This window comes from Tasmannia lanceolata, unplaced genomic scaffold, assembly GCF_043159265.1.
Source record: "Tasmannia lanceolata isolate RefF3 unplaced genomic scaffold, GAP_Taslan_0.1 ptg000012l, whole genome shotgun sequence".
Taxonomy (NCBI): Eukaryota; Viridiplantae; Streptophyta; class Magnoliopsida; order Canellales; family Winteraceae; genus Tasmannia; species Tasmannia lanceolata.
In genome coordinates this window covers 17,215,037-17,284,978 of record NW_027518689.1, presented here as the reverse complement: position 1 = coordinate 17,284,978, position 69,942 = coordinate 17,215,037, and the positions used below count along the sequence as shown (strand labels likewise).

General features: G+C 42.3%; 3 protein-coding genes and 1 long non-coding RNA gene across 5 annotated transcripts; 2 read left to right on the top strand and 2 right to left on the bottom strand.

Moving 5' to 3' along the window:
- Positions 1-10,347: 10,347 nt before the first annotated feature.
- On the bottom strand, positions 10,348-23,904 carry LOC143887662 (homocysteine S-methyltransferase 2-like). The gene is made up of 7 exons (XM_077391778.1): positions 23,345-23,904; positions 18,076-18,132; positions 17,771-18,000; positions 17,542-17,671; positions 14,692-14,895; positions 11,530-11,601; positions 10,348-10,699 (listed from the first exon to the last, which is right to left on the bottom strand). Exons 1-7 carry the CDS (start codon positions 23,519-23,521, stop codon positions 10,538-10,540), a joined length of 1,032 nt encoding a protein of 343 aa, XP_077247893.1. The 5' UTR covers positions 23,522-23,904; the 3' UTR covers positions 10,348-10,537.
- A 6,230-nt stretch (positions 23,905-30,134) lies between these two features.
- LOC143888583 (ubiquitin-like-specific protease 1) lies at positions 30,135-32,523 on the top strand. Its single transcript, XM_077393028.1, has 6 exons — positions 30,135-30,265; positions 31,591-31,678; positions 31,760-31,855; positions 31,939-32,157; positions 32,252-32,346; positions 32,418-32,523. Exons 1-6 carry the CDS (start codon positions 30,135-30,137, stop codon positions 32,521-32,523), a joined length of 735 nt encoding a protein of 244 aa, XP_077249143.1.
- Positions 32,524-34,494: 1,971 nt separating this feature from the next.
- Positions 34,495-35,874, bottom strand: LOC143887094 (uncharacterized). 2 transcript variants are annotated; one of them, XR_013254027.1, is made up of 3 exons: positions 35,657-35,874; positions 35,309-35,377; positions 34,495-35,086 (listed from the first exon to the last, which is right to left on the bottom strand). It is a non-coding gene; the product is annotated as an uncharacterized LOC143887094 (long non-coding RNA). The 2 variants fall into 2 exon arrangements; XR_013254026.1 differs by having other exon boundaries at positions 35,724-35,872.
- A 31,782-nt stretch (positions 35,875-67,656) lies between these two features.
- On the top strand, positions 67,657-68,403 carry LOC143888582 (uncharacterized). The gene has a single exon (XM_077393027.1). It carries the CDS (start codon positions 67,657-67,659, stop codon positions 68,401-68,403), a length of 747 nt encoding a protein of 248 aa, XP_077249142.1.
- Positions 68,404-69,942: the final 1,539 nt, after the last annotated feature.

Here is a 69,942-nt window from a genome sequence, read left to right as displayed (position 1 = left end):
CTTCTCCTTCTTCTCCTTCTTCTCCTCCACCTTCTCATCATCTTCCACCTCAAAACCCACCACCTTCTTCCATCGCCAACCTTATCTCCGGCCAATACTCCATCTCCGATCACCACCACCAAGATCCAACATCCCAGCCGCCTCTCATCTCCACCCTTTAAAACCCATTTTCTTCTTCTCCCTCACCCCAAACCCCTCTCTTCCATCATTCTAGCCTCTTAAACCCATTTCCATTATCACCTCCACCTTCTCAGCGACCAACCCTACCATAAGCCACCAGCATCGTCTCCCTTTACCCTAATCCGAACCCTTCTCAGCCACCAAGAGAAAGACAGAGCAAGAGCTAGGGGGGAGAGAGAGAGAGCCACCGATTCCATCCTCTCCGATTCCATTTCCGCCGGAGCTCCGGCCGAATCCCACCACCATCTCTCTAAAACCATTTTCTCCAACCAATACCCTTACCACCACCATTTTTTTAACCCTCTGTTTCGACCCCACCCTCAAACCCATTCCGACCCAACACCATCTTCTCCGGTGGGTTTGTCGGAATCCGGCAAAACCATCGCAGCCGCCATCATCCCTATCCCTTGAATCCATTTCATTTTTTCACAACCCCTAATCCTCTAAAACCCACCTCTTTTTCCACCTCCCTTTTGTCACTACCATAAACCATTAAACCCATCTCATTTTCTTCCCTTCAAACCCACCGGATTCCGACCAGCCACCATTACTCCGGCGGATCCATTCAACCTCCTCCACCATTTTCCCTACCTCCATTTCTCTTCACAATAGCCATAAAGAACCCACATATACTATATCCATTTCCTCCAACTCCATCACCATCAACCATCCTCATCTCTATTTACTCCGGCCGGCCACAAACTCCATCTTCTTCGTTGGGAAATCCCCAAATCCAGCCAATAACCCATTTTCCCTCACCATTGCAGCCACCTCTACCCTCTTGTTCCTAAATATGGCTGACCTCCATTGAACCCAAATCAGCCACCATCACTACCCTTGTCCTTTTCATCATCATCTCCAATAATCGTTGTCATCTTCTCCGAGGATCTGCAATAATTCCGGCCAAGCTCCAACCGAATCTCCGATCAAGCTTTGATTCAATAAAAAATCACAATAAGCTGCTCTACAAATAGTTTAGAGTCTTAGGATTTGTTATGTGTGTGTTTTGTTATGTTTTCTTACTTTCTTGTACCGATCCTATACCTTTAGCTGTAGCTTGCATGTGTATGTCCACCAGAACTTAGACACCAGTTAGGTATGTCACTCATAACCTAGCAATGTTTAGGTGACACATCTTCATGCATGATTAGGTAGACGTTCACTCGAGGATATTTGTTCCCATTTCACATGATTTTTACCTAAACTTCTTTGGAGTTAATGAAAATGGCATAAGAGACCAAGTGCTTGCACTCGGACGAATTGGGAGTGCTCTTCAGACTTTCTCCATTCGTAATCAGGCACGGACCCATATATATTTCTGGTTATCCATTGTACAGAGAAATTGATTTTGGGGTTCCATGGCTTATGCATGGATGACGACTCTGAGTTTATTTTAGGTATGTCTTAGTTTCGAGCCTTGGCTCCTGATCAAGACATATCTCTTTCTTTTTATATCGCCACTCGTGCTATGCTATGAGTGTGGCATCCGTTTCGAGAGTTCCTTGGCAGAGCTCTCTTTCATGTGGAGATCTAGAGGATGTGGGGCTCGTTTCCCATCTCTCTCTCAGGATCGGGGTCCACACTGCATTAGTCTAGGGAACGTCGTGCACTTAGCTAGGACCATATAGCATCTTAGATGAAGTCATAGGATAATAAAATCTTCAACTTGAACTAAATAATTTCTCTTAAAACTGTTGAAACAGTCAATCCAGTCTAGATCGGTGTCGTAGATGAGTTAGGCATAAGTAGCTTAGTTCAGGTGCACCGAACTACTATCGACTCTGATTTCAGTGAGGTTGGGATACGTAGGCAACTTGGATACTTGAATGGCATACCAAGCCCGAGTCGGCTCTACACATAAGTGGTGGGGTTTTGTATATTAATCCTTAAATTAAAAGTAATCAAATCACTTAGGACTTTCCATGAAATTAGAATTTTAGGAGAACTTTCACTTAGATTGAATTCAAACAAATTAAGAAAATCAAGATACACATTTAGGATTTACACTGAAATTAGATCTTAGGATGCATGTCATGTAGTTCGCACATTAATATAGAGTTAAATGAGCCATTTAAAAGGAATTCAAAAGAGTTAACTTTTGGAATTGAAGACCAATTATCGGGCTGGAATGGTGCATGTGGTGGTAACTCCCCATACCTTCCATTCTCGTAACCAGGTAACGAGTTTAGATTTCTGGTCAATTATGGGTCCTAGATCCCTCATCTAGGTGGCGACTCTGTCACTCTCTTTTGCGTGGAATTCAGATTGCCTTAGGGATCCCAAGTTCACAGAAAAGATGAATTAAATCACACCTTGCTAGGCTTGGCAGCTTACCCCTGCCCTTATGGGTACTGGGTTGCACGTTTGTTTGCACCGTATGGCTTGGTTGCTGCTTGCTTGGTTGGGTAATTAAAATCAATAATAAAAAGCACACGCCATTCGCGTGGGTACGAGAGACCAAGAGAGAGGGAGGCGGCTCGCGCCCCGCCCCTCTCGCGGGATCGGGTCCCACAAGTTCGGGAACAGTTGGGAAGGTGCCACACCATAGAATTCTAGTAGCAAGGGGAGAAAACCTATCATTGGGAATTGCAACCCACCCCTAAGGGCTTCAACATAAAAGGCGGTCTCACCCTCTTGTGAACTCACACAGGCTCGTTCTTCGGGACTCGGTAGGCGGACAATGTAATCACTTGGGATATGGTATTCCCTCCTAAGGTCAAAAAGGTCCTGAGCAACAAGGGTACAAACTTGTGATGTCACTACCTCCGGCCTAATCGGTTCTCCTACTTCACTCATGGCTGCAGAAAAGTTAGTCGACTCTTGTGTAAGGGCCGCTACCTGCTCATCTAAAGTCTCCCTCATCATTAGATTAGGCGGGATGTTGTTAGGACGAGTGGTACTAAAGGTGGCTTCTGAGTCCACCTTAGCCTTCTTGGACTTTCTAGGTGGTTTCTCCTTCTTGTTCGGACGTTTCTTCTTAGAAATGCTAGCAACCGGGAGAGATTCATAGGCACTAGCCTCATCTCTAACCTCCTATGTGGAATGGGCCCTAGAAGGAGATTCTGAGTTCTCCATATGGGCCACACTCCCAGAAGGGTTTTGCGAATCGGTGGCATCAGACATATTTAAGAGCAGAAGCACAAGAGTAAAAAGAAAGAAGAACTCATCGATTCTTGTGAAGGCATGAATACTGAAATACAAGTGTGACAATCCAAGAGGGGGGTGAATTGGTCAATTAGAAATTTTAGGCTTAATTAAAGGAGATTAAAAATTAATCCATTTAATTAAGCACTAATTAGTTTAACCCTTTGTCAAATAGGTATATCAATAAACTCTAGGGATTAAACTTTCTAAGCATGCACATTTAGCTAACCCTTATTCAAATAAATATTATAATGCAATTTAGGGTTTAGACATTTATCTTAAGTGCATTCACTAACCCTTGTTCAATTAAAGCATAAACATAAGTAAGGTTAGAGATTACAAATCACCACACGTGCGAGAGAGAGAGAGAGAGAGAGAGAGAGAGAGAGAGAGAGAGAGAGAGAAGAACAAGCATCCACAAGGTACAAGATTTATAGTGGTTCGGTCACAACTTGACCTACTTCACTCTTCCAAGTTTACCTCATTGGGATCTCCACTAAAATGATGAGGCCGTACACCTGACTCCTTCATCTCCAAAGGGAACAAACCCTTTCTTTTCCATTCTCAAGGGCCAAAGTGAAGCCCCTCGCACGAAGCCTTGACAAGGGAGTCAAACCCTTGCACATGATTCACCTTTCTTTACGGGCCGAAGAGGAGACCCTCTCATGAAGAACAAATAAAAATAAAAACTCTCTTGCCACTTAATAGGCGGATTACAACATTGATAGCTCACATTCACTCTAAGAATATACAAATGTAAAGCCCTATAGAGTGCCTCTTGATACATGTAGAAATGGAAGATCAAAGAGGTTTTTAGCTTTTGAAATAAAAAGTTGAAGCTCAAAAGGAAATGGAATTTGATCTTTCTCTAATGTTCAAAAGCTTGTAGAGATAGGTTTTAATGATGTATATATAGTGTATTTGAAATATGATAGTTTGGGGTAAATTTGTAAATAAACGGCTTGAAAAATTCAAGCAGAAAACGCCCCAACGGCTAGTTTGCTCGACCGGGCTACAGTGGTCACCGGCCCCTATCGGGCGCCCTATTCTATTTATCTTACTGTCGCGGTCGACCGGCCATATGGCGGTCACCCGGCGAGAGCTTACTGTTTGCTCAAAAAATTTGACTCAAAAACCTATCCTGGTCGACCGACCCACGGCGGTCGCCCGCCCTAGACCAAATTGGATTGTTCTGCCTGAAACAGAAGCGCATCTGCGGTCTCCCGGCTTAACCCGGTCGACCGGCCCAATAAAATTCGAGATGGCCTGGATTTCCAGGTTCCATCCCGCGGTCGCCCGGCATAGCCCGGTCGACCGATCTTGGTAAAAATTCCATTTTAACTTTAAAGATCATGGGCTTTTGGGCTATGGTCTTTGGGCTTAAGTCCAAGGTTTTCAAACACATTTTTTGGTGTGTTGATGGTTTTCTAAGATGTAAAATTATAAGTATAAAAACCATTTGAAAACCTTTTGAAAGTGTATTTAAACATAAAATCAAGAGGACTCCAAAGACATTCTAAAAATAAGAACCTTGAGTCTTCTCTGAATATCTTGGCTCCTTTGCACTTTCTTGGACTTCTTCAGCTTGTGAGTGAACTGCTTGACCTTGTTTGGCTCTTGTGACTTATCCTCCAATCTTCAATGTATGTTGAGGGACATAAGGTGTCACCATGGCATGTTCAACTCCAAGCTCCTTTTTGACACTTGCTTAGGAACTTGTGGGATCTTCATGTTGAACTTCTTTACTTGAGCATCTTCAAATGAGGATGACTCCAATGTAGGTGCAAGCTCTTGGTTCCTTTGATCCTTGATCCACAAGTCATGTATTGTGAAGAGTTGTGTAATGGCGATTATGACATGAAAATCCTGCATTCAACACAACACCTCAAAGCAACACATCAGTCCATAAATGCTAATCAATTTGGTTTGCTAGCATCAAAACAAGAAGGTAAGATGAATGATTAACCCATGGGAACCCTTGGGCTTACAAATACCCTACAACCTCCTTTCCAAAGCGAGAAAAAGTTTGCTATCCTTTGGCCCCACCCCTGAAGCGAAATCGATAGATAAAAATGGCTTTCAGTAAAAAGTGAAACGGGAAAATGCCTTATGAAGAGGCTAAACCCGCTGGGCGGGAAAAACCGTGTCTACCATTTAAAAGAGGACACATGTCACGCGCCCATATGGAGACGCTTCACACGTATCATTGGGCCGAAAAAAAGGCGGTTGCCATTGTGAGCAAAAGTGCCATTTCCCAACACAATAACTGTCAAAGCCTAAAAAGAGTGGTTCGGTCATTCGGCACCGATTCAACACTTTTGTGGAAAAGTTCTTGTTCAGGAAGTTGAGATAAAAACAGCTATCTACAAATATGTTATGCATCAATAACGAACGACTCTCGGATGAGTACCGGTCCACGTGCTTACCTATATCCCCACCAGTCAACTAGCGTATAAGTGAAGCATAACCCTCCAAATGAGATGCTATCCGACCAACGGGCAGGCGGTTAAGTAATTGGGAACCTAAGATTTCTAAGGAAACGCAAGTCCTAGTAAAGGCCCATTCTAAAAGGCAAACATCGACTAATTTGTACACATATATTCCCACTGGTACCAACAAGTTGTAGAATAAAAAGACAAGTCGATCAGAAACTTCATAAGCAGATACAAGTAAAATAAGGATTCTATTGATCGGCTAATATGCTTACATGTGGAGGGCTTCGAGGCCAAAAAGGAAAAAGTAAACAAAACAAAGTAGAAAACGACTACGAATAGCAAAGCGCTGATAAAGATCGCCCGAACTCCTACGCCACCGTCCAAAAAGAAGCTTCCCCCGGATCCTCAGAGAAGTGCAAAGAACAATATTCCGCCTCCTCAATAACGAGATCAGAACCCCGGGGTACCAAGAAAAGTCACTCGGTAGGGTGCACCTTGGAAGGAACTCCCGAGGGACCGGCATTCACCGACAGATCCACGAGGCAGGCGTGCAGTGCCACGTTCTCCTCTTCCAGGAGAGCCGCCTTCATCTCCAGGTTGCACAGCTCCTCTGTCAGTTTGACAAACTGGGTGGCAAACTCCAGGCCTTGGCACGTCTCGCCGAGGGCCGATAGTTGCGAGCAAACAGTCGGAGCCCCTTCAAGTTGTACATCCTACACTCGTTGTCCGATGGAGCGGGGGAGGGGGGAGCAGCTTTCTCTGGCCTTCTTCTGGGTGTTGGTGGGAGAGCCGGGGGCACAACAACCTCCTCCTTTACTTCTTCTCCTTTCACCACTTCCTTCCCCAAGGAGGCTCGCTTGGTTCTTTTCACCCCCGGTTCTACTGGCGGCTCCGGTGGAGGCGTAAGGACAACCTCCGCCTCTAGCAGGATATCAACGTCAACAATTTGGGCCTCGAATAGCCCAGGGGTGGAGAGATTTAAATCTTGGGCCATGACGATTGGAGGGAATAGATAAGGGAAGAAAGTAGAAAGAAAAGATAGAAAGAGAAACAAGTCATTGTCAAAGGGATTTTTGTGAATAAAATCCAAAGGAATAACCCCTAAAAATCGAGTTTCAAAGGAGGCGAAAAGGCAATTAAGTGCCCCTTTGGGTTTCTTCCGCCTCCTTGCCACGTGGCAAAATTCCATTTGCCCCAAAAGTGGTGTCCATTATGAGGGAGTCCCTTCCCATCGCGTCATTATGATTAGAGGCCGTCGTTTCGACTATCGAAGATGATTTGATAGCTCCCCATAATGTGTAGCGAGGAATGAGGAAATTAAATGGGCCCACATTCGGGAAACTCGACCTCATTTTATGAGACCGACTGAGTATTACGAAGGTCGGAATGTTCACCACGGAAAATAGCCCATAGAATCATTGGCACCGGATAAATCCCAGACGGAATCGGAAACACCTCTAAACTACTTCCTCGATCCAAAGATGGTTTGAAGAAGTGGGGGGCAATATGTTAGGGAAAAATCGGTGCTAACCACTGATGGGTCACACGTGTCACTTCCAAATCATTAGAAACTGACCTAGGGGTTTTAGAAGGAAAGATAACAAAATATTATCCTCTCCTTGAGAATAGTAACGTCCCTAGTTGGGAAACTGTCCCTCAAAGAGGCAATGTTCATGAGGCAGTGACTTCCCCTCTAAGGAATTCTATTAACAATAACTTACTGGTTTATGGAATTAGGATATCTATCAAAAATAGATATAATCCTATCTCCCCGGGAAATCGACCAATAAGGCAAGACTCCTAGAACGGTAGGTTTCTTATCATTGTGGACTCTATTCTCTATAAAAGGAGACCTTCACACTCAAAAGGGAACTACGTCTGACTTGATCCTCAATAAAGTGGTACGTAGGCAACTTGGGAAGACCAAGTTCAGTCACATCCTCTCCCCTTCACCCTCGTTGGTAACACTTCTGAACTTTATCTCTTTCATTTCAAATTACCTGTGATACTGATTTCTAACTTGAGTAGTGAAGTAACATCCGAAATTATAATTCTGTGCCAATTAACATATATCTTGTGAGTGCAAGTTGCTTACATGATCAACTCTATCACTGCTAGATCAAATCAAGCAGATTTCGGCATCAGGGTCCATCGCAAAAGGCATTTCACGGCTGGTCTGTCGCATATCAGACCAGCCACCTCATGAATGGAGACAAAAGCTATTGTCTCCATTCACGAGGGGGCTGGTCTGACATGCGACAAACCAGCTGCGAAATGCCTTATGTGATGGCAGGCGTGGAGGGATTTTATCCTTCACAGCCTCAAGTGTGGACGAACCCGAAGCCACCAAAGGGAGGTTAGGGGGAAAATATCATTTCCCAAAAAGAGCCCTGTTTGGAGTGCATGAACTATTTCTGATGGAAACTATTTTTCATGGGAAATTTTTGTTTCCATGATTTAGAGGAAAATGATATGATTATGGTTAATTTAGAGGGATATCATCATAAATTGAAGGTCCCTCTAAGTTAAAAATTGAATATGTATCTTTTTTGGTGTGTAAAAAAATTAGGAAATTTTAGAAATATTTTTCCTGTCCATACTTTTTCCGGAAATTCCTTCAATCCAAACAGGGTTAGAATAGATATTTATCTTTCCCTATTTTCAGACCCTTCGTATGCTCTGCCCACTCATTACCACCCTTAAATCTCACAGACCACCCTCTCAAATCTTTATCCCACCCTCGATGCCCCTCTCTCTTAAGGCCATGTCTGGCAAAAATGGCCAGACATGAAGTCGATTGAGTAGAGGGTATTGGTTGCCAAACATGCCCAAAGTGTTCCTAGTTAAAAACTCTAAACTCTCTCTCTCACGCGCCCAAGAGAAAAGATTCCAAGATTCGTGAGGACAGCAAGATCTTGCCAATGGCATTGAAAATTCCGAATTAGAACGTATTTCGTAATATATTTGCATGCATACAACAAGGGAAATGATATCAGCGCAACCACGTTTTACTATTTGCGGGCTTGATTCTAGCTTGTCTTTTCTTTTTGAACCAATTACCAATGAGGGACAAACATTAGGCAAAATTATCAACAGGACCCATGCTTTTCAAAAATTATCACGGGGGACAAAAGAGGTCTTGTCAGTAAAAGCTGGACGAAAATACTCTTTGGCCTATACAACACGTTTTGACTTTGGAAGGGGGTTTTCAAGTCTCTACGATTGGGGTTATCAGGTATCAAAATGGGGTTACCAATTTCAGAATGGGCTTATCAAGTCCCTGAAAATTGGCCGAGGGTACTAGAGTTTTGGAATGGGGTTTTCAAGTATTTGGGATTGGGGTTATCTAGTATCAAATGGGCTTATCAAGTGCTTGAAAATTGGCCGAGAGTTCTGGAGTTTTGCAAGAGGGTTTTTAAGTCTCTAGGAATGGGGTTATCTAGTATAAAAAATGGGGTTACTAATTTCCGAATGGGGTGATCAAGTCCTTGAAAATTGGCCAAGGATACTAGAGTTTGGAAGGGGGTTTTCAAGTCTCTGGGATTGAGGTTATCTAGTATAAAAAATGGGGTTACCAATTTCTGAATGGGCTTATCAAGTCCTTGAAAATTGGCCGAGGATACTGGAGTTTTGGAATGGGGTTTTCAAATATCTAGGATTGTGGTTATCAAGTATGTGGGGTTACCAATTTCCGAATGGGCATATCAAGTCCCTAAAAATTGGCCGAGGGCACTAGAGTTTTGGAAAAGGGTTTTCAAGTATTTGGGATTGGGGTTATCTAGTATCAAAATGGGGTTACCAATTTACGAATGGGCTTATCAAGTCCCTTAAAATTGCCCAAGGGTACTGGAGTTTTGGAAGGGGGTTTTCACATCTCTGGAGTTGGGGTTATCCAGTATCAAAATGGGGTTACCAAATTCCGAATGGGCTTATCAAGTGCCTTATGAACACTTTTTTACTTCCTGTTTTTTTTCACTCGTTCATTTTCACGTTTTTTTCTTTCTACCGTACGATTCATCTTCCTCATCCTCCATTGAAAGGGAGAAGGAGAAATACAAAACCCTAAAACAAATGAAAAACAAAACCTAGATATAGAGAGAGATGGGAATGAACTCACGTTTCAAGTTTTCGAGCTTTCCCTCCTCAAATGGTGGCTAAAATGATGAAGAAGATGACTGGTAGGGCAAAAAAAACAAGTTGAAAATGGAAAAGTGAAAAAAAAGAGGGAAAGAAGAGAGAAGAGGGAAAAGTGGAAAAGCAAAACGTGTTGCTTAAGAAAAGGCATTTTCGTCCAGCTTTTAATGACAAGACAGATTTTGTCCCCCATTGGTAATTTCTGAAAAGCCTGGGTCCAGTTGATAATTCTGCCTAATTTTTTGTCCCCCTTTGGTAATTGATCCTTTCTTTTTTAATAGGCTTGTGGGAGCTTTTTGAGAACTGTAATAACCTTTTGACATCCCTTTAAATACTAAAAGACAAGTTATATTCACGCAAATATCAAAAAATGGCTGTGCTGATATCATTTCCCGAAAGCAATTTTCATGAAATAAAATATGAAATCCTCCAATGGGTGCAGACTTCTTAGAGATGTGGGCATGGGTTTTTTTGTATATGAATTTCTCTAAAATGCTATTCTGTGATTTGTAATTTGGTCCTCTAAATAAAATTAATCAGCTACATACATAATCATAGAAACAAAATTTAATTTCCAGTCATTTTCTGTTTCTGGATTGATATTTACAGCTTTGCAACTAGACTCTTGATTCACTGTTCAGACACTATGGAGATGTTGGAACAACAGATTCCTTGCATAGAGCCCTAGCTATGGCTCTAATGGTATTCGGAGTAGTCCGGCAACATCCTCCTATAAGGCAAGCTCCAGCTTCACGCCATTTGTTAACATACGAAACAAAATCTTCGTCTGAAACGCCAGTAGATGGCTGCAAGAATAGAAACGGAAGAAAAGAATGTGAGCCGAAGGGTTTCATCAACTAATCTTCATTTGATTGTTACAAGGACACAACATGGATGTCAATAGGAGGAAGAAATCCAGGTCTGACTTAAAGTTTGATTATTAGATTTGTATTGGCAAAATTATCTACTAGTATATTAATAGGTAACTTATCTGCTCATATCATACAAAGATGACGAGAAATTATATGATGAAGGGCCGTATGAACACGTACTCAACATCCCATCCTTCGTATTTGATCCAACAGCAGCTCACTTTTTGAGGAGCTGCTGTTGGATCAAATATCAAGGGTGGTACTTCTATCGTACTACCTTTACGTGTTCATACGGCCCTTCATCATATAATTTCTCGTGTTCTTTGTATGATATGAGCAGATAAGATACATATTAAATATAATTTCTCCAAAGAACATTGGCTAGTTTAGAAAACCGAACAATCAAATGGGAAAACCTCGAACTTTTTATTTAACTACGAGGCAGGCAAATTGGTCACAGAGACATGAGCTCATTAGCTGATTCATTTGTGAACAAAGAAAAATATTATCTATATTGTAATTGAAAACATCTATAAAGAGGACCAAGGTTGGAGGGTTCTTCTAAGATCAGGCAAATATAGAGCCAACCAGAGGTGGAGGTTTATGCTTGGTCCTACTAATTCATAAAAGTGGGAATAGAAGACATGGTTTGTGCTGATAAATAAGAAACTAAGATCAATTCTCGAGAACCGAGCTTCATATAATACAAAATGAACAATAGATTTGAACATCTACAACAGCTTTTGAATGTATTCCAAACTCACCACCCACTGCTTTATATTGGCATCATATGTTTCCCCACTGTTTGGATATATAACTATTGGTTTGGATGTCACCTGTGGCAATAAAAAAACCAGAAACTTTTCAGACTCTGAGTCAGAGCAGGATAGCAATAAGCATATCAAAAACCACATAAACATTAAGTGATTCAAGGAAAACCATATAAGGCCCTGTTCGTGTGAGATTGTGAAAACTGATTGTAGTCCCCAAACCTATTATTGGACCCAATTTTAAACTTAAATTTGGGTCATAGGTTTGGGGACCACAATCGATTCTCACAATCTGAAACGAACAGGGCCTAAGTGATTCAAGGACCATGGCAACAGCTAATGAAACATATAATCTTGTGCACTCTCTTCTATTCTAGAGTCTAGGACACTAAGACGGTAGTGCACAGAGGCACCCGCATAATCCTAGGATGATGACAATTTTATCAAGAGAATAGTTTATTGGTGACTGGCAAGATTCTGCCATGTACAAAAAAATGTGCAGCTCTATATAGCTCCTTATAGTAGGCCTCAACAAGAAAATTTTCTTGATCAAACAAATATGCTGAGATGTAATAGCCACAATATTTTTCATGAGCATAACATAAATCAAAATGGAAAAGGATAATAGTTTTGTAATTTCATCGGCATTGTCTATTCATTTGCTTCGAGAGTCAAATAACTTTTTTTTTTTTTTTTTTTATCATTTTTCATGTTTAACGAGCTTTGGGTTTCAGTAACAAAATAAAATGTAACAGTGGACTTGTCAACCACGATTTATTAGCCTAAAAGTCAAAATTTGAATTGAAAATGTGCAACATACCATTACTTCATGCTCATTGGAGCAATTGATTGTTCAAACTTCAAAGCCATATACCATCAAAGTTGCTTCTATGGTTTCTTGAAATTGTTCATCATCTGATAAAATTTTGTGTGACCTCTGCAGCGTTGTTCCGACTTCGGTACAACTAATAGAAATGATAAGCTAAAACTAGTCACCATATGACGTTAGTTTAGTCTTAAATAATTGCTTTTGAGACATCAAATCATCTCATGCAAATTTCTTTCTTTTCTTTCTTATTTTTGAACATTTTTTTTTATTAAAAGGGAGTTCTCATATGGTGCCTGACCGTCAAGTCCCGTGAAGGTGTGAAGGTGGTACGTCAAACGTACCGCCCTTGATATTTGATCTAACAGCAGCTCTTAAAAAGTGCGCTGCTGTTGGATTAAATATCAATGAGAGGCTTGTAGGCACACAAAGGACATCATTTATTGGTGTCTCGGATCGAGGAAAACTTTCCAATCCAAGGTGGGTCTTTCTTGATATTTTTGCATACTACATGTTTCAGTTTTTTCTTACCCATCCTCGTAAGACAAGACAACTCAATAACGTGTTGATTTTTATTTATTTATTTATTTTGAATGGAATGCAGATTTTTATTCAAACTAAGAGAAATAGAATGACCGAAGAGCAAGGTGGTCAAGGACTCAAGGTACAAGAAAAACAAACAAATAAACTACTAAAACAATGCACAAAAGGAAAGAGGTATAAAAAATTATAGAGGGAGTTCTAGAGAGGAAGATAATCGAAAAGCTCCATGTGCGGCCTATCAACTCCTAATCAGGCTAGCCAGTCAGTGTCACTATTGCCTGACCTCCACACATGTTAGAAGCGCACCCTATGGCCCTCGATACATTCCAAAATTTCTTCTATTGCATCAGCAAATCTCCAAGGACAAGGAGTTTTGTTGTTCATCCATTTGATTACATTGAGTGAATTCCCTTCAACAATGATATCGTTGAATACTCTGAGGTCAACCTGACGAATCCCGTGCAGGATTGCCTACACCTCAATAAATTGTTGAATTGATTGGACAATTTTAGCAAACATAGTCAAGAGAGGATGCATCCAAAACAAATGCTACTGGATGATTCGACTAAAACTGGCAAGCCTTGCAAAATTATCAGACCTCGTTACCAGTTTTTGGATGTTGAAGCTCAACAAGCCAATATAACAAGTTTCCAGCAAAACTACTGGTTTACTCAGTTTATGCTGACCAGATCAATTCAATGCAAGAACCTATTCTGTTTTTCCTTCAACCAAAAAGAGACACAACATGACAGTTTCCATCCCATTTCTTATATTTTTTTACTTGGAAACAACCCAACTTTGTCCCACCTAATTCCCCTTTGGGAGGATTCCGACTAGTCAACAATTAAAAATACAACATAAATAGCCCTAATCTATCTAAGTTTGAAGATCACCCACCGTCAGTTCTGAATTTTTAAGCTTCCAAATTTTCTATTTCTTTTATTTCAAAGGTAATTTTTTCCTTTAGTTTGAAAGATAAAAATGTTATATAACACCTTAACCTAGTTGCTAAGAAAAAACATAGCCCTCTATAGACCATGTCTAAAAGATAAAAACCCCCTTTCTTGATTGGTTACAGACCCTCACCTTTTTTTTTCCTTTGGCAGATTTTAATTGATTTCGCCATAAGAAGGTACATAAAGAATTTTCTGAGGCAACAAAAAAAACAGAATTTTCAAAGGCTACTCTTCAAAATTTTGCTAAGAATTAAGGGAACTTTATCTTAAAACATTAACTCTGTTCACAATGCTTCTTAATTTTTAGTAAATAATTTCATTAAGAAATCGTGGAATAATCTGGTTTCTCCATCGAGTATTGTTCCTTTTATAATTTTACTGTTTCTTATACTTTTTAACTAATAAGTCCAACTTCCCTGGAAACAAATACAGTATATTGGTCCAGTTTTTAGAACAATGTTTAAAACATTTCTAAAAAAAAGTGCTTGATATTATCTTTTTAGAACAATATTGAATACATTTCTAACTTCACTATGTTTTCTATCATATTCTGCTCCATGTAAAATTATAAAGAACTGAAAAAATGATCAAAAGCACAATAATTTGATACTATGATAATAGCATTAATTAGTAATTAGCACACCCATATGCAGATGCAATACAAGCCTAGAAATTGATAAACCTCATGTAAATAGTTTCTTGTTATTCAGGCTTTTTCCCCAATTGTGTTTCTCATTGCTATATCAAAGAAAAATGGTCAGAAACAATAATTGGCAAGAGGTTTATAAGTATTTAATTTTGCTAAAATGACAACAGTGGAAAAGATCATACCTTCTTTATAGAGAAAATCAGTCCATGAATAAATCTAGGAGGGGTGCAATTAATTCCAACTGCAACAACCTTCTTACATGAGTCAGCAACTGAGGCACACTCGAGAAATGAATCTCCACTAACCACATTAGTGCCATCCTTTGAATTGAAAGAAAACCAAGCTGGAATATTCATGTCATTTTCTTCAAGAAGCTCGACATATGCCTACATGAACACCAACCAAATGAACTATAATAAGGGCCATTTCATTGACTTCTCAGTTTACAAATGCAAACCCATAGGCTTCTATTATTTCTCAGGTGAAAAATGCAACAACCACAGGCTTCTGAAGTATTCAATGAAAGTAAACAGGCAATCTCTGCAACAGTAACACATTATAGTTCTTTGGAAGAGCAGAATGCAAAGCACACCCTAGGAAAAGCAAACATAATTTCCAAAGATAATATAATTAGATAATAAATAGATATGGAAAGATGAAGATTTAACACCCGCCTATGGACAGAGATGTTTGTAACAGCCTACAATCTCAAAAGAGATAAAAGAAAACTGGAAAAAAATTGTAGAAGAAAACTCAAAATTCAGCCGTTAATGGCTCCCAAACTGAATTGAAGTCTTCAAATAGCACAAAGAAGAAGAAGAAGAAAACAGGTCTCTCTAAAAAAACTGAATGCATAGCATTACATAGCCCGACAATCTCCCTTTATTTCTATGATTTAGCCGACACTTTGAATTTATTGCTGACACCCGTGTCGTGTCCGACATGACACCCGTGTCGTGTCCGACATGACACCCGTGTCCACACACGTGTCGACACTCTTTTCGACACTTTTAAATGTAGTGTTGGAAGTTTTAGACTTAATTAAGCGTGTCAACACGTTTTTGTACCGTTTCTGTTTTATTATTGAATATTGTGTTTACCTCTTTTATTATTAACTCTTCTTTGATTATATATCCTTCTTTTAGCTCTTCTTTAATTAATATTTGCTGTTTTATCCCCTCCCCTAAACCTAAAACCCTAAAAAAAATCTTATTTCAATATTATATTCATTGTATCCTAATGGTCTCCCCTTTTCACTAGGGGTGCCACTTGGGTCGGGTTCATACCCGATTTTGGCTCGGGTTGGGTTGGGGCAACTAAAAATTCGGGTTGGGTTGGGCTGGGCTAGAAAAAGATAACCCGAATTAAAATCGGGTTGGGTTCGGGTTGAGCCATAGATAACCCGACCCGACCAGACCCGAAACCCTAAGCACCCATATAAAACATGCTAGAAATTTGAGATTTGGAAGTAAAGGAATGGCGCCATCTATTCTCAAAAGTTACTTTTTTCATGATGACAATGAAAACTGTCCACTTTAAAGTTACTTTTTAAAAGATAACATTTACAGCAATCACGCCTCTCATTTTTTCCAAATTTTTAATTATTTTTCCTTTTATCTTTTACGATGACAACCATCACTCAAAGCCGACAATGGTAAGTTTTTACTATTTTTTATTCACTTTTTTATAACAAGCCTTTATTGCATCTGACGAGAGTGCAAAAGCTAAAAAAAGTAAAATCCTACCTTCAAATGCATCTGAGGAGTGTAAAAGCTAATAAAACCTAAAATCCCATCTTCAAACCTAAAATACAGAACCTCGGCCATGTCTCCGGCGGTGCCTCCAGCCGTGCCTCCCATGCTCTGTAAATAAAGGCAGTCCATTCCCCTCCTTCAAATTTCATTTGAGAAACCAAAAACTCATAATTCCATTTATCCAGCTTTTCAGATTTTTGAAATCCTCGTTCATTTTGCAATGGAAGTCTCTTGGTTGCATCTAGAAGAAGAGGACTTGCCTCCGATGAAAAGGGTCAGTTTTTTTTTTCTTCATCTCCTTTTTTGGATTTTGGGATTTTCATCTCCTGCTGTTGTTTTTTTAATCTACAAATCGGGTCGGGTTCGGGTTGGCATAAAATCCATTCGGGTTGGGTCGGGTTGACCATTTCGGGTTGAGAGTCGGGTCGGGCTCAGGTTAAGCAAATGATGTCTTGGGTTGGGTCGGGTTGGCCTCAACCCGACCCAACCCGACCCAAGTTGCATCCCTACTCTTCACTGTATATTGGAGACAGAAGAGAACTAGATTAAATTGGTGTATGCATTGTTATTTGATGATTATCTCATGTTTGTTTAAGATTATAGTTGATTAATCGTAAGATTTATTAGTTTGTTAAATGAATACCATATTTATATTGTTGCAAATATGATGGTAATTAATAATGTTATATGTATGTACGTGTATGCGTGTGCCACAATTTCTAGATTTTTTTGAGTTGCCATGTCAGAGACCTCGTATACTTTCTTTTTTACCCGTGTCCCCATTTTTAATGTTGGGTGCTTGCTGTGTCCGACACCCCGTGTTCGAGTCAACACACGACACATGTGTCTGTGTCTACAAATCATAGCTTTATTTGCCTTATATACCAAACCCTAAGAAAAGGCTATTAACACATGAATAGAAAAAAAAATTCTCTCTTGGTCGACGACTTTGTAGATAAATAGTTCCTGAATGAGCCCCAATAAGTGGGTGGTCACAAAAAAAGTAAAATGCCCACTAATTTAATTGAAAAAGTACAAACACTGGAAAAACCCCCTAAATAACCAAACTAAATGATACGTCTAAAAAGTAAACAATTGTGCGTAAAAACTAAAAACGCTTCTTAAAATGTTTGTAGTGATTGACAATCGGATGCATTGATTTATGGATGGAGAGGCTAATATATGAAATCAGTCAAAGACTTGGTCCAGCTATATAGATAAGAAAAAAGTGAAACTGCACAAAAGAAATTACAAGACAGCATGCCAACTAGCAAATACCTGTGATTCTAGCTTATTTGGAATTGTCTCGAAAGCAATTAGATCAGGACCTGACTCTGCCAGAACCTGAACTCTTCTCCTATGAAAATCTTTCAAAGTTTCCAGTGTAACTGCGTCTCCATAGTCACCACTGCGAAAATTAAATGGGTCATGAAATCAAATAAAGCGAGTGAAAAAGGAACACATTTTGTGCCAAAATGGTGGAAAAAATCTAGCCAAGTAAATTTACCTGTACTCAGAACCATCAGCTAAATAAGCTCCATAGCTTCCTATCGAGGCTGCAACTAATATTGGGCGTCGTTTGGAAACATCTCCATTTCCAATGCCATCACCTGAACCCTCTGTACATCTCTCCCAAAAAATATCACGAGCCTCTGTTGCAATTTCAACACTTCGCTTCAGTAAAGATTCACTTTCTTCCCTGGACAAGCCTTTAGATTCAAAACCCTGAATAGTAGCCTGCTTCCCACACCAGACAGGTCAGAATTATCGTGTGAGAAGTGAAAACACGGGAAAAGAATTTGTGACATGTACCTGATAGGATGACGTGATTATGATATCTGCACCAGCTTCAAGGTAATCCAGGTGAACCTATTTCATTAGCATATATGCGTAAAATATAGAATGGGGATCCAGTTCATTAATTATTCAAAAACAAAAACGAAAATGACAAGAAAAATAGAAAGGAGATAATTCGGTAGAAGACAACATTTTTCATTCAGAGAACAAAAAGGGCACTCAAATGGATCTTGAAAACTAAATGTGAGACCATTTCCAAATATCTGATTTGCATGCTTTTCTGACACTGAGAAGTGATATTCCTTTAAATGGCAAGGGCGACGCTATCAGGCTACAGCCCACAAGAATCTCTCTAAATGAAACCCATATCATCTGCAATATTGAACACTTAATGCTATTGCACCTGGATACTTCTATTAAGTGTTACTAACGGTGCAGATATGATACCACTGCCATTACCGGGATACAATCGTTAATGTCACCCACATGTTAATCATTAATGTTGCCTGCACAATCGTTAATGTTTCCCACTGCCATTAACAGTGCAGATATGATACTCACTAAATCCCAGCGACCTCTTCCCTTCCATCTTCGGTGGAAACTGATCCACCCTCGCCACCAATCTCTCTTCCCGTGTGATCAACAATCTCTCCTTCTAGCTGCTCACCTTCAATCTCTGTCACTAGTGCCATGATGCAGGAGCATCCCCATGGAGTCTTTACATCAGCCTAGGTTTGCTCATTAGCATAGGTTTTATATGTTTTTTGTTAGTGCTAATGATGCAGGGTAGTTTGGGTATTTCATTAGTGTTCATGTTTTTAGTGGTCATTTTGCCTTAGGTAAGGATAAGTTTGTCTTTTTCATGTATGGGCACCTTATAGAAGCCCTTTCCCTCTCATTTTTCATTATAGAACTTTGGATTGTAATTTTCAAATTGGAGAAAGTTTGGAGGGAAATCTCCTTTTAGGAGAAAATCTCTAGCATTTCGTTCAAGGCCTAGAGGGATTAGAAGGCTTGAAATGCAAGCTTCCCTTTTTGGGTTTTATCCATTGAATCCTTGTTGATCAAGGTGCCTAATCTGACCTGGGCCTTGGTGTCTCCATTTCAAGAACTCCAAGAAAGTTGGAGTAATTTCATCTAAGAAGAAGCTGATCGAATCAACTTGATAGATCATCTGTTGCTGCTTACGAGAATAATCTGATGGAGTTTTCTCCCAAAAGTGCAAGGCACTCATCCAAGAAAATATTCAGCTAGAAACATTGAAGATCCATCTCTGAAATGGATGTATACAAGTACAACTAGCTGTGGAGTTAAATAATTTCCTCCGTCATTTCAGTTTGAAACCTCACTCAAGAGTCAAGATTACTTCTGTAGATAATTTTCCTCTTCCAATGAAAAGCTCATTTAGATCTACAAGGATCCGGAAGAATTGGCCACAGATTAAATATCTCAGTTCAATTACATGCAATCTGGGTTTCTGTTTCTTTCTTCTTCTTTTTTTTTTTTAAATTACATGTTTGAGTTGCAAGCCAATTATACCTGCTGCCATGGATTGTGAGGTCATAGTGAAATCACAATTGACCTTGTTACGGTTTTGCATGCAAAATATTTGGCCAATCAACCAAAGTTCAGCTCATCGAAATAGGCACTTTTCTGAATTGTGAATGGCTCATAACCTATAATTTGTATGTGATTTTTCCGTAGAGAAACATCTGAGATTAGTGGATCAGTCTCTTCAAGAGCTAACAGAGATTCAAGGCTGACAATGTGATCTTGCACATATTTGATATGAATCGTATGGATTTGCTTGTTGCCATCTCTCTCGAATTTGTACTTGATTTCTAGTTTGGTATAGGGATTTTAATTAATTGACAAATGCTTTAGTTTCATTAAGCTGCTGGAGATCATCTTCTGGATTGAGAATCTCGATTCCGTGTGTTTTCATTTTGCTTAGGAATCTTCTCAGCAGAGCCGCTAGGTAAGTATGGAGTAGTATCCTTATCAGGTTTGGTATTTCGTGGGTTTTCCCATCTAATCTAATAGATTTACTAGAAGGGTGGTCGTTAGTTCCTTGGAGATCTAAAGGGAAGATCCTTTGGAACATGTGCTTGCTAGCCACTCTATGGGTCCTGTGGAGAGAAAGGAAAGCAAGAGTTTTTTATGGTATTTCTAGGTCTCCGCCTTCTCACTTCATTAAAAATATAGCATTGACTATAGCTTGGGTAAATTGTATTCCATCCTTTTGTTTTGTCTCTTCATATGCTCTTTGGGAGGGATGGAAGGAAGTTTGTCTTAGTGTTGAAAGGAAGGAGACCATTGTACAGGATTGGCATCCTCCTACGCAGGGGATGCTAAAATTAAACTTTGATGGCTCAAGTTTGGTAATCCAGGTCCTGCCGGAATAGGGGGGGTCCTTAGAGATTCTGGAGGAGAGGTTGTATGGGCATTTTCAAAGCCCATTGGTACTGCAGATGCAAGTGAAGTGGAAGTGCGAGCGGTTCACCAGGCGTTAAAAATCTTGGCTAAGGAGGATCTGAATAAGGTATTGGTTGAGGGCAACTCTCTTAATACCATAAGATGGCTAAGTGGCTCTCTTGACGCACCGTGGAGATTTGCACATTTATTTGATGAGATCAAGGATAAACTTGGAGGTTCGCTGATTACCTTCTCCCATGTTAGAAGATCAACGAATAGTGTGGCCGATCAGTTGGCTAGGGAAGGAGTCATTAAGCAAGGCTTAGAGTTGTTCGATTTTTTGCCTCCTTGATGTCTTCTCTTACTTGTTTTTTTTTTCTATCCTTCTTTGTATTTTCTTTTTGCTTGTATTTTTGGGGATGACTTTCTTGGTCATCTCCTTTTAAAATGAAATTTGCTACCATTCAAAAAAAATAAAAAATTGACAAATGCTATTACATCTCACACAAAAAATACCCAAGGAATGTTGCAAGTGTATGAGAAATTAATATATAGCCCTTAATGCGTGACATCATTCATATGGGAATGACAGAATCTTCTCTAGGCATGTTTTGGCATGTTAGAGTAACTCTGTGTTTTGGCTTGTTCTCTGGCATTACTTTTCTGAACGTATAAATTTCATTGGAGGGCATTATTGAGATGAGCTACTCTTTATGAAAAATTGACCCTGGAAGGATCGGCTTTGATCTACAAATTATAAACCAGCAGAGGTTTGATGAGTTACATTGCCTTTGATTACTTCTCTAAAACGGGTCCTTTAATCAAGTTAAATTCCTCAGAGAAATCTTCCGTTAGCATGCCATTTAGTAAGTTTTGAATATGTTGTATATGAGCCGTAATTTCAAAATAAATGTTTATGGTTTTGTGGAAAGTCTTTGTAATCTTCTAGGATAGTTATTGTGCGTGGAAAATTGAAAAGTCATTGCATGTTTTCTAGAGCTCCTAATGTCTAGGTTAGAATATCCAATTGGGATTTCCTATGATTTTGTTTAGAATACCTCCGTTTGGTTGCCACATGCCTGGCATCCTCAAGGATGTTCCAAGTAGAAAAATAATTTTTTGGTAACTTTTTTGGTGTTTGTTAGCCAATTTAGCATCACAATCCCTAGAGACTAGTAGACAAGATTCAAAGGTAATAATTGCTTGTCTGGTGAAGTGGCACCCATGTTCTCTACTTATACCTTCAATGCGATCCTCCTCCAAAAAGAAAGAATTTGTCAAGTAGAATTTGCTTTGGGAAATGATATCAAAACTGCAATGTTTTGATGAGATGCGCGAAGCATCTTATCGTCTAGCATTTAGAGGGCTGACAGAAGGATTTTACGGAGGTATCCAAGACCAAACAGAGGTATCTCTCTGTTCTCTTTCTATATATTGGTATTGACACCCCCTCCCATTACTTTTACGAGATTGGCAACCAAACACTACTTATCACTGTTCTACCTAGTAAATCCTAGGTAGATCAAGCATTACAAATGTTTGTTTCCTCCCTATTGACTACTTATACCACTAATCTAAACGGTAACTATCTGCATCCAAACAGACGCATGGGGACTACGACAAAGGTGTTTAATATACTTAGCTATTTTAGAGTGTCTTGGGCCTATAAGAATGAAGTGATTTGTGTACAGATTGTAAGCTTAGAGAGAAGCTTCGACTGTAAAGGTTCAGGGGAGAAGTATAGAGATTCTAAGAAAAAAGAGAAAAGAATACCAAGTCACTTGTATGTGTGTTTTGATATATAGAAAAGTCTTTTTATTTTGGTGTTACATTTGATTTTGGTGGAGCTCTACACAGGCCCTTTGGCTGTGTATCTCCCAACACGGGCCCAAATGGACAGAAGGACTAAGGGATTAGGCTTAGATGCACTCAAAAGAAAGAGGACAAGCTAAGCAGTGGATTATCGAGAGGGACTAATCAATGTAGTGTATTGTGCAGAGAAGGGAAAGGACATACCTTTGGGAACACAAATTCTTTTTGAAGAGATTTAGGATTTCCTGGCAACTATGAGGAGGTTAAAGATTCTTCAAGATGGCCAACAAAGCTCCTCAGAGTTTGATTAATTGGAGTGTCGAAAGATAAATCTTTTCTTTTTGGGTCTAATCTCATAGAATGATATGTCACTTGGTTAGGGAAAATCCGTACGACTTCAGCTTCTGATCCAAATGACTGAATAATAACTACTAACAGACCCATATTCGAATGAACGCAACGTACCAAATTTTCTTTCAAAAAGGGTAGCGATTGAGTCCATATTTTTTCGACATAAAAAAATTACCGTTTGGCATAACATAGTAACATGAATATAATTTAAAATTAAATAATAACACTTCTGCAACATAAATTTTTTTCCGAGAAATGATATTCCCACCCCCTTTTCCAGCACTTCCACCCATTCTTCTTTGTCCTTTTCCTTAAAATGGCTGCATTTGCATCCATAATTTTGTTTGTCTTTTTCTTCATTTTCAAGAGAAACAAACAAAAGGGGATAAAATCCCATTTCCCTTTCTTCCAATAAATAATAAAAAAGAAAGAAGAAGATGAAGAAAATGAAAAATCCATCCATGCAATCATAATCCTCATGCCTAACATAAAAAAGAGAGAGAGAGAGAGAGATAATAAAATTGCAACAAACTACACTTCGTAACAACAAAAGAAATTAAACTAATCGCATTTTCTAAATACAAACAGAAACCTCAGAATTCATAAAAACCAACGGAGATCATTGCATGCTAGAGTAGAAAGAGACAAATAATCAAATTTAAAAAAAGAAGAGTAAAAGAAGGAGATTTAAAGAAAAAGGAATTACCTTTTGAATGAGATGAGGGGAGCTGATGAGGCATTTGGCACTCCAGAGAGGGTCATTGAGGTCGGCACCGAGGCTTTCGAGCTCGGTGGCGAGTCCGCCATCGATGACAGCGAAGCCGCCGGACTGCTGGAGGAAATCGGACATCGCCGACGAGGGATCGCCGGTTAAGAATCCCATCGGTGGGGGTTTCGGCCGGTGAGGAGATTTTCCGGCGAGAGAGGCGTGAGTGGGCGCGTATGTTGGATTTGGAATGGGAGAATGATGCCACGCTAGGACAACATTTTATAGTAGGAAGAGGTAGGTGAAATTACGGAAAAGTACATCTGCAGTTTGTGTTTTTCTTGTGCTGATGGGTGGAAATATTGTACCTAGGATCCGAGGAATGTTAAAATGAGGGGCGCTCTTGCTGGGAAAAAACAAAAGAGTTGAGAGGGGTATCCCATGCGCAATTAATACTCTCTGACTTTCAGGCATTATAAATGCACTTTGATGACCAAAAGCCAATGGTATGGGCGCCACTCAGTTTAGCATTCCTCCGTACTGTGAATCTTAGGTTTTAGAGGTATTCCAAAATGACGGTGAACTGCAAGGGCGCCCCCTTTGGCTGCAAGGAGCATAAATGCACATATCTGCTCCTTGCAGCCGAAGGGAGCGCCCTTTCACCCCATTTCTGCAAGGGCGTCATTCAATTTATAATACCTCTAGTTTTAATATAGGGTAATCCAACATGTAATTTTCAAAAAGTACTGTATGGCCCACACCATAGGCTGCATAGGCAAGAACATAAATATATTGTGCCCAAAAAGTCACTCATCCTAGCCCTTCAATCTATAGGAACTTAGGGGTGCAACTCGGGTCGAGTTGAGGGCAACCCTAACCCAACCCGAGATAGCATTCCCTCAACCCTAACCCGACCCAACCTGAGCCTCGGGTTGAGGACGCTCAACCCTAACCCAACCCGCCTCCAAATTGGGTCGGGTTGGGTTTGGGTTGAGTCGGGTTGGAGCGGGTTCATCTACTGCCAAACGAAAAAATACAAGAAAGAAAACACAATCCTGAAAAAAATAATGATAGAATTAGAGGACGGAGGTCGGGTTGCCAAGGCCTCAACCCTAACCCAACCCAAATTGAAATCAGGTTGGATTTTTCCAACCCTAACCCAACCCAACCCGAGCCAAAATTGGGTTGAACCCGTCGGGTTCGGGTTGAGCCCAACCCAAGTTGCACCCCTAGGAACTGCATACTATGGAAACCTCTATCGGAGGGTTGGGATCATCCTAATGAAATGATTGTGGAGCACAGCATATTTACCTTGTCGCCCATGAAAAGGATGGTTGGGATCATCCTATGGTGTAAGCCATACAATACTTTTTGAAAAATACTGGTCTATAAGGGCTTACACGATTTATACGTGCTTACTTTATATGGGTACGGTCCAATATATTTTCAAAAAGTATTGTACCGCTAATACCAAAAGATGATCCAAACCGTCAATTTGATGGGCCACAACATAAATAGGTCGTGCCCAAAAATATTAAATAGGGAAAATTACATTTACACCCCCTCTAGTTTCTGACACATTCAACTCTAACCCTGACTTTGAAAATGTGACAAGTACACCCCTTGAGGTTTCAAAGCGTGACAAGTACACCCACTTCGTCAATTGTCCGTCAGTTTAACCTGACGGAAAGACTGAAACTAACCATGGTTAATATTTTGAGGACAGAAATACTAGGGGTGTTCATTATTCGATTATAACTGAATAACCAAACCGAACCAAATTGGTTTGGTCGGTTCGGTTCAGTTTTGATTATTTTTTTTGGAAATTTGGTTATTTCGGTTCGGGTTCAGTTATCTCAAAAATAAATAAATTCGGTTAATCGAATAACCGAAATTACGGATAAAAACCATTACTTTTCCAAAAAAAAGTGCTATATGGGCACTTCGTAGGATGATCAAAACTGTCTATTTGATTGATCACAACTTAGTTAGGTTGTGCTCAAAAAATCATTTCAATAGGATGATCTTATCCCTCCGATCCAAACCGAGATTTTGTTTTTTTTCCTCTTTTTCTCCCACTATTCGGTTAAAACCGAATAATCGAATTTTTAATCGGTTCGGTTTTTAGAAATTTCGGTTCGGTTTCGGTTATCGAAATTGGATAACCAAAATTATTGCGGTTATCAAATTTCGATCTATTCGGTTATGTTATAATCGAACGAACACCCCTAAGAAATACCCTCATTTGCAGAGGGATTAGGGTTTCGCCATTTCCCACCGCCACCGTCGCACCTCCGGCCACTGCCGCCGTCGCCACCATAGACAATGAAACCCCACCCCATGGCTACAACAAACCCACATTTCAAGAAAAAATATTGATAAAAACAAAAAAAGCCCTAAAATATTAGGGTTTATGTACAGATCATGATAATGGTGTGAATGAAGACAAATAAAACTCTTAAATTGAGGGTTTATGTTGATAAATAGACAAGGGTTGGAATTAAACTCTAATTTTCAATTTTCAAGTCTGAAAACCCTAATTTTCAGTTGGGGAAGACGAGGGCATTTTGGTCATTTCCACCTCGCCGTCTATTTCGTCACGTTAAAAAAACTTCATGGGTGTACTTGTCACCTTTTGAAAGTCATTGTTAGAGTTGAATGTGTCAGAAACTAGAGCGGGTGTATCTGCATTTTTCCCTATTAAATAAAACAAACAATTATATGCTGTGCGAGTGAAGTCCAGTATTTTTATATGTACACTGGGGGCCACATTATTAAATATGGTTTGGATCATCCTAACCCTCTGATCTGTAGAAGTACCTTATCATATAAAAACTCAAAACTTGGGGGCATACGCAAATAAATGTAATATTCCATTATTAAATACTTCATAAAAGCAAATTTCTTCACAACCTTGGATATTTTCAATTTCTAAATAGCTATTAAATGACTTATAAACGTAAATTTCATATTAATTAATAAGCAACTATATTGAAGAATTCAATATATTATATGATATGATGTGGGCTAATTGAGGAATGCTATACTCAAGGGAGCCCTTGCAAACAAAGCGTAGAAGGGCTGTCCCATTGATCAATTTCCATTTATGACAGAGCAATGGGAGAGCCCTTCTCTCTCTTTTTTTTTGCAAGGGCTCCTCTGAGTTTAGAAATCCCCGGGCTTAATTATATAAAAAGAAAAGGTTATAAAGGCAACTCTAATCATGATGCATATCACATTTATCTATATTATATATAGATACATAGATAAATTCACATTTATCCATATATCTATATTGGAACTTGCTAAAGTTCATCACAGAAGGCATTTTGCGGATGCCCTGTTGCATTTGAGAGCAGCCACCTCGTGAATGAAGACAAAATCTGCTGAAAAGTGAGCCTGTGTGGCTGCTCTCACATGCAACAGGCCATCCGCAAAATGCCTTCTGTGATGGACGTATCAAATTTCATCTATAATATATATAGATAGATATATAAATTCATCCAATGATTAAGATTAATGAAGTGAAATAACCAAACTATCCTTATACTTTTCTAACAAGGGTTTTTTTTTTTTTTTGGGAAAATTATATTTACAGCCCCTCTAGTTTCTGACACATTCAAATCTAACCTTGACTTTCAAAACGTGACAAGTACACCCCCTGAGGTTTCAATTTGTATAAGTTAGACCTCATCCGTCAACGGTCCGTCAGTTTAACCTGACAGAAAGATTGAAACTAATATAATAGTATTTTGAGGACAGAAATATCCTCATTAGCAGAGGGTTTAGGGTTACACTATTTTCCACCGCCGCCGTCTCCCCTCCGGCCACCGCCACCTTCGGCCACCGCCGTCACCTCCACCACAAATAATGAAACCCCACCCCATGGCTACATCAAACCCACATTTCAAGAAAAAAACATTGATAAAAACAAAAAAAAAGCCCTAAAATATTAGGGTTTCTGTGCAAATCATGATAATGATGTGAAGGAAGACAAATAAAACTCCTAAATTGAGGGTTTATGTTGATAAATAAACAAGGGTTTGAATCAAATCCTAATTTTCACTTTTCAAGTATAACCCTAATTTTCAGTTGGGGAAGACGAGGGCATTTTGGTCATTTCTGCCTTGCTGTCTACTCCGTCACGTTAGAAAAACCTCAGGGGTGTACTTGTCACGTTTTGAAAGTCAGGGTTAGAGTTGAATGTGTCAGAAACTAGAGGGGGTGTATCTGTATTTTTCCCTCTTTTTTTGAATGACTACTCCAATAAGGAGTTGACACTCAATTCTCCTAATTTTACCCACAAAAAATAAGGTGTGAAACCTGGGGCGGGCTCAGCCCGAACACCAAGGTTCGACTGATTTCAGCTCGGGTTGATTTGGGTATGCATTTCCTCAGTTGGGTTTGTGTTTTAGAAAAGCCATCATAATTTATGCGTTAGGGTAGAGCCTTGGGCAATCTGACCCGACCTGAACCCAACCCTGGTCTCCTAATCTTATTGACTTTCAAAATCTTTCAAAACCATAGGGATGTGTATTTTTATCTACATTTTTTTCTGTTTTTGGCCTACGTTATAACCTGAACAAAACCCGACTCAACCCAAACTGATTTGGAAAAAAACGGTTAGACAGGTCAGATTAGGTTTGAGAAATATAGAGGCAGGTTGGGTTAGATTTGACCTTCTTGACGCGAGGCTCAGGTTGGGTCAGTTTAGGGTTCAGGGAATGCTATCTCGGGTTGGGCAAGGGTTGGCCTCAACCGGACCCAACCTGCCCAGAAGCACCCTCACCAAAAATACCACACCACCTCTATAAATACCCAATCTAACCTTTGGTTAATTATTCCCACTCATCCACAAGACTGCAAACTTTCAATTTTAAGGAGGTTATACTCTTTACCTTTTTCATTGATGAGAGTGATCGGATCCTATGACATGAAATACGGCACTCTCCATGTGTTGTTGTGCTATCCTACCTTCCATCGGTCCTCCCGATGGAGCACTCGTTAGAACATATTTGCTATTTTTTTGTTGTTTGCGTGATAAAATTAAAGAATAATGATTTGGTAACCAAGAGTGGAGCCGCACAAATAAAATTTTCCCATGTTAGCAATCTTTTCCTCTTGTTTTTTTGGGTGAAGAGTTTTTCACCCCCCTGTAGGATTATGCATCCCCCCTTTCAAGTGATTAAAACGGTTAAAGTCGGCAACAATTCAGGTGAAAAGGGGGGCGCATAATCCAACAGGAGGGGTGAAAAAACCATCTCCTTTTTTTTCGAGCATTTTGTTTTCTTAAAATGGCAAAACTACCCCTCCTATCCCGTGTGGCATGGAGGAATTTGTTCTGTTCCACTCTACTCAAAATTAAAGTAGAAATGCAGATTCCACCCACGCTAATTTTCCTCTTATTCGACTTTTTGAAAGTGAATCACATTCCATCTCATAGCTGTAGCTTAGAAGGGGGTGAGTGGAATCCAAGGGTGAATTTCACTCGTATTCTTATCTACATGCCAACCAGCCGATGAGACATTGATATGAAAGGTACATGGAGTCGCGGAGGTGGATGTGGAAGAAGTTTTGGTCCTTTGTAATATTTTCTTTGGGGAAATGATTTCTGCGCTCAAGTGTTTGGATAAACATGCACTCCACTTGTATGCCGTGTAGTATTTGGATATTACGGTTCTCAAAAAGCTCTTAAAATCTGAAGTCGCCCAAAATATGGCTACGTGAACTAGCTTTGCAGAACCTGTAATCCTGTGCTCACAGAAAAAGCGTCAGCGGGCCCGAAGTTATGGCTCCGGACGGCCACTTCGACACTCAAGTCAGAGACGAGCAATCACAGACCATGGACGGGGAATGGGAGAGGGCTAAGTCAAGTTACCAGACCAGTTCAGAAGAGAGGGAGAGTCCAATCCCTTTGCTTGAGTGCGTAGTCCCCTCTTTATAGGGGTGGTGATCCATGATCTTGGAGATATCAATTATGCCTTTGATTTCGCCTATGTGGAGCGTGATGGCCGGAGAACAAGATCGTGGAGATATCAATTATACCCTGATTTAACCCACGTGGAGCTTGGTAGCTGGCGAATGAACACGTGGAGATACGATTTCCAATGATTCTGGGCGACGATCGCGGATGGTGACTTAGGTGGGATGTTTTGAATTCCAAAAGCCGCACCTTACGTGTAACGGCCGTCCGGATTTCTCACTTGGGGGCAAGATCCCCGTGATTGTATTTGATTCCCTTTGTAGCTTGGTACCACTCAAGGGAGAAGTATCAAGGAGGTTCAATCAATGTTGGTTACCGAATGTTACTGCGGGGACTGTATCGATTCAGCTGAGTAATGGAGAAGGGGTTTGAGGTTCGGTGCCGGATATATCAATTTTACCCCTAACATACTGCCCCCTACTTTCTTGTCCCTTTGTAAGGGTCAAGGAAGTAACTAAATTTTCAGGTGATGGGCCGGTGCCGATCTTCTGGAGGTGATGGAGTCGAAGCGTCTTTCTAAAGAATCAGCGGGAGGATTCGATGTCGTGTCATTTAATAGGCGCGTCATTCCATCCTTAGGGTTTTTCAGGAAGCGGCGAAAATACTTAATTCCCGCCTATTTTTCACATGTTTTTTCAAAAAATGGGCCGGGTCATTATTTCCCGCGTTATGGGAGATTTCGAAAATCGATGGGACATTAAATCCCGCTCGATTTTTTTCGCCTGGTGACCCTTATAAAAAGGGGGGTGAGGTATCCGTCATCTCCTTCTTTTTCTCCCCCCCCGCTTTATCGTTTTTCTGTTGAAAATGTCTCAAGAGGCCGTCGGTGATGATCAACTAGGGGCGATAGCCCCGGCGGTGGAAGTGAAGTCGCTTTCGGATGGAAATGGAGAAAACCCTCCCGTCGCTAGGGAACCGGTGGCCCGCAGAATAAGGAGGTCATAAAGGCTGAAAGGATCGCCGGCGGTGGAGCCTAGTCCGCCGGAAACGGTAACTCCGGTGGCAGTGGCTTCCTCATCGGCTGGAGTTGAGGGGGTGAGTCGCGACCCCCAAAGTGAGAAGAAGCGGAAGACGGAGACCCTAGAACATTCGGGTTCCACCGCTCCCAGGGATTTCCTTGCTCCTGGCGATGTTTCCCACTTCGTTGCCAAATTCTGAAATTCAAGCGGAGAGAGAGAGAGAGAGAGAGAGAGAGAGAGAGAGAGATTGGAAATGAATCGGAGTATATTGGAAACGTAAACATTTCCATAGGCATAAATAGGGGTTGCCACCAAACTTGATAGAGGGAGAGATATTATAGGAGATTTAATTGCCATAAGAGAGAGCTAGGAGAGAGGAGCCATTGGTAATTTCTTTTTAAAACTTCACAAAACAATGAGAGAAAAGACCAAACTCCAAAAATGGAGCCATTGGCGATTTCCTTTTAAAACCTTTCCAAAATGTTGGGAGAAAAGACCAAACTCTAAAACACGGAGCCATTGACGATTTCCTGTTGAAATGTCCAAGTAAACCACAATAATGACATGTAGGAATGAAGATGCTTGAGCTGGCATGAGTATAAACATGAAAATAGTTAGCATATGAAGCTTTGGACTTGACAAACTTGTTTTTGTAAGCAACTTTCTTTTGGGAATTTTGGGAAAATGAAACTGCTTAAGACAGAAAAGCAGATAAGAGGTTTCCTCTGGAAAGTTCAATACTTGAGAAGGTTCATAACTCAGCTGACAATGACATGTGAACCAATTTTCAAGCTTTTGAAGAAGAATTCTCTAAAGAAGTGGAATGATGAATGTCAGGAAGCGTTTGAATGGTGTGAAGAGAATCTGTTGTGAAGCTTGACTTTCTATCAAACACCTCGAGACCCATAAATCCAAAAAATGATAAAACCGAATAAGAAAGTTACTTAATATATCTATATACTATATAGCAGAAGAGAAAATGAGAGAATTATTTAAATTTATGACCTCATGGTTTCTTAGGACTTATAAAATATAAGCATAACTCCGTTTAAAATTATGTTTCTATGCAGTTTTGACTGTGAACTAGAAAAGGCATAGTGGTCCTCTTTGACTATGTGGTTTTAAATATATGAAATGATGGTATATCTACTCTGTCTATGTAGTTCCCTAAGGGGAGGTGAACAACTCTGATAGAGAGACTTCTAAAGCATGAAAAAGGCAAGTAGATGTGAATTATATTAGATCATGATTTAAGGTGATCAAAAACCAAAATTATTAACTAACAATGTAATACAATTTTGCAGTGATATTGTCATGGAAAACGATGATGTACACCTATTAGCCGAAGACCTACAATACCTTTGGAATGTCAGAGAATACCTCAGTGGCACTGTAAGTGTCATTTTTTATTAATAAATTCTACATTAGCATAGGTAATAATCTACATCTCACATTTACTTCTCTTCCTTGAAGATCGTGGATATATATGGGAAGCACGTACAGTTCTCCAACGAGGATGGGTTAGCAGATCCTAGGGGCAGAATTGTCTTCGTTCCTTCGGTGGTACATGTAAGTGTAATTTCTGCCATCTCACATTTCAGTTTACATAAGATTATATATGTACTATCCCATTGAATTCCTTTTTTTTATAGGGAACTTTGACTGCAGTGGGGAGTGAAGTGACTGACAAGCAGAGGATAGAAAAGTGGAAGACGGCGACGCTCTACACGGTAGAAGCAGTGAAAATGGTACTATTACCATTATGTGAAGACAGCCATTGGGTTCTTCTCATTGTCGATATGGTGAGCAAAATCTTCCACGAATGCAATTCATGTAAAGGAATGGAGTTCCAGGAACGAGCAGGATTGACCGTAAGTGGTTTAGCATCTTCAATGTTTTCCTAGTTATAAATCTATACGTATAACACTTATGTTACCTAAACCTCTCCATGTTAACCACTTGCAGGTAGCGTTGTTGAAGGAGTACTTCAAGGAAAGGGGCTGTGATATAGATAATTTTCAATATGCTCAGATGGACAATTTCCCACAACAGGCCAATGGGTCAGTATATTTAAATGTTTCTTTTTCTAGGGTATGAATTTCATTCGCTTAATACAACCGTTGTTATGCAGGGTCGACTGTGGTTTGTTCGTGCTTAAAGCGATCGAACATCTGTGTGCAAATGATCCATTCACTTTCACCAACTGTGACATTCCCGCTTACCGGCTGAAGCTGTGAGAAAGATTCTTGCGCGGAGAGTTAGGGGACTGTGGCGATTTTCTTAAGGGGGACATATGAGTGAAAAATGAAGAAGACCTCCACAGCTTGAGAGACTTATGGATGGATGGAGTAAATTTATTTGTAATTGTTGGGCGCATATGTATAGGACAAAAACCAGGCTGTAGAGACACATAGGGAGGGTTTGTTTGTATCTCAGCATACTGAGAATTAAAATACCTCATGGTTTGCTTGGTAGTTCTTGTTAAGTGCTTGCCCATTTTGAATGGTGTTATGTTTAGACTCTGGTTCATATTGTAGCACATCCTCAACCTTGTCTTTTTATTTAGTTTGCTTGGCAATATATCAGACCCTCTGGTTCATAAATAACGCCTTTCTCCAACAGTAGGCTGGTGGTGCAGAGATTCAGGTCGCGATGGAGCATTTTTTCCTCCCTCTCTCTCTCTCTCTCTCTATATATATATATATATATATATATATATACTAGCAAAAAACCCCGTGCGATGTACTGGCCGACAAAGAATTGTATAGACCACATCATAGGTTGATCTAAATTGTCTATGTGATGGAACACAACATAAATAGGTTGTGCCCCAAAAATCATTTCCATAGGCTGATCCTAACCCTCCAATCTATAGAGGTTTCCATAATTCCTCTTCAATCGGATGGTTAAGATCGCCCTATTGATTTTTTATTAAAAAAGCATAAAGGAGGGGGGTAAGATTGAAATTATGTGGCTTTAATGGGTGCCTTTGTTAAAAAGCATAAAGGAGGGGGTAGGATTGAAAATATGTGTCAAAAAGTGATGTGTAATTCGCATAGAATTTTCAAAAAATTGAAAAAATTCTCTTATATATATATATATATATATATATATATATATATACTAGTAAAAAACCCCGTGCAATGCACGGGTCGACAAAGGACTGTACGGACCACGTCATAGGTTGATCCAAACCGTCCATGTGATGGAACACAACATAAATACGTTGTGCCCCAAAAATCATTTCCATAGGCTGATCCTAGCCGTCCAATCTATAGAGGTTTCCATAATTCCTCTTAAATCGGACGGTTAAGATCATCCTATAGATTTTTTATTAAAAAACCATAAAGGAGGGGGGTAAGATTGAAATTATGTGGCTTTAATGGGTGCATTTGTTAAAAAGCATAAAGGAGGGGGTAGGATTGAAAATATGTGAGTTGAATGGGTGCATTTGTTAAAAAAAGTCAAAAAAGTGATGTGTAATTCTCATAGAATTTTCCAAAAATTCAAAAATTCTCTTATTTTCTCTTCTCCTATATATATATACTAGTAAAGACCCGTCGTGCGATGCACGTCAAAACAAAGAACAGTAAATGATTCATCAGAAAACATGGAGATAAAGAAAATGGAGAAAAAAAATCCATTCAACAGAAGACCCATTTAACACTTTTAAGCATAAAACACATCGTATTGTTATGAGAAACAGTTTAAAAAACCATAGGAACTGTCATTGCATAATCCCATCCAACCCCTTAAACCCATTGACCAAATACCAAAAACCCCAAAAAAGGGAAGAAGATTTTGTTGATAAAAAAATTATCCCCCAACCGAACCCATATCGAGAAAACATATAACCCTCAACAACTCCATTACAAAAACACAGCTCGAGAGGAACATATCTGTAGAACATATAGATACTTTTTTTAATTTTATACACTAAGATTTAAAAGGTAACAGTAACTAACTTTTCAAAGCTTTAGAAAATAACAGAATATATGCTTTAACGAATCACTTCCTCAAGGTGACTTGAATCATACACACTTTCATGTCGAGTAGAGTTTTTGAGTTTCTAAATTATGGAAAATGTAAAGCCAATAATTTCCAATATGACATGTGGACTCATGGAAGAGCCCTCCTTTAGAGGTGGGAAAGAGGCAGCATTTTGAGCAGTCATTCTCACTAACAGTGAACAAAAATTAATCTAAAAATACATTAATAATACAGGGTGGTCAATTCATTTTCATTCTAATAGAAAAGAAAGCTTCCAAACAATTTATGTTTGCATTAGAGAATAGAAAATACCATAATTTTAACATGGGACTTGGAATAGTGCTAATAATTAGGTGTTTGCCCAGTTATCAAAACATGGCCGTGCAAATATCAGTCCCCTATGCATAATCGGAGTTCTTTCTAACCACAATTTTTTTGAGAATAGGAATCACAACATGCAAAATTAGTAAAGCATGGAATTAAATAAAGAAACAGAGGTTACAGAGTAGAAAATTATTGAAGAGAACCGGAGATAGAAAACCTATTTCAGAGACCAAAAATAAGAGTTAGAAAATTGTAGAAAACCACCACTCACAATAACAAACTACTTTTCAAATGAAATGCTAATAATTCCATAAAGAAGCACATCCCCAATATCATCAAATATAACCACAAACCTATCAGCAATTTCCACCCAAAGCATGCAGAAATTGTAAAATGAAGAGAGTTAGTCGCATTATCAAATGCCCTAAAAATTTCTCTTCAATTTGCGACTAAGAGAGTGAAACATCCTGAAAAAAGACAGAGAACCTGCAGAGCACCCAAACGAAGCAACAAAAAAAATGAAGATCATATAGGAGAAAGGGAAAAAAACCCAAAACAAAATTTCCAAACAGTACTTTACTATCTTTATTAGATGTTGTAGATGGAAAAAGAAAACCCTAGACCTTGGTCTGAGGATCTATAAGATCAGAAAATAAGAAAAAAAATATGGTCATTAATAATAAAAAAAGAAAAAGAAAAAAAAAGAACCTGTTTTTCAGAGCACCCAAAAACAACTCGGCCATTTTATAGAAGAAATCCACCCAATCTTTAGTTATCCTTCAGAACACCCAAACAAAACAACAATAGAAAACAATCACATAAGAGAAAGGGAAACCACCCAAAAGAGGAAAAGAGAATACAAAAATAGAAAAAAAAGGATAGATTTATTTCTTGTTCTAAGGAAAGCATTTCTATCAAAATAGGAAGCCCTATAAACCTGAAAAAAGATACATGCAGGCATTGTGAGTACAACAGGAAAACAATTCATTGGAAAATCCTAAACGGTAGATCCAATAGCAAAATAACTGATTTTAAAGCATAAAAAATTCTGAATACCTCTGAGAAAATTCCATAAAACTGCTATCCAAAGAAAAAAAAAAAAGACAGCAAGAACCAAACAGACCCTTGTGGGAAAATAGACTTTCTGATGTCTTTTGGGAATGAGAAAATTGGCCCGTGGGAGCTTTTCTGGAAATAAAGAAAGATGTAGAGAGGATTTTTGATGCTACGGTTCGAAGAAGAACTTCTGAAAATGAGAACGGACTGAGAATTAATTTGCTTGGAAACAGATGGAAAAGAGATAAGGACACGTGGTCCGGTTAGGTCGGCAAAAAAATCTGACGGAAGAGAGATGGATAAATGAGGGAACGCGTGGTGGGATCATACATAGCCTAAGGTCATTAAACTTAGACCTGGCAAACGGGTGGGGTGGGACGGGTCAACCCGCGGGTCACCCGCAAATATGGGGGATTGTAATTCTCCTGATTTGACTGCATAAATTTTTTCCATAATTGTCATAACTTTCTACATTTTATTGGTATTTTTTTCGTAATTTTAAAACTTTATAACCATTTATATGTAATTTTTCATTTAAAACTTTATAACTTTAGCTTATTTACTTTTTTTGTGTAATGATTACTTTTTTTTGTTTGCTACAACATTTGCCATGTGCACATCTTTGCACCAAGGATGGCCACATGCCGAGAAGTGGCATAGGAGAAGTTTGGTATCAAATTTCTATAAAAAAAAACAGAAGGAAATGTTATCGACACTACTGTTTTCTTATGAGCGCACTCTCACTTTATTAAAAGTATGCTATGGCCCACACCATAGGATGATCCAAACCGTCCATTAGATGGGCCATAGCCTAAATAGGTTATGGTATGGCCCACACCATAGGATGATCCAAACCGTCCATTAGATGGGCCATAGCCTAAATAGGTTATGCTCTAAAAATCATTTCCATAGGATGATCCTAACCCTCCCAAGAATGTTATCAGCACTACTGTTTTTTGATGAGGGCACTCCTCACTTTATAAAAAGTACGGTATGGCCCACACCATAGGATTATCCAAACCGTCCATTAGATGGGCCATAGCCTAAATAGGTTATGCTCCAAAAATCATTTCCATAGGATGATCCTAACCCTCCAATCTGAATGTTAGAGGGTTGATCCTAACCCTCTATAGATCGGAGGGTTAGAATCAACCAATGGAAATAATTTTGGGGCATAACCTATTTAGGCTATGGCCCCATCTAATGGACGGTTTGGATAATCCTATGGTGCGGGCCATACCGTACTTTTTATTAAGTGAGGAGTGCCCTCATAAAAAAACAGTAGTGCTGATAACATTCTCAAAAAAAAAAAAAATAACACTCAAAGTTGAAAATTTAAAAAACCATAAAGGAGGGTAAGATTGAAATTATATGAGTTGAATGGGTGCATTTCTGAAAAAAGTAAAAAAATGTGATGTGTAATTCTCATGTAATTTTCAAAAAAATAAAAAAAACTCTTTTCTTTTCATCCCAGCTTATTGTAGTAGATACTAGTAAAAAACCCGTGCGATGCACGGGCCGACAAAGAACTGTATGGACCACGTCATAGGTTGATCCAAACCGTCATGTGATGGAACACAACATAAATAGGTTGTGCCCCAAAAATCATTTCCATAGGCTGATCCTAGCCCTCCAATCTATAAATGTTTCCATAATTCCTCTTAAATCGGATGGTTAAGATCACCCTATATATTTTTTATTAAAAAACCATAAAGGAGGGGGGTTAGATTGAAATTATATGGCTTTAATGGGTGCCTTTGTTAAAAGCATAAAGGAGGGGGTATGATTGAAAATATGTGAGTTGAATGGGTGCATTTGTTAAAAAAAGTCAAAAAAAGTAATGTGTAATTCTCATATAATTTTCAAAAAAATCAAAAAATCAACTATAGCAGTAAGATAGGAACAACTAATACATGCATGTTGAATTTTTGTACGGGTTTGATTGGAAAAATACAATCATTCACATGAGCTTGTGGCTTGGGTAAAGCTTCTGAGACAAACTGGCCAGCAGCTTCATGGATAATAACAGTAATAGTAAAACTTCCATTCAAAATCAAGGAAAGTAGGTGTTCCATGGTACAAAGAGAAGGCCAACGATTAAATATTTTATGCACTTAGTGAACAACTAAAGAGGAAAAAAAGGAACGGAGGCTTAGAAAAGTAAAACCTATTTGGGAACATAACCCATTAAAACCTCAAAACATTCCTTACCCATAGGCACCCATGAAAGAATGAAAAAGAGAGTAGAATTGTTGAATAAACTTGTGCAAAATAAGCTGAATTTTTGGTAGGAATTGTGAATCAAAGAGGTTTTAAAAACGGTATAGAGGAATCCTAAAAGCTAGATCAAAGGCTGAAAAATATGCTAGAAATCACAATAGAAATCTCTAAGCTAAAAAAAATATTCATAAGGAGTCTAGCAACAACAAATATGCAGCAATACAACTAAAATTTGTATCACAGCAAGGGCAACAGGATTGCAGATGCTTCCCTTAGTGAACAATTATGTGGAAAAAAACTAAAATTCAAATAAAGAAGACTGGTAATATAAATCTTCAATAAATCAACTTTTGATTAAGTATCTGTGAAGAATATTATATTGGAAGGGCCATGACACTTTCCACGTACTCTGTCGTAGAACACTTGAACTTGGGATGCTAACACATTATCATAGAATATAACTTCCAAGGTTCAATAAATATTTTCAATAAAGATAATCAAAAGATATATTAAAACATATTTTCAATAAATCATATAATCAGTAACATAATATAATGGTGAACGAATTTCGATATAAATATGAAAATTTCTTATACCACGGAAGGACGCAAGCAGTCTAGTGAAGATATTGTTTTCATCAGTCTATATTTCGCAGTGTCAAACCAAATATTTCAATGATTAAGATTCGTATCCATATCTGCAAAATAAAAGAAAGGTAGTTAAGACATGCACCCTTAATCGTAGGCAATCCAGAGGAAAGGATTCCATTTGTTTAGAATAATCTAAAAGCTACTCACCTAGTAAGATGAAGAAGTTGTCCAAATAACAAAACCCCACAGACATGCCAAAAAATAAAAATTGTGATATGATTTGGGTCCCATACATGTTGTTCATTTCACTAATCTCAAGAAGTTAGTGTCATTCTTAGAGTTCTATGGCTGGGAAAGAGAGGACTTGATACCATGATCCGTATTCAATAATTGAGACTCATCCGCAGCAAAGACAATAATTTTATAATATCTGTAGACCAATGAAATGCCAAGAAGGAGATAAGAAGATTATAATTAATCAAAGCATAAATTGTCACCAAAAGGACTATCAATTGCTGGAGATAAAAGGCAGAGCATACATTTCCTTTTAATTTCATGTGGTATATAAGGACAATTTAAAGGAACAAAACTACTTTAGATGTCAGAATACCTTGCTCCCAAGTGATATCTTCTATTAAACTTAAGGCTCTGAAAATTTTAACTGTAATTGAACTTAAGAATATTAAACATGAATTTCAATCTAAAACACATAACCTCATTATGATTGAATTGGACTGACACATTGTAGGGCAGTCTATTAATTGTGAAGTGTGAAGCAGGTGGGTTGCTTTAACATGTCACAACAAAATCTTGAATCTATTAAGCAAGCTCAAAAGGTGGATAATTTCATATTGATGGAGAGAAGTGATTTTGAGTTGATGAGAGGGGCCCTTCACCCGCTAACTACAATATTTTCGATGCCATAACAATATGGCACTGATATGGCATTCATGCCAATGCTATAAAACAAATGAAGCCAAAAGAATGATGTTGCTGACTTATAGCAAATGGAAATGGGTGCAGTACAGACGATGTAAAAACTGGGAATGACTCTTGATTGGCTTTAGATCATTAAAAAAATGGAATTTTACAGGAAGAACATGCAAACTTTCAGTTTAGGGAAAACATATATCACAGTAGTAGAGAAGCTGAAAAATAAAGAGAATCGAATTTGTACCAACTGATTCTTTTGATCTTAATTTTGCTCTGGTTCTTACTTGTTGATGTGGGTCATCAAGATGCGAAAAAAGTGACGCCAACCTCCTCCCCTGTACCTCAAAATCATCGATACCCAGCCCACATGAAACAAAACAATCAGAAATTCTTTTAGGAACAAAAAATTAAAGGGGAAAAGAAAAGAAATTAATTCCCCAACCTCCTCTAGTAAAAGAGATGATATTGATAGAGTAAAAAAGGGTAAGCTCCATAACCAAAAGAGATGAAACTATCACAGAGGAAGGGACAAAAACAGACGCATTGATAGAGTAAAAAGAAGAATTAAAAAGGGAAAAGACAATAGAGACATAAATCTACTAAAATCCATATATAAGAAGGAAATAAATTCAAACCCTACTGCTCTGCTGGCTTTCTGTCCGAAAGATCTCCGCCATGAAAATACAAATATGCAACCAATGAAAACAAATATTTTTCATTAATTATTTTGCTGGCTTTTATTCCATCCTGTTCCCTGCAGAGACAATTCAGAACCCATAAAATTCATCAAAATAAGTAAGCAACCGAGAGAAGAGGTTGAAGAGACATGTAGCCTGAAAAACAAATCTCTTCAGGAATTGGCCGAGAAAGTCTTCAGCGGAAATCTCGAAAGCGCTAGCTTAGGGTATTTTTCGACCCAACCTTCTTCGTGTAACCACCGATGTCACAGAGAACAAAAAAAAATGATCGTGAGGAAGATAAAGCCGGAACAGAGAAAGAGGGAAGGGAACGTACAGTAAAAATGTAAAAATTGCAGGCCTAAGAAGGGGGAAAGTTAACTTAGAGAAAAAGTTAAAAACGGGATGAATAAGGGGGCACGTGGGTAAGAAGATATCTCTAATCTAAAAAATATCTCTGATGCAAAATATCTCAGAAATCAAATAAATCATTCCTTTTCTCTCTGATGCAAGACAAATATTTCCGACGCGTGGATTCCTTTGTCGTTTATCAGAGAAAGAGAGAGTGAGAAGGGGAGATGGGACACGTGGACTTGGTAAAAAAGGTAATTATAATTTGTTGGAGGGTTCAACCGGAAAGAAGTCCAAAAAAGGAGGCTGGGGAAGTAAGGGACGACGACACGTGGCGGGGGAACAGTAAAAAATCCTTCCGGCTTATTACAGTAGATATATATATATATATATATATATATATATATATATCTATATTTGTTATTTATTTGGGACGTTTAATGAATTTTCATGCTTGAGCTCTGGATAACAGCTTGTGGTGACATGGGCTGCCATAACAACTGCTTTGAGTGATAGGCTTCAGAAAGAACCTCAAAGGGCTAAAGGGAATCTAGACTTGTACAATGCACCGAGTGATAGGATTTAGAAAGAACCTCAAAGGGCTTTAGAAAAAAAAGTAGGGGGATTTATATGAGCCCATCATTGATAATACTGTCAACAGAGGAAGTCGAGACTCTTGAATCAAGAGAAGAACGAAATGTTATGTGCGTGATGTACTGATGTGACTTACATTACTCACAACAAAGTCTCTATGTTGAGATGAGGACAAATCCCTTTCACCATCAAATAGATTAGAGTACTTTTCATTGTATTATACAAAGAAAACTTTAATAACAAGATCCCGAGGCCAAAGCCCCTGGTTGAGGTTTCTGTTGTGCATTAAATCAAAAGTAATTTATTTTTTATGTTTTGATTGATATAACCTATGTGTAGCATGAAGAGAAAGCTTGACGACAAAGATGATGGCTATCTGGCACGGTTTACAGGCAGCTGAAGTTTACACGAGAATTTTAGTCATACATGGATTCTAGGTTGGAAGCCAACATTGTTCATCATTGGTAATATTAATTTAGAAGTTTCTTTGACCTGCTCATCTGTTTAGCAGTAGTAGATTCTATTGAAAATAACAGTAATTGATCATAATCAAATTATGCCAATGTATAATGTATGGTTTTTCGCTGCCCAATTGGGTTGTGATGCATATTATAAAGTTAACATTTCTTCAGGTGCCTAATTTAATTCTGTTCAGGGCCTACTATGATTGGTCTTAACTCTGTTTCGTGCTACTCTTGCACATTTAGCTGCAAAGTTTACATACCTTCAGGCACCTTGTTCTTTTTAAAGAACAAGTTTTCTCCTTACCCAAATGAGTTACTTGGTAGTTGGTACTTACCCCTATTCAATGACATTTTACGGATGCTATGATGAAGTTTCAGGGTAAGCCGCCATGAATGGTTGAGAAACTAATAGTATGAGCTAATGCAAAATGAATTTTAGATATGACCTATTACAACAACAAGGCACATTTTCTTAATGCAGACAATTTTCATCGAGGGAAAACACAATCACAGAAAGAACCAATTACCTGCCGAGGTCAAGTTCTCACCAAGAATAAAAGAAAAATGTCCATGTAACCCTGAATACATTTGTGAAACTGATCTAATAGTTGCTACCAAGTTCTGTGTTGTACTCAACTTATCCAAGACTACAAAGATTCAAGCTTCAATGAGCCACCGTTTACATATGATTCAGAGCCTCTTGTGTTTTGTTGTTCTTTGCTTAAGACACCTTGAGGAAGTGGGTACATCCTCATGTCACCTTCTTTGTTTCAATTGTTCTATTTTTTCCCTTTTAACTTGTCAAGGTGGTGTAGTGGTAGTGCCCGAGAGTGTTTCTTTGCTGTGAAATTTTGTTAGATGGTGTTGAAATATGAAAAATCTTCATTTTGGGTGTGCAATCCTATTGCATTTTGGTGCAATTTGTGTAAACTCAGCGAGTTTGTGTGCACTATTTACACCTGACTTACGCCGAAAATGCGATTGGGTTCGACGCTCAATCTGTCACCCACCCTGTTTGTTTTGGATTTTGATAACCTAATGGGAGTCCAGAGCTGATTATTGGACTCAAAATTAAATGTCAATTTGAGTTGAATAATCACTTTTGGGTTCTCAACAATTACTATGTCCCCCCTGCTTTTTACCTGAACTTTCGAAGCTCTGATGGCAATTAGGTCATAACTTCTTAATTTTGTGTCCTAATTTCATGTAGCAGAACTAAAAACAAATTGAAGCATGGAGTCAGAATGCAGGAATTGACTTTCATCTACTCTTCATGTACTGTTTTGATCTTTCTCTTCGGGAAATTTACTCTGTTTGAAGACATCGAATATTTTGTTTTAGGATTCTTCCCTGCTAAATAGACTCAAACCCAATATAAACTAGGATTTGAGTACATTTTTTGAATTAGAGTACACAAAAAAAGATAAATATATGCACACCACTAATTACAGTACACCAAAAAAGGGTTTCCCGTAACAAAAAATTAAATACAGGAACTAAGTACTGTGCACACCTTCAATTAATCCACTTGTCCTCCTTCATCCGAGTGGAGCCTCCAATGCATTGTCCCCGGAGTAATTACGTGAAAAAAGGAGCTGCACAAGGTACACCCGACCTACAAACACCACCACGACACCGAATAAATATGGAATCGGGCAAGTTTGATACTACTTATTGACCTCCATAAATTACGTATCACGTACCTATTGAAAACGGGTGCAGAGGGTCCAATGGCAGTTTCATCGGGCAGTTGTCTCTCCATGGGAGGTTCTTACAAGTCCTTTTGTTGTGGCCAAGTTTTCCACAGATCGTGCATTTGTGATGCACTCCACTTTGCAATTCGCGGTCAGTTCTTCTCGTACGTGGCGTCCAGGTGGTCTTTTTGCTATTGGAGGTAATACAATGTTGAGAGGTTCTGGAGGCACTTCCCATTGAGTGCGATCTGCTGTAGGGTGGAGCACCTCAGAGTACGTTTCCCGACACATCTCTATACGAAACGATTTCTGGCAATAATCGTACTCATCAAAATCTGTGATGGCAATGGCTGCCATGGCAGGTTCGCACGGTAGGCCAAGCGTTTGGAACTCACGACATGTACAGGTTTGCAGCTGCAAGTCTACGACATCATGATGATCACGGGACCTTACTTCAAATTCGTGCACACACCTACTCGATAAGCATCATATCCACGACCTTGTTCCCTGGCCAGACCCAAACATTTTTCTGCATAATGAGTGCACTTTGTTTGCCATTCACGGCCCATCGCTTGACGTTTCTGTATGTATTCGAATCTCTTAAAACGAGTCAGCTCCACCGCAGCTGCAATCGGCAATTTTCTCGCATCTTTCAGCACTGCATTGTAACACTCTGATCTATTGGTGGTCAACACATCATATCTATCCCCCTTGAAGTAGAAACTAGCCAAGTTTTCCTTTGGAATAGCGGCTATCCAGTTGTGTGCATTTTCACTCATCGCCTTAATTTTTTCCATTGTGTCTATGAAAACACTCTCTCTCAAAGCCATAACAGCTCTCCAGAACAATTTCTTAAGTAAAGGGTCTTTGAAGTCGATGTACAAATTGGCGGCGAGGTGACGCATGCAGTAGCTATGCTTTGCAATAGGCATTACTTTAGGCACTGCTTACATCAACCCCTTTTGTCGATAGAAGCATAGGGTGAATGCGCTTATCCCCTCCGGCAATACGTGCCACTTCACCAAATATAGGAACCAGCACCAGCTATCTTCTTTCTCAGTCTCGACAACTCCAAAAGCTAATGGAACTAATCCGTTGTTCCCGTCTATCCCAACTGCGATCAGTAAGATTCCAAGATACTTTCCACGTAGATGCGTCCCATCGACCAAAACTGTCGATCTGAGTGTTGCTAGAAAGAACGTATGCTGGGACCAAATGCTCAGAATAAGCGAGCAAATTTATCATCTCCCCCTGGACGTAAATCTCTCGCTCGAAAAACACGCATGTAGGTGCCCGGGTTTGTTCTCATCATCTCAACTATCAGTGCAGGTAGCAAGCGGTACGAGTCCTCCACATTTCCACACTTTATTTCAAGGATGATGTTCATCGCAAGGTGTGCTCTCCGGTAGGTCATGGTTATACCCCAGTGCGACTTGATGTACTGTCTTATGATCTTTGTCCCGACATCTTCTGGACGATCAAATAGGGGTAAGCATGTCTCGGCAACCCATGGTGATGTAACTAGATGATTATCATTGCCCTTTAAGTGAGATGTACACGTATGGTCGCTGACAAACTTCTTCACTAACACATAAGTCATACGATTAATGCCTGATATACGCCACTTGCAACCTGGTTCCTTGCATAGAACGGCATACTTCTTGGGAGTTAACCGTGACTTCTTGAACATGAATCGCTGCCGAATTGCGTACTCCTTAACGGCCTTCTTGAACTGCTTCTTATTTGGATACATAGCCCCAACACTTAACTGATCGAACTCAAGATTATCTGCATCTACCTCATGAGCCCCACCATACATGTCGTCTACTTCAACTGGCCGACTTGTGCCAGCAGGTAGAAATGGCCAACCATTGCCGGTAGGGGGAGCCACTTCTGTTGGCCTAAGGTTTTCACCAGAATCTTCGTCGTGATTTTGATTTCCATTATCATTTTCAGGATCATGGGCGACCTCATCTTGAACCTCAGCCTCAGCCTCGTCATCATCCTCATCATCATCCTCTGCAGGATCATCACCATTATCATCTTCAGTTCTAAATTCTTCCAAATCACAACCGAAGACACGAAAATCATCCTCGAAAACATTAATATGCTACAACGGCACATCTGCATCATTCCCGGGGACAATGGTATCTTCAGAGATATGGTTCCCATACATATCGTCCGAGAAGTTTTCATTTAGGTCAACTCGAACCCTACACAGTTCAACAATATAAAATCAGGATAGTAGATTGAGTACTTGATTATAAATAAAATTCTACAAGACATACCTTGCAGTAAATTGTGCCAAGTCACCTCCTATGCTTATATTAACCAATTCTGTTTCATAATCTCTTTGTAAGTCTACTTCAAAACGAGAGTCGGGAGTGACAGTTACTCGCTCCGGTGGATATCTTAGGTGTGGAATCGGTGGAACGGAAGTAGGAGGTATGCATGCATTATGAGAGGGACTTTGAGAGGGAATCGATGGTACAAAACTCGAAGGTATGGCCAGGTTATGAGAGGGATTTCATGGTGAAAATGAAGTAGAAGGTATGACATTGTTTGGGGGCAGCATAGAAGAATACGATGAATTTAGACCATAGTCAATTTTTATTATGTATAGTATCACAGAGTTGAAAGTATCTCTCTCAAGCACCCTAACCAACGTTTGGATGATATCATCGCTATCGACGTCGATTAGAGTGCTTATATATGGATCAACAACATATCAACATTTGATGGATAGTGACACCCGTCCTCCTATACTCCCAATTCGACTGTGGATTAGAGCCTCCAATTCTTTAAGATTTATTTGGGTACTTACCAATAAGAATTTCTTAGTCCCACCAACATATTCCCAATTAACTTCATCCTTCAGTACGCCATCATAGTGTAACAGTAGATAAAGCATTGCGCGTGCTAGTTTATGAAGACCTGCAAAGGGCCGACAAGATATCATAAGAACCACTACGTAAAGGGGGCTTCTCAAGGCCATTAGAGGGGAGCTCTACATGGTATTAGAGAAAGGATTATGGTCCCTTAAATGGGGTAGAAGAAGTCCCCATGGAGGGACCATCAAATCCAGAAGATGGTCCTCAAGTTCAAACTCAGGGATTTTCAGCTACATAAATGGGGTTACTAGTACCTAAGGGGGGATTCTCAAGGGCAATAGAGGGGAGTTGTACATGGTATTAGAGAAGCGATTATGGGCCCTCAAATGGGATAGAAGAAGTACCCTTGGAGGGCCCATCAAATTCAGAAGATGGTCCTCAAGTTCAAACTCATGGGTTTTCAGTTACATAAACGGGGTTACTAGTACCTAAGGGGGGCTTCTCAAGGGCAATAGAGGAGAACTGTGCATTGTATTAGAGAAGGGATTATGGGTCGTCGAATGGGATAGAAGAAGTACTCTCGGAGGGCCCATCAAATCCAGAAGATGGTTCTCAAGTTCAAACTCAGTGATTTTCAGGTACATAAATGGGGTTACTAGCACCTAAGGGGAGCTTCTCAAGGGCAATAGAGGGGAGCTGTGCATGGTATTAAAGAAGGGATTATGGGCCCTCGAATGAGATAAAAGAAGTACCCTCGGAGGGCCCATCAAATCCAGAAGATGGTCCTCAAGTTCAAACTCAGGGAATTTCAACTACATAAATGGGGTTACTAGTACCTAAGGGGGCTTCTCAAGGGCAATAGAGGGGAGCTGTGCATGGTATTAGAGAAGGGATTATTGGCCCTCAAATGGGATAGAAGAAGGACCCTGGGAGGGCCCATCAAATCCAGAAGATGGTCCTCAAGTTCAAACCCATGGGTTTTCAGCTACATAAATGGGGTAACTAGTACCTAAGGGGGGCTTCTCAAGGGCAATAGAGGGGAACTGTGCATGGAATTAGAGCAGGGATTATGGGCCCTCAAATGGCGTAGAAGATGTACCCTTGGAGGGCCCATCAAATCTAGAAGATGGTCCTCAAGTTCAAACTCAGGGGTTTTCAGCTACATAAATGGGGTAACTAGTACCTAAGGGGGGCTTCTCAAGGGCAATAGAGGGGAACTGTGCATGGAATTAGAGCAGGGATTATGGGCCCTCAAATGGCGTAGAAGAAGTACCATTGGAGGGCCCATCAAATCCAGAAGATGGTCCTCAAGTTCAAACTCAGGGGTTTTCAGCTACATAAATGGGGTAACTAGTACCTAAGGGGGGCTTCTCAAGGGCAATAGAGGGGAGCTGTGCATGGTATTAGAGAAGGGATTATGGGCCCTCGAATGGGATAGAAGAAGTACCCTCAGAGGGCCCATCAAATCCAGAAGATGGTTCTCAAGTTCAAACTCAGTGATTTTCAGGTACATAAATGGGGTTACTAGTACCTAAGGGGGGCTTCTCAAGGGCAATAGAGGGGAGCTGTGCATGGTATTAGAGAAGGGATTATGGGCCCTCGAATGGGCTAGAAGAAGTACCCTCGGAGGGCCCATCAAATCCAGAAGATGGTCCTCAAGTTCAAACTCCAGGGATTTTCAGCTACATAAATGGGGTTACTAGTACCTAAGGATGGCTTCTCAAGGGCAATAGAGGGGAGCTGTGCATGGTATTAGAGAGGGGATTATAGGCCCTCAAATGGGATAGAAGAAGTACCTTTGGAGGGCCTATCAAATCCAGAAGATGGTCCTCAAGTTCAAACTCATGGGTTTTCAGCTACATAAATGGGGTTACTAGTACCTAAGGGGGGCTTCACAAGGGCAATAGAGGGGAGATGTGTATGGTATTAGAGAAGGGATTATGGGCCCTCAAATGGGGTAGAAGAAGTACCCTTGGAGGGCCCATCAAATCAAGAAGATGGTCCTCAAGTTCAAACTCAGGGGTTTTCAGCTATATAAATGGGGTAACTAGTACCTAAGGGGGGCTTCTCAAGGGCAATAGAGGGGAGCTGTGCATGGTATTAGAGAAGGAATTATGGGCCCTCAAATGGGGTAGAATAAGTCACCATGGAGGGCCCATCAAATCCAGAAGATGGTCCTCAAATTCACATAAAGGGGTTTTCAGCTACCTAGGTAGGGTTACTAGTACCTAAAGAGAGTTTTGAACGGCAATATAGGGGAGCTCTACAAGGTATTCAAGTAGGTATTATGGGCCCTTAAATGGGGTGGAAGAAGTCCCCATAGAGGGCACACCAACTTCAAATCATGGTCATGAAGTTCACGCCCAAGGGTTTTCAGCTACCTATATTGGGTAACTAGTACCCAAAGGTGGTTGAAGAAGTCCCTTAAAGTAGGTATTATCAGTAGGGCTGCAACTAGAGCCGGGTTTTACCCGACCCGCATCGACCCGACCCGAAAATAGCCTGGGTTGGGTTCAGGTTTCATGGGTTTCGGGTCGAGCCGGGTTGAGCATTCAAAAGCCCGCATGAATCTCGGGTCGAGCCGGGTTTTAAGGGGCCCGACCCGACCCGACCCGAGTTACATAAGTTATAGTATGTACATTTTTTTCTATTGTTAGTTAAAAGTTAAAAGTGAAAACCCACGCACCCACTGTTATTGTATGTGAGTGTAATTTCTGCTTCTATGAGTTGAGTTGATTCAAGTGTTTGATTCCGCATTGTTTGATTGTAATTACAACATTGTTTGATTCAAGTGTAATGTGAGTGTAATTACATCATTGTTTGATTCAAGTGTACTGTGAGTGTAATTTCTACTTCTATGAGTTGAGTTGCCTTGCCAAACAAGAATTTTTCTTAAAAAATTGCGTCAACGTGAAAAAACCCGACCCGACCCGAGATTTATCATGGGTAGGGCCGGGTTTGGGAATCGTGGGTTTTCTGAAAAAAAACCCGACCAGACCCGACCCGAGATATTTCTCGGGTAGGGTTGGGTTCTCCAAAACCCGACCCGCCCGACCCGAGTTGCAGCCCTAATTATCAGTCCACAATCAGGGTGTACGAGTAGGGATTTTCTTCCACCCTACTTTAAGGGACTTTCTTCCACCCTAATAAAATGGATTTTCTTCCACCCACAAAACATTACACAATCTCAAGAAGAAATACATCAAACTCTATCTATTTTTTACATGAAACCAATGAAAATATAACAATCCACATGAAACCCATGAAAAATAAGTATTACAGAGGAAACCCAGGAAAATTTAATATTTTGAAGGATGAATCAACATGAAACCCATCATCACTACACAGTCAATCCTATCTCATAACCTAAAACCCCATTTTCTTTAAATGACTCAACATTAAACCCAACATCAACTACACATGAAACCTATTTTATTTAAATGAATCAACATCAAACCTCACCGTTTATGTGCTTCACCGGCGAAATTGACGCTGCCGGAGGAGAGGAGGAAAACAAAACAGGAAAGAATGAAGAGAGAACGGGGAAGAGGGAAAAGCAGATTGTCAAAGTCAAATCAGTTGTTTGCTTTTGTTTTTATGGCAGAGGGGCATTTTCGTCATGCCTGACCTCGTTATCTGGGTTTTGACCCCCCTGTGTAATTTTCAAGAAACCTTGACCCCTGTGATATTATGTGAATTAATTGTCCCCCGTACGTCAAATTTCCTTTACATTGAAGCTCGACAAATGCATAGTATGGACCTTCGAACAAAGCAGCCAGTGAATTTTCTAAAAATATGTGTTATATGATATAAATTTGGGCCCAGTGCATATTGTGTCTGTTCGTAGGTGAGCATATGTTTCGAAAAATACATTGAAGCACACCTTATTCGGTGATCCAGACCATGAAGTTGTTGGGCCTTAATGTTACTAAATTGTGTACCAAAAAACGGCTCCATTGGATGATCCTAACCCTTTAATTTATAGATAAAGTTCACCTATAGAAAATTCTATAGATGGAAGATTTAGGATCATCCAATGGAGATGATTTTCTTGGTACAACCTATTAAGTTGGGGCCTACCAACTTAATCGTTTAAATCTCTGAACAAGGTGGACCCCACTTTATTTTAAACAAAAATATGTCCACCTCCAATATACACCATATAACACATATTTATTAGAAAATTCATTGCGGCTCTTATTCCAATATCAAAATTGTTCATTAGATGGACCCAATGTAAATAGGCCTTTTCCTGAAAATCAGCTCCATATGGCGATCCTCACTCTCCGATCTGTGGAGGCTGATCGGAGGGTTTGGATCATCCTGTGGAGTTGATTTTATGGGCAATTTCTAGTAACACTGGGCCCAACAAAATGAACCGTTTGGATCTTTGAATCGGGTGGGCCCAAGCATTTATTTTTTTTAGATACATTTTTTATGACGTCCACATTCTTCAAGGATCTAGATCATTCATTGTTGGGCCCAACCAAGGGTGTATGGTCAAAAAGAGATGAGAGTATACCAGTCGTGAGAATAAGTACTGGTTCAAAGATCTAAATGCCCCACTGAAGCTTCATGGAGAGAGAGAGAGAGAGAGAGAGAGAGAGAGAGAGAGAGAGAGAGAGAGAGAGAGAGAGAGAGAGAGAGAGAGAGACGTCAAAAGCAGTAAATGGGGATGAATTTATCAAATTCCTAAACCTGTTTGGTTGAAAAAACAGTAGAAGAAGGCTGGGCCTTTTCCGGGATATGGAATGCCAAATGTTGTTTGATTGTCAAATTTGAGCTCAAATTTCATTAGCTTTTTTCTTACGTGGCGCTTATGTGGCGGGATTGTACCTGTACTAATCTTCCAATGTAAAACCTCCATTTTGGTGGATTTTAGAAGGAAGAAGAGTGGAATATGTCTTGTCTTGTGTAATCATTACATTTCTCTATTTCGCTCTCTCCACTCTCTCTTTCTCTCTCTTTCTCTCTCTTCTACCATCTATTTTGGTAATGACACCCCCTACATTTTCCACATGTTTGACGCCCAACCAAACACACTACCAATTTTCCCCTATTCTCCTACAACTCTGCACACATCCCATCCTTATCACCTCCCACTTGACTACTACTTCCACTACTCTCCCAGCGAACCAAACACACCCAAAAGGGGGCGAATTTGTCACCACCCAAAAAAATCATAATTGCCAAACATGGCCTAATATTTTTGTGCCACATAATATTCAAAGCAAGATATATAACATGGATGGTTTAGATCAGTCAAAGGTGGGACTTACTGTGCCCCAGTGGGCGTGTTTGTCAGCACCTACCCAAGCATTCCTTCACAATCAGACCGACCTCATGACTTGTTTCAAATGCCATGCTGTCTGGTTGATATTCCAGGAAGCCAATTTTTTTTTTTTTTTGAGATCCAATGGTTCTTCTTTCTTCTCTTATTTAACTGATCAGTAAAATTGAGTTGTTCTATCATTTCGTACTAGAGCTCTGTTTTTTGTAATTGGGCATACAATTGTAATTGAAAAAAATGAGAGTAAAGTTGTAAGTGAAAAATAAAAGAGATTAAGATTTGTTTGGGATTTGCCAGGGACCATCGCAGAAGACATTTCGCTGACCGGCTGTTGCATGACGGAGCAGCCACATAGGCTTACTTTTGTCTTATTCATTTCATTCATCTTAAGTGGCTGCTCTCCCATGCAACAGCCAGTCCGCAAAATGCCTTCTGTGGTGGTCCCTAGCGACTCCCAATTTGTTTTATATCCATTTTACTTCAACCGAGCCCAATGGAGAAGTGGGGACCGAGACTTCATGGACTCTGTTTGGATTGTAAGAAAAATATTTCTCGTGGAAAATTTTTGTAGAGAAAAATGATAGAGTATAGTCCTCTTTGGAGGGGATATTATTATAAATCAAAGGTCCCATCTGTATAAAAATTGAAAACTAGTAGTTCAAGTTGCTTCATTTGTAATGAAACAATGGAAAGCAAGAGATTTTGGAAAAGTTTTTATTTTCCATCCTTTTGCACAAAAATTATTGCAATCTCGGTGGTCCTTAACTGTGGGGACCACTTTGCATATAATGACACCTCGCCCTTTAAATATTAAATGACAGATATACCCTTGAGCAATTCACTGAAATCAACTTAGATAGAAAAGAGAAAGAGGGGCATAAAAGTCATTCCCTCTCTCTCTATGTTTCTCACCTTCGATAAGGGAAGATCCGAGAAATTCTGTCACAGATTTTGTCCTTGTAACGGGCGGAATACGTGCTTTTTTTTTTGTTATTAATCTTTATTTTTTTCTGCTATGGTGGGCCCAGAGAAAGGGCATGAATGTGCAGATTCCACAGGAGTGCGAGTTTGAAGAAAGCCTCCGAGCTGTGCAACTATGGAAAGAGAGAAATGAAACAAGGTAAGCCAAGCTCATTTGTGAGCAATGTTGATATTGGGTCATCGGTTTGTTGTTTTGCAAGTTCTGGTAAACTAATACTTTGTTATGGACAAGGTGTATTGATGAGTAATGTTGAGTGGATATGATTATGACATCCTATTTAGGCCTGTAATGAGTCAAAAATTGTCCAGTAATCAATCTTGGACTCAATAGATTTTCACAACACAAAAAATAGTAATGTTTCAGGGTTGTTTGTTTTGGATTATGAGAACCGATGGTAAGTCCAAAATTGATTATTTTAGTCAAAATTAAATTAATCCAAAACAAACAGGGACTTAAGGATTTGATTTAAAAAAAAAAGTAATTTATTCATCTTATTATAAAAATTCTATCTTGATATTTGTGAAACGAGAAATTATATGATGAAAGGCCGCATGAACACGTACTCATCATCCCATTCCTGATATTCAATCCAACAGCAGCTCACTTTTTGAGGAGCTGCTGTTGGATCAAACCTAAGGGTGGTACTTCTATCTTACCACCTTTAGGTTCCCATAAGGGCTTTCATCATATAATTTCTGAAAAGGAAACATTGTTGTAGCTTCTTTGGTTTCATTAGAAACAAAGTTGAAATTTTTTTAGTAATTGATATGTTAAAACCTCAGATTTCCATTTGGAGCTGTTCAGCAACAGGAGTTTCGCCTTTTCAACTCCCCCGAGCCCATTATCATCTAGTCTTCTCGTCTGGCTCTAAGCAAAAAGAAAGCACTTGATGACTTTTCTTTCGAATTCTGAGTTTAGCTATGATTTTTCCAGTGAAGAGATATGGGAACATATGGAAGAGATTTTTATTTGGTGATATTCCAAGTTTGAATCTAAGAAAACAAAATGTGGGTTTGAAGTCCGAATGAAAAATCTTGGCAGTTGAGCTTGTTGGATTTTCGTATTTCATAACATATGGGCTTTTTTTGTGGATTTTGTGTGTAGGTTAAGAAAATCCTACGTGGAAAGATAGTTTTCTCGGTAAGTTTTATTCTTGTTCTTCTCCGGTTCATCTCTGATGTCAAAAGAGAAGTCAAAGAGGTCATCAATTAAGTCTTAATAGAGTCCATTTTAGCGAGAAGAGCTGAAGTTTTATGGAAAGATGATAAAGACTTCGAATTGTACTAGACTAATCTAAGTGGACTTGCGGTAACCATGGTTGAAAATGTAAATGTAGGTATAGCAAGAATAAGAGGCCTCGGCTGTAGACTCTTGTAGCTGTGTGGGCTGCCGGGGCATATAGAGATAGCGAAAGGGAGATGAAGAGAAACATAGTCCTCAAAAACAAAAAGGCTTTGAAAGAAAACATACAGAAAAAATTCGTTTCTTTTAAATTGCAATGATGGATGACAAACAAAAGGCAAGGGATGCCATGTTGGCAAGAAATATTGAAATTGGCATCTAGCTATGTTAGGCCTAAAATTGGTAACAGATACGGCAGTGACGTAAGAGCTGATCTGGCGGGTCCAAGGGACGGAGCTGAAGGAATGAAGTCCTGCACAAGAACGCACGAGGTCAGAAGACCAACCCGGAGTCGTACTCCGGACGGGCCCTTCGACCCTCAAGTCAGTATGAGCAAAAGTGCCGAGCCAAAACTTTAAGAGTAGTAGTTGTTGAAGCCCCCCCTCTGCTTTGAGCCTTGAGAGATTTTTTATAGAGGGAGGCCTGGGGTGGTTGGATTACCTACCCCAGGACAGGTGTCGGCCCTTTTGTGGGTTTATGTTTACCTACTCTCAGGTAATTGCCAGATTACCCCTGGGCAAGTGTCGAATTCGTGGTGGGCCCTTTAAGGGCCACGTGTTGACAACCAATTGGTCGTTGCTTTTCATACCCCATCAGTTGCCCCCCAGTTATCCAAGTCATTGTAGTGATTTGGGAAAGTGCGAGGAGTTATGTTCCTAAACGGTAGAGCGAGCCAGTGTTCGGGATGGCTCGATGAAATGAAGAGGTCCGGCTGGGGCTGACCAGGATAAACGGGGTAAAATCTGTCCGTCTAAGCCGTTTGTCCAGCCTGGGACGGCCAGAAGTTGAAGTTGTAAAATCTGTCCGGCCAAGCCGTCTGTCCGGCCTGGGGCGGCCAGAAATCGAAGTTGTAAAATCTGTCCTGCCAAGCCGTCTGTCCGGCCTGGGACGGCCAAAAATCGGAGTTGTAAAATCTGTCGGGCGAAGCCTTCTATCCGGCCTGGGGCGGCCAGAAATTGAAGTTGTAAAATCTGTCCGGCCTGGGACGACCATAAGTTGAAGTTGTAAAATCTGTCCGGCCTGGGGCGGCCAGAAATCGAAGTTGTAAAATCTGTCTGGCCACATTTTTGTCGTTTACCCAATGCGTCATATTCTGGCCGGCTTGGGACGGACACATTTTGTCGTTTAGCGGACGCGTCATATTCTGGCCGGCTTGGGACGGACACATTTTGGGACAGACACATTTTTGTCATTTAGCGGACGCGTCATATTCTGTCCGGCTTGGGACGAACACATTTTTGTCATTTAGCGAATGCGTCATATTCTGGCCGGTTTGGGACGGACACATTTTTGTCGTTTAGCGAATGCGTCATATTCTGGCCGGTTTGGGACGGACACATTTTTGTCGTTTAGCAAATGCGTCATATTCTATCCGGCTTGGGTTGGGCAGATGTTTGGACGGGCAGTCACTTAGAAGATATCCCGCACTGAAGCACTTCGTAGATAACCCTCAATGACTTGGAAATTTTTTTCCACCTCCACACTGTAAGTGCGTAGTCTATACGCGCGCATTTACTCGCCCCTTGCCTCGAAGTGTGTGCCCTTCATTAATGAGGGACACGTGGCACTTCCTGATTCACGAATGCGAACCTCCTCAAGCTTGGAGGCTATAAGAAGAGGTTTTCACCCTTCCTTTTTCACTTTTTACTTTCGCCTCTTTGCTTTTTCTCTCCTTTTGCTCTGCCTGTTCGGCTCGGGTAGCTTGTGGTTGTGGTCGTCTGCGAATTAGGAGCATTTCTCTTCAGACCGCATCTTTGCTTTTTCTCTCTTTTTGCTCTACTTGTTCGGCTCGGGTAGCTTGTGGTTGTGGTCGTCTGCGAATTATGATCATTTCTCTTCAGACCGGTAATCTTCTTTCAACGCGTCATTATTTGATTCTTTTCCTGTGTCCCTTATGTCCGGTAGTACCTCTAGCTCTGAGTCCAGTTCTGGGTCGTCTTCCGGGGAGTTCGCGTCCTCGGGCAGTTCGGGGTCTAGTTCGTCGGAGAGGATCCAAACGAATCCGCCAAGGGTTCCCGGCCCGTATATGGCGAGTCCTAGTGTTAGTGTAGAGGTCGTAGATAGTGGGGATGAGGTGATTTTGGATTTAAATACCACCTCGCCCCCAACGGATAGCTACTTCCAAGCAGAGGCAAGTGCAGATAGTGATGCCGCCGAGGCGTCCACCACATTCCTTTCGGGTCAGGCCGTCGAGGTCACTGCTAGGGCTCGAATGGACGCCAATCCCAAATATAATATTCAGGCTCTTTACGAGGAGAATATCCTTGTTGAGTCCAGACTAGGGGACATTAGAGATAGGTATTGTATTCCCCAAAGGTTCAGGCTGAGGGCTGCGATAGAGGGAGATAGGGCTTGCAACGACAGCACCGACGTCTGTATATATGATGAGTTGTTAAGAGCCGGGCTCAGGTTCCCTTTGCATCCATTTTTTGTCGCAGTCCTTCGATATTACGGCCTAGCTCCGGCTCAGGTCGCACCGAACTCATGGAGGACACTGGTCGGGTTCATATACCTCGTCCAAGGTAGGCTCCAAAGGAGCTTGTCCATACCGCTGTTTCGGATGTGTGCGCACCTGAAGAGGCATAAGGATGGAGGTTGGATTTACATCAGCCAACGTCCTGAGGTGAAAATGATTACTAGCAATCCATCCTCCATACACCTATGGAAAAACAGGTTCTTCTATGTCGAGGACGATGAGCCCACTGAGCCCTGGCCGGTTCCTTTGAAGTGGGACACCCCAGATACACTTGCGCTGAACCGCAAGCCGCTCTTGGAGGGTGAGGATATTAGAACGTTTGCTCTAGTCTGTGAGGAGTTGCATCGGGAGGACCTGATTCATTGTGCGGGCTTTTCTAGGGAACAGGTCCTGGTCGGGCTCGACATTAGTACTGCGACCCCGGCACATATATTGCTAGTCTTGCTTTTGAGCTCCTCTTTTCTTTCTTTGTCTTTGACCAGTTTTTGTTTGTCCTGTTGAATTTCAAAAATGTAGACACAGTCCCAGCTGGAGAAGGTGAGGCAAGGGGCCTTCGGCAGGGGCCAGGGCCAGCAGGGCCAGAAAAGGAAAGCCCCCGAGATTTCAAGTCCTGCACCAACTAAGGATGCATCGCCCCCAAGGGCAAGCCCACAGTAAAGCTGTCGGCTCCTATGGTCGGAGAACGGGGACCTCTAAGCCAGGGGACGCAGCTACCGGAGCCCGTCCCATCCCCGCTAGGTCCGGGGACAACATTTTCCGGCCTAACTGGGCCGTTCAGAAGAGCGACACCGGCTTGGGTGACAACCGGGAGGCTATGGAGATTGTCACCAAAGGCCTACTGAATCAGGACCAGCTTCGGGTTTTGAAAGAGCCTCCAGATGCGGCCGATGAGGAAATTTTCTCCTCACTTTATCAGATCGGATTGTATTATCATGACTTCCGCGAGAAGAGTCGGAAGTTTTCTGCCGCAATCATTCAGTCCGAGGAGGCGAACGACAAACTGATGCAGGAGGCTGCCGAGCTCCATAGGTCCATCAAGGAGAGAGACGAGGAGATAAGGAGGCTCAAGTCCGATAATGCCGCCCAGAAGCAGAAGGCCTCCGACGCCCTCAATGCGCAAAGGGAGAGAGCCCGGGAGAGGCAGATAGCGGCCTTCGAAGAGGCCGTGCAGAAGAAGGAGGACGGACTCATTAGTTTGTCCACTGAATCTTACAAGCTAGGATTCATGGATTGCCTCGAGCAGGTTAAGGGATCCAACCCGACTGTCGATCTGGCGGGCCTTATCCTTCCTGACCCGCCGGTGGCCGGCGACGACGAGCAGGACACCACCGCATCAGCTGAGGCCCCGGTGGCAGATCCCCCCGAAACGGTGGTCATGGGGTGTCTTGAATTCCCCATTTTTTCCTTTTTGGCACCGTTTACAGATTCTCTTTGTAATGGCCCTTGGAGGCTCTGCTTTTTGTAATGGCCCTTAGAGGCCCTACTCTCATGAATAGAAGTTACATTTTGTTATCTACTGTCTCCGCTTGTGTGCCTCTGACTAGTATTGATTAACTCAACACTGTGGGCCAATAACACTTATATAACAGTTTGTTTCCAAACAGGACGGTGCCCTTGGTAGGTATTAAAGTTTTTATTGACCCGGCTCTAGCAAAGGTTTATATTTCTGCCCGGGCCCGTCCTTGACCAGAAGTGAGCTCCCGGTCTTTGTGGAGACGAGCCGGGGTGAACCAAGCAGCAAGTAACCCAGTTTTGGTGAACTGGGTTTCTGAACGGATTTGGTTTTCTGCCCGGGCCCGTTCCTGACCAGAAGTGCGCTTCCGGTCTTTGTAGAGACGAGCCGGGTGAACCAAGCAGCGAGTACCCAAGTTTTGGTGAACTAGGTTTCTGAGTGGATTTAGTTTTCTGCCCGGGCCCGCTCCTGACCAGAAATGCGCTTCCAGTCTTTATGGAGACGAGCCGGGGTGAACCAAGCAGCGAGTACCCAAGTTTTGGTGAACTGGGTTTCTGAGCGTATTTGGTTTCTTCCCGGGCCCGTTCCTGACCAGAAGTGCTCTTCTGGTCTTTGTGGAGATGAGTCGGGGTGAACCAAGCACCGAGTACCCAAGTTTTGGTGAACTGGGTTTCTGAGGGGATTTGGTTTTCTGCTCGGGCCTGCTCTTGACCAGAAGTGCGCTTCCGGCTTTGTGGAGACGAGCCGGGGTGAACCAAGCAGCGAGTACCCAAGTTTTGGTGAACTGGGTTTCTGAGCGGATTTGGTTATCTGCCCGGGCCTGTTCCTGATCAGAAGTGCGCTTCCGGTCTTTGTGGAGACGAGTCGGGGTGAACCAAGCAGCGAGTACCCAAGTTTTGGTGAACTGGGTTTCTGAGGCGGAGTGCTCAGAGATTTGGAAAGAAATAGTATCCTTTTAATCATTCACATTCAAGCGTGCTTACAACGGCATTCACCTTTGCGTCAAGTGGCTAGCTATTGATAATATTTTCGGAGGTTCTTCGAATTCCAGGAGTGGGGTAGTAGGTGCTCCCCAAGTGTTTCCAGCTTGTAACTTCCTGGGCGAATTACCTCTTTCACTCGGTACGGCTCCTCCCAGGTCGGGGAGAGTTTGCCTACCTTCTTCGGTTGGGAGATAGCTGCCTTCCTCAGGACTAGATCCCCTGTTCAGAATTCTCTCGGACGTATCCTCAGGCTGTGATAGTTGGACACTTTTTGTTTGTAGGCCGCGACCCTGATTCAGGATTCTTCCCGGGCTTCTTCCAGCAGGTCAAGGTTTGCGCGCGGAGCCCATCTCCATTGAGCTGCTCATTGAAGTTGATGACTTTGGGAGACAGGACGCCAACATCGACGGGTACTACGGCCTCCGTTCCGAAGGACAAGTTGAATGACGATTCCCCCGTCGTGGTGCGCGGGGTGGTACGTTACGCCCATAAGACATGATAAAGCTCGTCTGCCCATCGGCCAGCCTTTTCGTCCAGCCTCTTTTTGATCCCCTGGAGTAGGATTCTGTTCGTTACTTCGGTCTGCCCATTCGTCTGAGGGTGCGCCACAGAAGTGAATCTTTGTTCGATGTTCAAGTCGGAGCAGAATTTTTGAAAGTTCCGGCAGTCAAACTGTCTGCCGTTGTCCGTTATCAAGACGCGGGGTATCCCGAATCTGCAAACGACTGACTTCCAGAAGAAGGTCTGCACGTTTTGCTCTGTGATCTGGTCCAGAGGTTCAGCCTCCACCCACTTGGTAAAATAGTCAATGGCCACCACGACGAACTCACGTCTTCCGGAGGCTGGTGGGAAGGGGCCCAAGATGTCCATCCCCTATATTGCGAAAGGGAGTGGGTTGGTGATCGGGGCCATGGATACAACAGGTTGGTGGATGGTGGGAGAGAACTTTTGGCATCTCTCGCACCTTTTGACCAGGTCCAGAGCGTCTTGCCTCAAGGTCGGCCAGTACAGGCCTCTCAGCAGCACTTTGATGGCCAAGGCCTTGCCCCCCAGCTGTTCTCCGTAAATTCCTTCGTGTGTCTCTTGCAGAGTGTATGCAGTGTTGCTTGGCTGGAGGCATTTTAGGTACGGAAGGGTGTACGACCTTTTGTACAGACTCTCACCATCTAGGGAAAACCGGGCTGCTCCCTGTTTCACTTTGCGTGCTTCCTTCTTTGCTTCGGGAAGCTTCCCGCTTTGATCTCGTCCATCCAGCACGGTTCGTGCTCGACCTGCATAACTTCAACGGCCTCATTTTCAATACTGGATCTCTTCAGAAATTCCATACATATACTCCCAAGAGTGGTGTACCTGGATGCTGCCAACTAAGACAGCACATCCGCTTTTGTATTTTCCGTTCTAGGGATTCTGATGACCTCGAAGTTTTTGAACTTGCCGGTCAACTGGCGGACCTTGGAGAGGTACTTGATCATGCGCTCGTCGCGGGCCTCATAGACTCCTTGGATCTGGTTTGCGACCAGCTGGGAGTCGCAGTACGCCTTCAGCCTTTGGGCGCTAGTCTGGACTGCTAGGTTCATTCTGGCGATGAGAGCCTCATATTCTGCCTCATTGTTGGACGCACGGAATCCGAACCTTAACGCGTAATCCAGAACGAAGTTATCGGGCCCTGTGAGAATCAAACCGGCTCCACAACCAACCTTGTTTGAAGATCCGTCCACATATACTTCCCAGACCGGTTCGTTGGGCGATGGACTCTGTTCTGCCGGTACAGGGATGTTTTCTGTTCTTACTGGTTCAGTCTCAGCTTCTGCTCTTTCCCCAGTTGTAGTTACCTTCTCTACCACCGGGGTTTGGACAACTTCAGATTCGATGCTTTGCTGGTGGATGGTGCACTCAGCCACGAAATCTGCTAGCACTTGGGCTTTTATCGCCGGCCTAGGCAGGTACTGGATATCAAATTCGCTCAGCTCCACGGCCCATTTCACAAGTCGTCTTGAGGTGTCTGGTCTGTGGAGAACCTGTCTGAGCGGCTGATCGGTCAGGACCTTTATTATGTGGGCTTGAAAATACGGCCTCAGTTTTCTGGCCGCCATGATCAGAGCGTATGCCAATTTCTCGACCCGCTGGTACCTAATCTCAGCATCGTGTAGGACCTTCCTGACATAGTAGACCGATTTCTGCTGGTTGTGCTCTTCTCGGATTAGCACGGCTGCCAGTGCCTTGGGGCTTACAGATAGGTACAAAAGCAGCTCCTCCCCCGGCTCTGACTTCGTCAACAGCGGTGGAGAGGACAAGTATTGCTTCAACTCCTCGAATGCGACTTGACACTCCTGTGTCCAAGGTGCTGTTTTAATTCCTTTGATAGCGTTGAAGAAAGGCAGGCATCTCTCTGCAGATTTCGACATGAAGCGCCCTAGTGCGGCCACCATCCCGGTTAGCCGTTGTACTTCTCTAATGGTTTTTGGTGCAGTGAGCTCCAGCACGGCCTTGATCTTTTCTGGATTGGCTTCTATCCCTCTCCTACTTACCATAAATCCCAAGAATTTTCCCGAGCTGACACCGAATGTGCACTTGGTGGGGTTGAACTTCATGTTATGCTTCCTTAGGATTTGGAATGTCTCTTTTAGGTCGGAGACATGATCTTGTGCGCTTCGAATTTTGACCAACATGTCATCTACATAGACCTCCATGTTGCGGCCGATTTGCTTTTCAAAGAGCTTGTTTACGAGCCTCTGATATGTTGCCCCGGCATTCTTTAGGCTGAAAGGCATGACGCGGTAGCAAGATGTCCCCTGATCTGTTATGAAGGAAGTCTTTGGTATGTTTGATTCATACATTCTGATCTGGTTGTACCCGGAGAAGGCGTCCATGAAGCTCAGCAGTACGTGACCTGCGGTGGCGTCTATCAGCTGGTCGATCTTTAGGAGCGGGTAGCTGTCATTAGGACAAGCTTTGTTCAGGTCGGTGAAGTCGACGCAGGTCCTCCACTTCCAATTGTCTTTCTTCACCAGGACCACGTTCGCTAGCCAGTCCGGATATTGGATTTCTCAAATGAAGTCAGCCCTCAAGAGCCTCTCCACTTCTTCCTTGATCGCTTGCCGTCTTTCCAGGGCAAAATGTCTCCTTTTTTGTTTTACCGGTTTGCAGGTGGGATCGACACCGAGTCTGTGCGTGCTGACCTCCGGATCTATGCCGAGCTTGTCTGTGGGAGCCCATGCGAAGACGTCTGTATTGTCTTGAAGAAACCGAGTGAGGTTCTGCCGGGTGCTACTGTCCAGAGAGGAGCCGATTTGGACGACCTTCTCGCTATCACGTTCGCACAGAGGGATGGAGATGAGGTCTTCGGCGGGCTGATTCACCTGGGCTTCGTCTCTAAGATCAAGTAGCTCAATCGGCAGCGATTCTGAGGCATTTTTGCCTTTGAGTGCCATGGTATAGCACTCCCTGGACTGTGGATGATCTCCTCTGACTTCTCCCACGCCGTTAGGTGTTATAAACTTTATTTTCTGGTGATATGGTGACGAAACGGAGCGGATGAGGTTCTGGTCAGGTCGTCCCAAGATAGCGTTATAGACCGAGGTGGCCCTCACTACCAGGAAATTGACCATCGTGAAGTCTTGACAGGGCGGCTTCCCGACTAGGATTGGGAGTTCAATCTGTCCTTCTACTTTCACGATCTCCCCTGAGAAACCGAACAGATCGGAGTTTGCTGGCCTCAAGCGGTCGTCTCCTATCATCATTTGCTTAAAAGCATGATAGTACAGGATATCAGCCGAATTTCCATTGTCGACAAGGCTTTTCTTCAACTCCCAGTTCGCGACGAGCATGGTTAGGACCAGTGCGTCGTCGTGAGGTAGTATCAAGTTGTCGAGATTTGCATCTGAGAAGGTGATCTCGTTCTCCGTCTTCATCTTTTTGCTGCATGTGTGCACGGCATTGACTCGACATGCGTAGGCTTTTCGAGCAGCAGAGGATGTGCTCCTAGCGGTCGGTCCGCCCATAATTGTGCCGATGACCCCCTTAGGCTAGGATTGGTGCATCTCCGGTTGTGGACTTAATGGTGGGGGAGATTGATTCCGCGCAGGGGGTGGCTGTGACCGCCGAGGGCTCTGGCCCTGAAGGCTCTTCTCCCTGCTCTCTCTTCTACGGCCGTCATCTTTGACATATTTTTTCAAGTATCCCCGACTGATCAGCAGCTCAATTTCTTCCTTGAGCTGCCAGCACTCGTCTGTGTCGTGCCCGTGGTCCCTGTGGAACCGACAGTACTTCAACTTGTCTCTCTTGTTTCCTTTGGAGATCATCCTGGTCGGCCATCTTACAAACTCTTCTCCTCTGATCGCGGCCAGTATGTGTCTTCGGAGGTGTTGAGAGGGGTATAGTTCTCTTCCCTCGTCTGGGGGGACCTTTCTCTTCTAGAGGCATTATCATCTCTACGCTACTTGGTAGGGTTCTTTTCTTCAGAAGTCCTCCTCCGATTTGAATCTAAGGCAGCCAGAGTTTCCTCCACGGCTATGAACTCCTCGGCTCCAGCCATCAGATCCGCCAGTGAGTGCAGGTTTTGGCGAGCTACTGATCGCCGAAAATCATTGGATTTGGCGCCTGCGAGGAGTGCATTCATGGCGGCTGAAGGATCCAAATTTGGCACTTGGAGAGCCTCCCTGTTGAAACGGCTGACGAATGTTTTCAGAGGTTCATTATCCTCTTGCCGCAAGGCCATTAGGGATGCTGTTGTCTTCCTTGGCCTCCGGCTGCTCATGAAATGGCGGACCAGATCGTTCCCAAAGTCCTCAAAGTTGCCGATGGAGTTCGGTTTGATCATTGAGTACTAATCTCGTGTCACACCTGTTAGGGTTGTCGGGAACGCTCTACAGAGGAATGCGTCAGAGGCACCGTGAAGGAGCATCATAGTCCTGAACGTCTCCAGGTGGTCTACAGGGTCGGTGGTTCTGTCGTATTGCGGAACGGTAGGCATTTTGAACCCTTTGGGTGCTGGCGCGTTCATAACATTGTCGGTGAACGGCGGTCTGCTTGAGAACGTCTTTGCAGCAGGTCAGCCTTGATCCTTTGCCAGCTCTTCTATACGGTGGTCTATCTCTTCTATCCTCCGTAGCATTGGATCAGCCATTTGGTCTGTTCGGCCAACTGATCTGTGTTCTCTCAGCAAAGGGACTCGCTGCGGAGCCAGAGTGACTCTCCGAGCTTTTTCGACGATGTCTGGGCCTCTGTCGTAGTGCACGGTCCTCCTGAGCAAATTGTCTTTGCACTGAGCAAGAACATGACCTGCGACGATAGTGAGGTTCCGCATGGGCATGCCTGGTCTTGGAATGATGAACTCTCCTCATAGAGTGGTGGGTCCGGTCTCTACTAGGATGTGCCCGCTCCCCCCTGTGGGCACTCGACCTTTCTTGTACACGTCGCGGAGCTTGTGGGGGATGCTGGGGAGGCGCTTGGATTAGATTTTGGTATTGACCAACAAGGGTAGTCACCTGTTGAAAGAGGGCTTGGACTTGTTCGGGAGTAGGAGCAGGGTTCAGGTGTTCCGAATGGGCCGGGCTCTGTTCCGCTATTGCTGAAGGAGCCACTATCTGTGAGGCCACTCGTTCGCTCCGAGTCCTGCGAGACGCTTCAGCTCGAGCCGACCGAGCAGTTGGTACCCGGGCACTCCTCCGTCCTGCCATTTTATAAACGGGATTTGAACAACTTTTAGTTCAGGGTCCCATGGATGGCACCAATCTGTTAAGCCTAAAATTGGTAACAGATACGGCAGTGACGTAAGAGCTGATCTGGCGGGTCCAAGGGACGGAGCTGAAGGAATGAAGCCCTACACAAGAACACACGAGGTCAGAAGACCAACCCGGAGTTGTACCCCGGATGGGCCCTTCGACACTCAAGTCAGTATGAGCAGAAGTGCAGAGCCAAAACTTTAAGAGTAGTAGTTGTTGAAGTCCCCCCTCTGCTTTGAGCCTTGAGAGGTCTTTTATAGAGGGAGGCCTGGGGTGGTTGGATTACCTACCACAGGTAATTACCGGATTACCCCTGGGCAAGTGCCGAATTCGTGGTGGACCCTTTAAGGGCCACGTGTCGACAGCCAATTGGTCGTTGCTTTTCATACCCCATCAAGCTATATATGGGAGGTTGGACATACCGTTGCCACAAGGGAGAAATGGCCGGAGGGGGTAGTTCATTTAGGCGGTGATAGGGTGAAAATACGGCGAGACCATTAGATCCCGTCACGTGTCACCCTTACACCAAAGGAATCTAATTATGATTAAGCAAAATATTAAGACACGGCTGGGCCACGTGATCCCACCACGTGTCATCTCCCCGCCACCAAAAAAAACTTCATCATCACGATTATAAGCAAGATTACACAACAATGCCACGCGCGCCGTCGAACCAGGGGGACAACCCAATCGAACGAAAGAAGGTTCTCTCTGAAATGATGAAAAGATCCACGCGGCGCCCCATGAAGAGAATTTGCATGCAAGATCAAAATATAAATACACCATTAAGTCCCTAGAAAAAGGAGACCAAAGGGGGAACTACTCTATAGAATCAGGCACCATTGAAGGAAGCTCTAAATTGTTATTAAGACTGTTCAACCCTAAGCAAGAGAGGGAAAAAGGTGCTGGACGCCCTATTCCCCTACCCTCTACCTCCAACTCACCCACCCAAATATCAGAGACAGAACCCGTGCGTTGGTCCTGGTAAACCTGCTTATACTTTAGCCATTTCTTGTTGTTCATTATATTGTTGGCCCAGAATCTGACTTGAGTGTCGAAGTGGTCGTCCGGGACCCACCCCGAACCACCCTGACTCCTTCATTTGTGATTGCAGACCCCAGCGAAGGCCCTCTATCAACGGCGCGATAGCGGATTCTGGTGCCATCATTCTGGCGCCATCCGTGGGACCCGTCTGAGCCTGAATACTTTGTGACAATGAGAAACCACACCCAAAGTAAGAAATAGGAGTAATGACCAGGAGCCAGGCCCAACATCGGCAAACTCATGTCTCTAATTCCAGGGAGCAGAGTTCGTAGGCCTCTGGCCAGCATTTGCCCGCCTCCAGCACACCGCAGATGGTCCCTACCATGGAAATGTTCAACGAGCTTCGCCAGGAGCTCCTTCTATGGTTGCCTCCACAACCAAAGCCTCCAGTTCCATAAATACCCCCAGCACCGCACGGTCGGACTGAAGTTTATGAAGAAAACAACGGGGAGTCACCCGAGGAATGTCACCATCGGCGAAGGCGCGAACCAGTCCGAGCCACCTCCCTTTCGACAAATAGCCCTTTACCTCCCCTAACCAGGGGATGTCGACCAAATGCCAGGAGACAAGCTACTCAAAGCCATGCCATCCCTACTCGGACAACTCGATTCCAAGAGTTGCCCCCGGTACGGGCGGAAGAGGTGGCTACTTCAACGCAACTGCTAGGACTAGACCAACTAGCAGACTTGCAGAGACAAATCAGGGAAGTTAAGCAAGAAATAAAAAACCATACGCCCACGACATCCTGGACGAATGGGAAAGAGAGACAGCGTCCCCATTCACCACGGAGGTCCTGAAGACTCCCGTGGAAACAAGGATAAATCTCTCCCGATTTGGTTGTTACGATGGAACCACAGACCCCGTGGAATTCCTCCAGACTTTCAGGAGGGTAATGACGCTCCGAGGCGCATCGGACGGATTCATGTGCAGAGCCTTTGCCTCCCTGTTGAGAAAAATTGCTAACGATTGGTACCTGCGTTTGGAGCCAGACTCCATTGGATCCTTTCATGAGTTCGGAAGGAAGTTCAAAGCGAGGTTTGCCAACAATCGCCTCAGCCACGATCCGGCGGACGCTCTCCTGGCCCTCCAACAAGGAAGGAACGAGACCCTAAGAAACTTCATGTTGAAATTCAATGCCGAGTTGGCTCAACTCTCGAACATCGACGTTTAGATAGCGATTGCAACCCTAAAGTACACTACCACCGACCAAAATCTCAAAGTGCACCTCACTCTCAAGCCACACGGGATCTACAAGAACTCGAATCCAAAACTAACAAGTTCATCCAAGCTGAAGAAGCATGAGTACGGGAATGAAGCAGAGCAGGCCCCGAGGACAAGAAGAAAGAAGACGGTAGGGGAGCCGGGAAACCGTAGGCCGAGGAGAGGCCGGCGAACCGGAACCCCATCCCCGTGTTTGAAAGGTTAGGAAATGCTCCCCTGAAGTTCCGCTCTCCCATGTCCTGTTTGCTATCAGAGATCAAGGTCTCCTGACCCCTCCCAAGAAAATGAGCACTGACCAGAAGAAGCGCTCCACTGGAAAGTTTTGTGATTTCCACAGGGACTACGACCACGAAACTGACTGTTGCTTCCATCTCAGACTCCAGCTAGAAAAACTAGCCGAGGAAGGCCATTTAGATTGGTACCTTAAGAGCCCTGCGCGAATAGAGCGCTCCCACCACCAGGTTGAAGCACACCGCTCTTCCCCTACCGACAGATCGAGCAGCCGGCGCCGGTCCCATAGCAGGCATCGGTCCCGCAGCAGACATCGGTCTCGAGACCGTCGCCACCACTCCCGGCACCACCGGTCCCCCAAGAGAGAAGAAGCTCTGTGCCAGGCGCCGGCCCCCGAGCAGCCCCCCACTATTGTTGGAAAAATCAACATCATCGTAGGAGCACCTGCGGCAGGAGGACCAACGACAGCCGGTTGACAAGCATACGCAGAGCGAGTATTCTCCCTAAAAATGCCTTCTAAAAGGGCCAGGACGGATCCGCCCCAAGAAGGCCAGGTCATCTCTTTCTCCACTGAAGACTACAACGGACTACAAGTCCCGCACGACGATGCGCTGGTTATCAGATTGATCATCTCCAACTTCGATGTAGGAAAGATCTTGGTAGACACAAGGAGCTCCATCAATGTGTTGCACCTCGAAACCTTCAAGGAAATGAAAATGGGCAAGGGAAGGCTGGGGCCTGCAGAGTATTCCATATACGGATTTTCAGGGGCATCCGTGCAGGTCAGCGATAAAATCGACTTACCTGTCACCTTCGGGACGTACCTCCTCTAAAAAATCATTATGGCCACCTTTTTGGTCGTGGATATGCCTTTCACTTATAGCGCCATCATAGGACGACCAGCCCTGAGGGATCTAGGAGCAGTGGTTTCTACCCCTCACCTCAAAATGAAGTTCCCCACCTTAACCGGAATAGGAGAAGTATGCGGGCAGCAAATGATAGCACGCCATTGCTACGTAGCAAGCTTGAAAGGAAGCAACGCCCCAGCTGAAAATTTCACGATCGGAAGCGAAGACCCCCGAGAACGAGCCCGCACGGTTAGAGGAGAGCCAATCGAGGAGCTAGACTTTGTTCCCTTATCCGAGAACCATCCAGAGAGAAAGGTCCGAATAGGCTCCCTACTAAGAGGCACCCTAAGGGACCAAATGGTTAACTTCCTCAGCAACAAGGATGTATTCGCGTGGTCCACCTCAGACATGCCCAGCATACTCGTGGAGATTGCGGCTCACCAGTTGAACGTAAATCCAACCCTTAAGCCCGTCCGACAAAAGAAGAGAAACTTCGCGGCAGAGCGACAAACTCATATCAAAGCTGAAGTGGAAAAACTGCTACAAGCCGGATTTGTTAGAGAAATCCGGTATCCTGAGTGGCTATCCAACGTAGTCATGGTCAAGAAAGCTAATGGTGGTTGGCGGGCTTGTATAGACTTTACTGATCTAAACCGGGCCTGCCCGAAAGACCCCTACCCCTTGCCACACATAAACCAGCTCATCGATGCCACTTCTGGGCACGAGCTCATCACTTCCTAGACGCTTTCTCCGGCTACAACCAGATAAAGATGCACGAACCAGATATTCCCAAGACAACGTTCATCACTGACCAGGGCGTCTACTGTTATACGGTCATGCCCTTCGGGTTGAAAAACACGAGAGCCACGTACCAGAGGCTCGTGAATAAGCTGTTTCAAAAGCAGATAGGCATAAACGTGGAAGTATACGTGGATGACATGTTGGTAAAAAGCCTGGAAGCCCATAAGCACATCTCTGACCTCAAAGAAACCTTCGACATTCTACGACAAGCCCAGATGAAACTCAACCCGGCAAAATGCGCCTTTGGGGTGACATCCGGGAAATTCTTAGGATTCATGGTCAGTCAAAGAGGCAACGAGGCCAACCTTGAAAAGATTCAGGCCATCCTAAACATGGAACCCCCAGCGACTATGGTAGAAGTGCAGCGGCTAGAGAGGCGGGTCGGCGCCCTTGGCCGCTTCATGTCCAGATCGGTCGAAAAATGTCAGCCGTTCTTTAATCTCCTAAAGAACGTACGGGAGTTCCAAAGGACCCCGGCATGCCAAGAAGCTTTCGACGCTTTAAAGCAGTACCTCCAAACACAGCCAGTATTATCCAAGCCCGAGCCCGGGGAAGAGCTCTTTTTGTATTTGGCTGTCAGTCCTACGGTGGTAAGTGCGGTACTGGTTCAAGGAAAAGACAAGCAGGAGCATCCGGTGTACTATGTGAGTAGGATCCTCCATGGTGCGGAGGTCCGGTACCTAAATATAGAGAAGTTCGCCTTCGTCGTCGTCACCGTTGCCCGGAAGCTCCGCCCCTACTTTCAGGCCCACACCATAGTACTCTTAACAGACCAACCATTGAGAAAGATCCTACAAAAGCCAGAGACCTCTGGAAGATTGGTAAGTTGGCCCGTCGAGTTGGGAGAATTTGACATACAAGTCCGACCAAGGCCAGCCGTCAAATCCCAAGTCCTCGCTGATTTTATAGTGGAATTCAATTGCCCCCACGCCGGAACCGACATTGACGGAAGAAACCGAGGCCCCCACCGAGCAATCAGCCCATGGAGAGAAGCGTGATGGGCCTGGACAACCTGAGGAAGGCAATGAGACCCTTTGGATTCTGCACGTAGACGGCTCGGCGAGCAAAGGAGGGTGCGAAGCAGGAGTGGTCCTCCCAGGGCCGGATGAGTTCATGGGATAATACACCCTACGACTAGACTTCAAAGCCTCCAACAATGAGGCTGAATATGAGGCCTTATTGGCAGGGTTGAGCCTAGCCGCGGAGCTAGGCGCAAAGAAATTAAAAGTCTACAGTGATTCAAAACTGGGGGTCGAGCAAGTGAATTGGACCTGCGAAGCCAAAGAGCACAGGATGAAAAGATATCTCGAGAAGGTAAGAGAAAAGTTGAAAGGAATGGGGGGAGTTGAGGTTCTCCAGGTGCCACGAGGCATGAACAATCGTGCGGACGCCCTCTCCAAAATGGCCTCTAAAGAAACCCATGACTTCGGCTCCGTGTACACGGAAATATTACTTCACCCCAGCATTGATGAAAAGTAA

Excerpts from the sequence above, each read along its gene's own strand:
- LOC143888582 (XM_077393027.1), top strand. The coding sequence starts at position 67,657 with ATGGCCACCTTTTTGGTCGTGGATATGCCTTTCACTTATAGCGCCATC.
- LOC143887662 (XM_077391778.1), bottom strand. The coding sequence starts at position 23,521 with ATGGGATTCTTAACCGGCGATCCCTCGTCGGCGATGTCCGATTTCCTC. Across the intron at positions 17,672-17,770 it reads GCTGATGGTTCTGAGTACAG|TGGTGACTATGGAGACGCAG; the intron begins GTAAATTTACTT and ends TAATTTTCGCAG. Across the intron at positions 11,602-14,691 it reads TGATTTTCTCTATAAAGAAG|GTGACATCCAAACCAATAGT; the intron begins GTATGATCTTTT and ends TTATTGCCACAG.
- LOC143888583 (XM_077393028.1), top strand. The coding sequence starts at position 30,135 with ATGTCTCAAGAGGCCGTCGGTGATGATCAACTAGGGGCGATAGCCCCG. Across the intron at positions 31,856-31,938 it reads TCGTTCCTTCGGTGGTACAT|GGAACTTTGACTGCAGTGGG; the intron begins GTAAGTGTAATT and ends TTTTTTTTATAG. Across the intron at positions 32,158-32,251 it reads AGGAACGAGCAGGATTGACC|GTAGCGTTGTTGAAGGAGTA; the intron begins GTAAGTGGTTTA and ends AACCACTTGCAG.